Source organism: Diospyros lotus, chromosome 7 (genome assembly GCF_014633365.1).
Source record: "Diospyros lotus cultivar Yz01 chromosome 7, ASM1463336v1, whole genome shotgun sequence".
Classification (NCBI taxonomy): Eukaryota; Viridiplantae; Streptophyta; class Magnoliopsida; order Ericales; family Ebenaceae; genus Diospyros; species Diospyros lotus.
This window is the reverse complement of record NC_068344.1, coordinates 9,717,962-9,790,050: the sequence shown is the minus strand read 5'-3', so window position 1 is coordinate 9,790,050 and position 72,089 is coordinate 9,717,962. Positions and strand designations below refer to the sequence as shown.

Genomic DNA, 72,089 nt, shown 5'->3' with positions numbered 1-72,089 from the left:
ATAGGATCTTCCCTAGCTATTTGGCCAATCAAGTGTTAACTTCGATGATGGAATTTTGAGGTTTATAATATATGACAAATTTCAATAACAAAATTTTTGTGAGGGGAGAATGTAAAACCTCAAATTTTCTAAAAGGCTCAAGAGTAATTTTAATTTGGGTTATAGATTAAATTATCAAAGGATTAGGGTCTTAAGTATAATTTCTAGCAGTTATAAGTACCGAATTGACTGCAAGGAATGCCTCGAAGTGTAAATGTCCTTGAAAAATGACATGGTCTCGATGAGCATTCCGAGATAGAATTTATGGAATTAAAAGAAATCAGAATTGAGACGATTTTTGGTACATATAAATTGTAGCTATAATTTGGGCTGAAATATTAAATTATCATAGGGGACTTTTGGGAAGTCAACGGAACCCTGAGGAGCTCCTATTTTTTTGTAACGATCAACCCTGAGGTGATTTCAGGATGAATCAATAGCCAGTGAGGATATCGGGGCGAAATCGATTTTATCGAGTAATGGTCGATTATTAATTTTAGAGAAATCAAGATATCGAGTGGCTTGATGATAAATAAATTATGGCATTAAAGGGTTGAAATGCAATTAAAGAAAAACCCTAAGTGCAATTAAGGAGAATTGGTGGGGTTTTAAATGTGTAATATATATATATATATTATACATATATTTGTGCATGCGCGTAAGGAGTGAGGAGTAGGGAGGAGCCCTAGATTTTTGTCTGTACGCATGATGGAGGCAAGCTGTAGCACGATGGAATTAGGCTAAGAGTTTTGTAGAGAGATTGAGGGGAATGTCTGTTAGGGATACAGAGAGTATAGATGCGATATAGAAATAACTTACTTGATACAAGAATATATATCACTTCTAACCCGCTACAGTATAAGAAACGTAAACTACAGTACTTAACCACTATTATAACAATTGATATTAATAGCAGCAAAAGCTTATAACCAGCAACAACAAAGGAACAAATGTTACCAGACCAGAACAGCAAAGTGAAGAATACGATTGAACAGCAACGCTCGCAGCTAGAATGGTAAGAAATCAGAAACAAATTTCTAAAACGTGGAAGAGTTAGTAACAAAAGTAGGTTGAGTCGTGCTTTGCGTTGTCCTGAAGACAGTTAGCGCCCTGCACCGGCGGCAAGCAGACTACGGTGACTATCTCAGTAGGATGAAACAACCTCTCCGGTGAACGGCAACCACGAACAACTGGAGCTAGCAGAACTCAAGACAGGCTTACTCTCAGTGATGAAAAACTTGAGGAAAAACAAGCTCTTTCAAAGCTCAAAGAAGAAAACAAGTCTCAAAACTCAATGAAAATCAAGTCTCTTCTTCACAAACCTCAAAGAAGTTTAGGGAAATATATATAGGCTTGATGAACTTGGGAACCAAGAAAAGCTTGAACTTGGAGACTAAGTAAGACTAGAACTTGGAGACTAAGCAAAGAAGAACTTGCTAGGAAAGTCACCAAGCTTTTAGAGGAAGAAAAGCAAAACCTGGAAGGAAAGTCACCAAGCTTCTAGAGGAAGGAAAACAAAGCTTACAAGGAAAGCCCCCCCCCCCCCCCCCACACACACACACTCACTTCCAACAATCCCCCACATGAGTGTGTGTGCTCAAAAATTATACAAAACGACATAGAGTCACTGAGAGCAAATAGACAAGTTATGCATCAACAAGGTGTCTTTTGGACCTGAACCTTCCTTAGTGAATGTCTATCGAATTTATCGAAGAAATAGTAAGACTAGCTCTTGAACTATCCTTCTAAAGGTAAATCGAGATATTAGACATCACACACAACATGTCTTGGCCCATTTAGTTCTATACGATTGTGTCAATTTTGGTCCTAGACAGCATCCTGGGTTTCATGAGAGCTCTAGAGAACCCAAGCCATTGAATAGTTCTCATAGAAGCGACCCCACTTCTACTCTCATATAGGGAAGCATTGACTAAGAGTACCCTGTCACTACTCCTCTTATATCAAGATATCAACCTTCCCTTTAACGTCGACAGGACATACTCTTCAATTTCTGAGACATGGGGAGAAACTAAAAGTTTCATAGTGTGTCAACTATGACTTATTCCAGCCAGTTGGCCAATTTAGCCTAGATCTTGGGATGTCCAGTCAACTAGGTTTGGTTACCACTAAAAAAGTCATTTTAAAGGCTTTAACCCCATTCCCTTCGATGTAAATTTGACTTGCTCACGAGTCACTCCTTTCATTAAAGGATCAGCTAGATTTTCTTTCGACTTCACATAGTCAATGGAGATTATTCCATTTGTGAGCAACTCTCTGACAGTGTTATGCTTGCGCTTAATGTGTCTTGACTTTCCATTGTAGACATTATTCTTAGCCCTTATTGAGGCAGCTAAGTTGTCACAGTATATGCAAATGGCGTTAACAGGCTTTGGCCATAATGGAATGTCTTCGAGGAAATGGCGAAGCCACTCAGCTTCTTCACCTACTTTGTCTAGAGCTATAAACTCTGACTCCATGGTTGACCATGCTATACACGTCTGCTTTGAAGACTTCCACAACACAGCAGCACCACCTAGGGTGAACACATACCCACTGGTTGATTTAGTCTCTAAGCTATCGGCGATCCAATTAGCATCACTAAATCCTTCTAGTACATGTGGATATTTTATATAGTGTAATCCATAGTTCAGGGTGTACTTCAAGTACCTAAGTACCCTAACCAATGCACCCCAATGGTCATGCCCAGGATTGCTCGTGTATCTCGCTAGCCTGCCTACGGAGTAGGCGATATCAGGTCTAATACAATTCGTGATGTACATAAGACTCCCAATAACTCTGGCATATTCCAGAGAAGATACACCTTCATCATGATTTTTCTTCAACTTTGAATTTGGATCAAACAGAGTAACTGCTGGCTTACTCTCGAAGTGACCAAATCTTCTCAACACTTTCTCTATGTAATGCGACTGAGAAAGAGCATACCCTTCAGAATTCCTTATTATTCGAATTCCAAGAATGACATCAGCAAGACCGAGGTCTTTCATGTCAAAATGTGATTTCAAGATCTGCTTTGTGGATTGTATAACACTTCGATTCGTGCCTATTATCAGCATATCATCCACATACATGCATACAATGACACATTCTTGGTTTATGATTTTCACATAAACACATTTATCGCACTCATTTATCTTAAATCCATTCGATAGCATTGTGTGATAAAACTTCTTATGCCATTGTTTAGGCGCTTGTTTCAATCCATAAAGAGACTTTACTAGTTTACAAACCTTCTTTTCATGTCCCTTTATGACAAACCCTTCAGGTTGTTCCATGTAGACTTCTTATTCTAAATCTTCATTCAGGAATGCTGTTTTTACATCCATTTAATGTATCTCCAAATTGTATAACGCTGCAATAGCAATTATCATTCTGATAAACGTGATTCTTGTCACCGGAGAATATGTGTCAAAGAAGTCTTGTCCTTCTTTTTGACGATAGCCTTTAGCTACCAACCAAGCTTTGTACTTATCAATAGTACCATCGGTCTTTAATTTTTTTCTAAAAATTCATTTGCACCCAACTGGTTTACACCCAGGTGGAAAATTGACTAATACCCAGGTATTGTTTTGCAAGATGGAATCCATTTTATTATTAATAGCCTCTTTCCAATAAGGAGCATCAGGAGATGACATTGCATCACCATAGGTTTGCGGCTCATCTTCTAACACAAAGGTTAGAAAATCTGGGCCAAAGGAAGAGGCCTTCCTTGCCCTTTTGCTTCTTCGAGGCTCGATGTCAATTTCCTGCCCATCTTGGCCTTTTGAAGAAGTTGCTTCATGAGTTCTCTTGGAATCACTTGCACTAGGTTTATCTCCCTTAAAAGGGAAGATGTTCTCAAAGAACTCTACTTCTATAGATTCTAGAATCGTATTGACATTAATGTCAGGAATTTCTGACTTCGTTACCAGGAACCTATAGGCATCACTATGCGAGGCATAGCCTATAAAGACGCAATCAATAATTTTTGGACCAAGTTTAGTCCTTTTAGGTAAAGGAACCTGCACCTTGGCTAAACACCCCCACACTTTCAAGATTTTGTAAGATGGTTGTTTACTATTCCACACTTCATAAGGCGACTTGCCCGACTTCTTATGTAGAATTCTATTTAATATAAAATTTCAGTAAGCAATGTTTCCCCCCACAAATTATGGGGTAAACCCGAACTATTTAACATGCAATTTATCATATCCTTCAAAGTTCGGTTCTTCCTTTCAGCTACACCATTTTGTTGTGGTGTATAAGGTGTTGTCGTCTGATGGATTATACCATGAGATTCACAAAACTCAGACAGAGTTGATAATTCATACTCACCACCCCTATCTGATCTAAGCACTTTAATTTTCTTTCCCAGTTGATTTTCAACTTCTGCCTTAAATGTTTTAAAAACATCAAAGGTCTCATCTTTACTGCGTAGTAAATATACATAGCAATATTTACTACAGTCATCAATGAATGTGACAAAATAATTCTTTCCACCTCTAGTGGGAGTACTTTTCATGTCACAAACATCACTGTGAATTAGGTCGAGTAATTCACTATTCCTTTCCACAGATGAAAATGACTTTCTTGTAAACTTTGATTCAACACAATCTTCGCATTTGTGTCCCTTATCAATGTTAAAACTAGGTAATAACCCTAGATTAACCATTCTTTGGAGGGAACGATAATTGACATGTCCTAATCTTGAATGCCAAACATCACACGACTCAATAGTATAAATAGAAGAGTCATTCTTATTATTTTTCTTAGGCACTTGGGCATGTAAATTCAACTTGAACATGCCATAATCTAAATATCCCCAACCCACATACATTCCCCCCTTGGTAAGAGTAAACTTATTAGACTCAAAAATGAGTTTAAACCCATTTTTGTTCAGCAGGATTCCAGACACCAAATTCTTACGAATCTCAGGCACATGCCAAACATCTGTGAGGGTCAGGATCTTGCCAGATATCCACTTTAGCAGCACCTTGCCCTTGCCTTCCATAGTCGAGGCTGCGGCATTTTCCATGTATACCTTTTCGGTGCCATCCATCTTCTCATACATTGAGAACAAGCATCTATCCTTGCAAATGCGCCTTGAAGCACCCGTATCAATCCACCAGCCTTTGGCGTTATCAACCATGCAGACTTCAATGATGACTGCAACGAGCTCATCATCTTCCACCATATTGGCATAAGAAGGCTTAGACTTGCGCTAGTTGCTACCAGAGCTTTGACCCTTCTTGTGTTTGCAATCTATAGCCCTATGGCCTGTCTTACCGCATACCCAGCAGGTGCCTTGAATGCGTTTGTTGGCAGGGGTCTTCTTCGATTCCAGTGACCCGCTTACTCTCTTACCTTGCTGCTTCTTAGGCTGAGATTTGAGAGCCTCAGCTAAGTGAGCCTTAGCTTCATATCTATCCGAGACTTTATCTCCTTTGCGATTGTCTTCTTCAATTCGAAGACGAAGAGCCAGATCTTCCATAAAACAGCTCCTTGCGCTTGTACTTGAGATAATTTTTGAAATCCTTCCATGAAGGCGATAGCTTCTCAATCACAGCGGCAACTTGGAATGGCTCATTGATGACCAATCCCTCGCTATGCAAATCACTAACGATGATCTGCAGTTCCTCCATTTGGTTGACCACCAATTTGGTATCAACCATCTTGTAATCCAAGAACTTGCCCACTAGAAATTTCTTAGTGCCAGCATCCTCAAGCTTATATTTCTTTTCCAAGGCCTCCCACAATTGCTTGGAAGTAGCATACGCAGTGCAGTACACATTGTACAGCGGGTCGGCCAAGCCACTCAGAATATAATTTTTACAGAGGAAATCTGAGTGCATCCATGCCTCCCTTGCAGCCACAGTCTCTATGGTCATATTCTCTTCCGAGACAATAGGGTAATCCTCTTTGAGGATGTGGGCTAGATTCAGCGTGGTCAGATAGAATAACATCTTCTGTTGCCACCTTTTAAAATCTTCACCATTAAATAGTGGTGGCTTCTCCACATGTGGGGTTGGCTTGGCCACGGCTGAACCGAGCCCTTGCATAATAGCTATTGCAGAAATAGTGGCAGTTGGCGAGCAAAGACCCGAGACAGCAATAGGGGGCGGGTTTGAACCCGAGGCAACACCACCAGCAGCAACACTAGAAACATCAGCAGGAGTAAGGGCATCCATCTTTTCTAGTCTCTCTTGCTAACTGTCTTCAGATTGTTAGGGATACAGAGAGTATAGATGTGATGTTATACAAAAATAACTTGCTTGACATAAGAATATATATCAATTCTAACCCGCTACAGTATAAGAAACGTAAACTACAATACTTAACCACTATTATAACAATTGATATTAACAGCAGCAGAAGCTTATAACCAGCAACAACAAAGGAACAAATGTTACCAGACCAAAACAACAAAGCGAAGAAGACGGTTGAACAGCAACGCTTGCAGCTGGAATGGCAAGAAATCAGAAACAAATTTTTGAAACGTGGAAGAGTCAGGAACAAAAGTAGGTCGAGTCATGCTTTATGCTATCCTGAAGACAGTTAGCGCCCTGCACCGGCGGCAAGCAGACTATGGAAACTGTCTCAGCAGGATGAAACGACATCTCCGGTAAACGGTGGCCACGAACAACCGGAGCTAGAAGAACTCAAGACGGGCTTGCTCTCAGTGATGAAAAACTCGAGGAAAAACAAGCTCTTTCAAAGCTCAAAGAAGAAAACAAGTCTCAAAACTCAATGAAAATCAAGTCTCTTCTTCACAAACCTCAAAGAATTTTAGGGAAATATATATAGGCTTGATGAACTTGGGAACCAAGAAAAGCTTGAACTTGGAGACCAAGTAAGACTAGAACTTGGAGACCAAGAAAAGAAGAACTTGCTAGGAAAGTCACCAAGCTTTTAGAGGAAGAAAAGAAAAACTAGGAAGGAAAGTCACCAAGCTTCTAGAGGAAGGAAAACAAAGCTTGCAAAGAAAGCCCCCCCCCCCCCCCACACACACTCACTTCCAATAATGTCGTGTGTGCGTGGCTTGATGGAGTGATGGCCAAGGCTTTGGGTAGTGGTTTCTCTATAAATAGAGAAGAGAAATGAAGAAGAAATGTAGAAGGAAATGAGGCAAGCAAATAGAAGAGAGCTTGAAGAGATGAGGGAAAGCTAGGAGTTGTTGTTGGTGGCCGATAACAGAGAGTGGGAGAAGAGAGTAAATGTAAAGAGTAGCTGAGGGATTGGGAGAGATCGAATGAGAGAAAGAGAGAGAGCTCGTGAGAGCTTGGGTCGATTTCAGCCATGGCAGTGGCAGCAAGCAGCTTTAAGCTGCTGTGCAATGGCGGTCGTTTTCAGGGATGATGGCAGCAAGCAGCCGAGCAAAGCAGCAACAGCAGCGCGAGAGGCAACTCTCGGCGACGTTGTGCACCAAAAAGGAGTAGCTGAGGCTGAGGTAGTGGCCATGGCCGTGAACTCCAACAGTTGGATAAGCGAGGTAGGGGAGATTGCGGTCATGGCGGCTCGCGACAGCAGTCGTGGTGCGGTCGGCGACGGTGTGTGCATACGTAGTGGCGGCGTGCAGTGGCTAGGCATGGTGGATGAGCTTGTTGAAGCTCTATTCGTTGCAGGTAGCAGGAGCCGTGAAGAAGAAGATGAATAGGAGAAGGAACAAAAAAAGAAAAGAAAAGAGAAAAACAAAAATGGGAAAAATAGGAAAAATATGAAGAAAAATCCTAGAAAAATAGGAAATTGAGGTTTATTAATATTCCATAGATTTTGGCAAGAAAAATGGTTTTGGCACGAAAATCAAGGCTGGGCACGAGTATCGAGGTAATGCACAAAAATTGAGATAATGCATGAGAATCGAGGTGGTGAGCGAGAATCAAGAATTTGTGCGGCAATCGAGGTCGGTCATGCATTTTAAGGTCAGGGCACGCATACCGAGGAAGCCTAAGAATCTAATTTAAGGTAAGTAAAATTCCCTAGAAAATTAGGAAAGTTATTTTATGAATTGCTATAGAAAAATATTTGAAAAATATTTGAGAAATATTTAGAATGGATTTATTGAGGAAAAATATGAAGAAATATAGGGAAATTAGGAAAGAAATAGAATATTGATTTATTGAATAAATGCGATGGCCATGGTATGTTAAGGATTCAAATTGAGTATGTTAGAATCCTGGCACGAGAATCAAGATGTTATGAGATGCGAATGAGGTAAGTGGTACTTCCCAAATAGATTTAGTTTTATGGAAAATGCTTGGTTTGCAAGTGGTTCAACCCAAAACCCAATTTTATGTTAACAATTTTATCATATTGTTATGTCTTGATGTGAATATGTCATGTAGATTGTATTTAGATGTATTGATGATAAAATGTGCATACATTCACGATGATATTATTGATCATGCATCGCATAAGGGTTTGGGATTATGGATTGGCGCCACTGCTCTACCAAAGGGTGCACCCATACACCTCGGCCCGAAAATGGGGTTGTAAAAATGGGGAGCAGTAGTTGGGTGCGATCGACTCAAATCGAAAATGAATGAGGACATTTTGCATTCATGCATGAAAATGATTTTGTACCCTTACTTAGATGATTCATCATCTAACTTGGGTTTTGCTCTTGGAATATTCAAACGTTCCAAATAGAGATTGTAGCAGGAACGATGATGAATGAGGCATGAAATGGCACTTAGCAAAGTGTATGATGAATGAATGATGAGATGAATGTATGTAATGTAGTCCATGTGTTTAAGTTCTGCTACTTTGAAATCTGAACATTTTGAAAGTCCATGATGTAAGATATATATGATTTATGATTGACGTTTGAGGAATGATGATGTATAACCTTATGGTTGATGATGATGTCTAACTCTTGGTAGGATTAATGTTAGTCGAGGATGTATGTTATCTATTAATGTTAATGGAGAACTTATGTTATGTTTTAAGTCATGTTGAGGAACTTGTGTTCCATTGATGAATAGCCTTGGATTGGGATTAAGTTCGAGAAGCGGTGATGTAAGAATTGATTTATGATTAATGTTAAAATGTCAGGTTCGATTCTAGCTTCCGCAATAGATGTATATGATGATTCTCTTTAGAGATAAATGTATGGAAATTTTGGGATGGATACGAGGAATGATGTGGTTTAGTATTAGTTCGAAAGGAAAAAAATTTATTGTCCCAAAATTATCCCAAGTTATGACGCGCTTGAAAAGCGAGGCATTACACAAGATGTCTATAAATATGTGGATGTGGAGAATAAATCAAGATGTGTGAAAGTGAGAGTTGGGAGAAGTAAGCAGCAAGTGTGATTAAAGAACAAGTACGAGAAGGTTAAAATTTGATGGAAGTTAGTTTTAGTTTACCTATTTACATAATTCTTTTGACTTGCATATGATGACAGGGGAGTGTCTAGGCATGAAGCTATGGATTTTGGGGACCAAACAAAGCTCGTGTTAAGGTTCATGGGAAATCATATGGGGCCACTAAGAGTTCAGGATGGATGAGGTGGACAGGTCTATATGTATGATTCATTTCATGTTTTTATATGTTTGTTACGAACTGTGATTTGCTATGTTACATAATGCCTTTATTGAGTCTTAAGACTCTCCCCCCTATAGATAGCCAGAACATAGTAAGGAAAAGACAGTGGTGGTGGATACATCACCATTGGATGCTAATGAAGGGCCGAGATGTTATCTTGCTCCGAGCAACCTAGTTGCCAATGGTTGAAGTTCAGTATAATTGCTTATTCTATCATTTGGGACATGGGTTATATAGTTGTATTTTTTGTTTGTAATAAGTTTGTGAGAGGTGAACAAGTAAGAAGCAAAGGTTAAGATTTTTTACTATTTGTTGGAAAATAATGGGTTTTATGTAAGTTTGTTTCCATGACCTCAACATGCCTTTGTAATAGCTCTGAGATTCCAAGCGTGCAGCTCGATTGAGATTCGAGTGTCATTCTTTGCCTATTTTATTTTAGGGCTCGAGTTATCGACTAGCGAAGGCGGTGAAACCTGGATCTCACCTAAGGTACCCTAACCATTTGGGGCATAACCATCCTTCAAATTCAGGTAGTGGTCGTGGTTGTAATCGTGGGTTACTGTGGCAGCTCAGAGGTTGGATCGGAGGCGCCACACGCAAAACCTCCCCCATCACTCAACCCTCAACTTTGAGCAATTAAAAACTTGTTTCCCAGTCCACTTTGCACCTTTAAAGCATTATTGCAACTCCTCGATGGCCTTAGTTAAAATTAAGTAGAATTAAGTGGAGTCATTGAAGGAATTTTTCACTCAGTTCAGTAAAGAAGTCATGAGCATTGAAGATGTTGCTCAGAAGATTACTATAGTGGCATTCTAAAATGGGTTGAGACTTGAGAGCAGGTCTTTTTATGTAGTCCTTAGTGAAGGCACGCTAAAGACTTTTCGCTAAGATCCTTAGTCGAGCGCACAAATACATCAATGTTGAGAAGGTGATTTGAAGGCAAAGAGGGTTGAGCAACCTCATATGAAAGAAAAAAATCCCAAGCAACCTTTAGATCAAACGAAAAATGATCTAAGGTAATAGCTCAAGATCAATTAGGTATGGAAAAAGTCAAAAAATGTTTAATTCCTTTTACTCTACTAAAGAATGATTGAATGGATATATTGATAGCCATAAAAGATAAGGACTATGTCCGAAGGGCTTATCCATTGAGAACACCTACCCACAAGAGAAATTGGAATAAGTATTGTTGCTTCCAATAAGACCATAAGCACAACACGGAGGATTGTCAACAACTTAGAAAAGAGATTCAATAGTTGATTAACTAAGGTTTCCTTAGCAATTTTGTGGGCAAGGGAGAAGATTGCCCCAGAAAGACAAAAAGAAAGAGAATGAGCCCTTCTAAGATTCAAGATCATTCCTAAAGAATGATCCAATCACTACTCCACCAAGGTGAGAATGGAAGAAATTGTTGGAGCTACAATAGCTACTAATCTTCCATTTCTGGGTTACTTAATCTATGCCTAAAAGGAGCATTGGGTTGAGCTTCAACCTCTATTGCACACCTTGACTAAGCTCTAAGAGGCCCCATCAAGGTGAAATGATCTCTTTTAGGGGTAAATATTGGTCCCTTAGGGTATGGCCACTCAAGAGGGGGGTAAATTAAGTGATTAAAATTTTTAGTAATTTTAAAGAGGATTCTTGATTAATGATTTATTAGAAAATATATTTAACAAATATATATGAATAGTATTCGTGATTGATAGTTTATGCAAGCCACAAGATATAACAATAGTAAATAAAATGAGGCAAAAGACAATTTATAGTGGTTTAGTGTTTCTAGACACACCTACTCCACTCTTCCAATGTCTAACCACCCTTGAGGCTTCACTAACCAATCTCACCAAGATTTTCTCCCTAATTCACATTAGAAACTAGATACACTCCTAGATTCATAGGGTTCTAGGAAACCACAACACCAAGGTTTTCTCCCTATATTCATGGGCAATGATATGTAAATAATCTAGCTTGTACGTTTGTGTGGGACCCCCCACATATGAAAAATTTACACCTTTTAGCCCAAAAAGATTATTTTAGACTTCCAGGCTTTTTTGTCTTTTAATGGGCTTTTACCCATGACACAACACATCCCAACTACAACACTGCCCTAATCATCTCTATCATGTTTGGAAAGTAGGAACTAAGAAGACTTTACCACTCCTCTGAAATCTTGTACAAGAGACTTTTCCTTGACATAACTATAAAAGTAACTCAAGCTGAGTTGAGTGTTATTAATCGGGCTCGATAGAGAAGTGTGGTTCATGTTGAAAGGCTTATCCAATTACCCTTAACAATAGAAATAACTCCCAAAAGGTATATGTGGTACTTAACTTCTTGGTGGCTGACCTCCTCTCAACATACAACATGATATTAAGGGCGGTCTAATCTATATGCATTCCCATGCCAAGCACTTATCATATGGTGATGAAGTTTCCCATACCAAATGAAATTAGATAAGTAAGAGGGATCAATAGGCAACTTGGGAATGTTATTTGGCTTCTCTCATTGCCATCCCTAGGCTCAAGAATAGGTTTCAACCCAAGTTAGAAGGGAAACCAATGGAAAACAGAGAGCCTAGGTGGGGGTTGAACCCCAAGTTAGGGGAAACAGTGGAAACATGCCAACAGCATGAAGTAGCCACAAGCTTTATCTTAGAGGGACTAGAAGAACATAAGGGATTGAAACCAATTGATAAGTTGGTAAAGGCATTATTACGAGAGGGACAACTTGACCAGGTAGTAATTTCTCATTGCATATGTTTATTTCATGCATTTCAAACTAATTTCTATCTTTCCAAAAATGTCTCTTATGTTATTTCTTAAATGTATACATCGTTATATTAATATTTTCATATATAAACTTATCAAATGCATAAAATTTTCTCAAATCATTTTTTAAAGATCTTGTTTGTTGTATGTATAATCATTCATGCATGTTCCATCCCCTGCTGCATCTATTTGTAGTTTAAAAAAGTTATTTTTTTTAAATAACTTTATTATATCATTTATTTCTCAAGATATTTTAATAATCACAAAAATATTCAAAACATCAAATTCACCCATCTTCAGTAGTCTTTCACACACAAAAAGTGTAACATCCCGCTCGAGCGATAGGAAAAATCGGAACAACTTACCCTGATGGGCCTACACGAACTTCCCAGGGGGGTCACCCATCCCTGGATTACCCCAAGTTAAGCACACTTAACTTGGGAGTTCTTTGCCAACATTCAGCCCAAAAGGTATCCAACTGGTGTTGTTTCCTTTCTTACACTATCCTCGATATATTCTAACTTCTCTGGGCTCTCAGGGTATTACATTCTCCCCCCCTTAAGCACATGACGTCCTCGTCATGCGACCTTACAACTGGTCCCAGATCTCCCCCCGTGCATGGCCGATGTGGGATTCGCCTAAGGTGCCTACACGCACCCCCCATAGGAGCCTCACACCCCCCTCGGGACTCAGCCTCCTCGCTGAGGTTTGCCCCACCACCGCGCTCAGAGGCTCGGGGGTCGGCTCTGATACCATTTGTAACATCCCGCTCGAGCGATAGGAAGAACCGAAACAACTTACCCTGATGGACCCTACACGAACTTCCCAGGGGGGTCACCCATCCCTGGATTACCCCAGGTTAAGCACGCTTAACTTGGGAGTTCTTTGCCAACATTCAGCCCAAAAGATATCTAGCTGATGTTGTTTCCTTTCTTACATTATCCTCGATATATTCTAACTTCTCTGGGCTCTCGGGGTATTACAAAAAGTAAAGAAAGGCATATGTCTTGAAGGTTGACGAATAACAGATCTAGGCTTGGAGGTTGACGAATTCAATTTCGTAACAATTGATTAATTTTAACTATTTGATGTATCAAGAAAATTGATCAACTAATAATCCTAATTTATACTTACAACCCAAGCACTACAAGGTATATGTCTGATCTAATAAATAAACAATGGCATGGTCAAAGTGATGTTGGTGATAACAGTTATGGTGACAAAAATGCTTTAATAAGCAATCAAGTTGAGATGAATAGTGGGTAATCCTTGGACATAGAGCTATCGTCGAGAAAACCACCATGCATGCCATAGAATGTCATTGATATAACTGTTCTTCATCCATAAATTTCCTAATTAGTTATATTTAATCATTCAAGACATAGAATCTAATAAGAATATAATTTCTTGTAGATTGATTCATGGGGTCATCATGACTTTTGGTGGATTATTAATATTTTTAGAAGGTCTCTAGGAGTCATCAGTTATACACTTAGGCTAATTTTGTTACAAAACAGTTAAATATGTGTCTTTCATTGTATTAAATGATTGAACAAGTGGATTATGGATGTTGCAAGGATGTTAAATGCCATTTGGTTCATGCAATTTTTTTAGCACTCGTGTTTAGATTATTGTAACTACTTGAGGACAAATTTAATTATACTAAATTGCGTGAATAAATGATGAGTGGTTGATCAATATCACACTTCATTTATAGTCTTAAAATTACATGATTAACAGGGATTTGAACCTTACTTTAAATTGGAGCATAAGTGTAACACCCCACTCTCTCGACCATGTTATAACATAAAAAAATTTGAATATATTTTTTTTTCTTAAAACAATCTTAACATCATATTAATTTTCAAAATTTCTCATTTACCTACCTAGCATGAGAACCATCATATATCATAAATGCTAGGCTAGTATTGATGTTTTACACTTGATATAATTTTGATGATGAAAAACAATTGTATTTTGATGATGAAATAAAGTTATGAGATTTCAATGTTAAAGAATTTTATGATTCAAAATATTCTTTTTCATGTTATCATTTATCGTTTCAGTTTTTATAAAAAGGATAGTCGACTATGTGTTTCATTCTGTTGACTATGCCTGAGAATAGTCGACTATGCTGTTAAGGATAGTCGACTATATTTAAGGATAGTCGACTATGCTGTTTTCATCTGTCGACTATTTTTCAGTCTGTCGACTATCATGTAAGGATAGTCGACTATGGCTTTTCATCTGTCGACTATTTTTGTTCTTAGAATTCAAAAATTTCTTCACATTTTTACAATAGTCGACTATGTAAAAGGATCTGTCGACTATGGGATTTTTGTGTTATAAGATAGTCGACTATGCGTTTTTGTCTGTCGACTATGTTCTGTTTTATTTGTAAAAATAGTCAACTATGCATTTTCTTCTGTCGACTATATCTTTTACAGAAAGCTTCCAACGGCTAGTTTTTCAACTCCAACGGTCACAAACGGCTACATTTCTCTTCAATCTTTTGGGAAGCCTATAAATACAAGTCATGGATGATCAAGAGAAGGCTAATGGATGGAAAGAAAATTATTTGAGCTTACATCATATACACATTTGTATTTATATTTACTGTGCTTTAATTTTCTCTCTTCAAGGCTTTGATCTTCACTTGTAATTATTCATTTCAAGCCTTGTATCATTTTTGAGAGACATTGTAACTAAGAGATTCATCTCTTAGATTCTCTCCAATTGTATACTTCTTGTTTTTCCTAGCTTGTGTAGCTAGAGGGCCTACTTGGTTTAAGTAGGAGGTTGTATTTCCTAGCTTGTGTAGCTAGAGGGCCTACTTGTGTAAGTAGGAGGTTTTAGTGAATTGTTTTAAAATCCTTAGTGAGAGCTAAGGTAGTGGATTAGGCTTGGTTTAAGCCGAACCACTATAAATCATTTGTCTCATTTATTCTTCTTGCTTTACATTTGTCATTTTATATGTTCTATGTTTTAAATCACTAAAACCTCAATTAAGTCAAAAAGTTTTCAATTTCTATCAAGATTTTTAAAATATCCAATTCACCCCCCCTCTTGGTGTGTGCCATAACACCTACTGTTCTAACAGTATTCACCAATAGTGGAAGCATGAATCAAACCTAAGCATACATCAAGCCATATTAATAATGCATGATCATTTTGGACATATCCCATGATACAAGACTTTTCATCAACAAAACATAGGTTATACATCGAATCTATATGACTTGAAACATAATATAACCAAATCTTCATGAATAAGCAGAACATCGAATCTACACGTAGAATCCATCGACCACGTCATCACGTGCCTCGAACCCTAACTTTATCATTAACCATAAATAAGGTTATACATCATCATTTCTCAAAACGTTCAGAATTTGATATAGAAAAACTTAAACACATGAGCTACATAACACTTAATCATTACATTTTGCACTTTGCTAAGTGCCATATCATGCCTCATTCATCCTCGTTTTTGTTACAATCTCCATCTGGAATGTTTGAATATTCTAGGGGCAAAGTCCAAGTTAGATGATGTATCATCTAAGTAAGGATACATCATTCATATCTCATGCATGTATGTAATGCAACATAACATCATTTCTTTCGTTTGAATCAACCGCGCCTAACTGTTACTTTCCATTTTAACAGTCTCATTATTAGGTCGAGGTGTATGGATGCACCCTTAGAAGAGTAGCGACGCCAGTCTCTAATCCTAAATCCTTATGCGTTGAATGATTAATAATATCATTGTGAACATATGCATAATTCATTATCAATACATGTAAATGCACTCTACATGATGCATAACATAACATAGCATGTCAATATGATAGAATCATATGCATAAAACTGGTTTTGGGGTTGAACCACTTACCTTTTGCACGAAGTTTAGAGCACCTCAAAAAATGTGCATCGCCTCGATTTGCGTGCTCGACCTCAATTTTTGTGCCGAACTTAAAAATCACTTAACCTCGAGCCACAATATCCCTAAACACCATATTTATTTCAAAGGAACATAAATATCTATTTTTCATAATTTTTCCATGATTTCTTCTATTTTTCTCCCATTTTCTTCTCTTAATATTCCAAATAAATACATTCTTAAGCATTTTCTCCAATCTTTTTCCACAACAATTCATAATATTCTAAAAACTTTAAAAGAAAATTCTAGAACTTACCTCGATGCTTCATTTGCACACATAACAAGGCTAATCGTTGCTGATACCAAGAAACTAGAAAGGCAAATACCAAATTTTTTTGCACAGCCCTCTAGATCTCCGTTTTTTAAGAATTTTAAGATTTTTTCCCAATTTTTCTGGCCACTCACATGCCTTCACGCGTCACCACAATGCTACCCACGCGCCCCCTTTTGTGACTGTTGGATGGCGCGTGTATCACACGTGCCAGTCATCTTTAACATCTAGCTTCGCCAACAGCTACATCCAACCTGGTTTTTCAATGATTTCTCCCTCGTTCAAGCTCCGTTTTGCCTTCCGTTTGAACTTATGCCTTCTTCTCTTCATTCTCTATAGGATTATAGCTTCAAATTCCTTGATCAAAGCTATTTTCTGAATGCTCAAATCAGTTTTTCGGCGAAACTCGATTTTCCATCGAAGCTTCATATCTCCCTCATCTCTCAACGAAAATTGCTCAAATTTTTCAAAAATGCTCCTTTGAACATGGGGACCAAAAGCCCCTTATCCCTTTCCCTCAATTTCTTCTCAAACTCTCGGATCTAAGAGTCTAATTTTTCAAAGCATTCGGCCTTCTCTATTTATAGGCCCCGAGCTTCCAAATGTTCTAGGCTACTCAAACCGATTCCTCTAAGGATTCTACCTCTCCTAGATCGACCCAATCGTGTCTGAAACCGACCACAAAACAAGATTGCATTGCTTTCAAAATTCGACCAAAAGTTTGGTCGAATATCTTCAAAATCCCACCACACGGTCAATGTTGGCCCAAGCCTAGCCTAGACACATCCCCGACCATCTCTCTTGGATTCCCCATGGCCAAAATCGACAATCGGCGACCAGCAAGGTTGCTGGTCGGCCATGGCAGTCATCTCATTGTTCAAGTTGCAAAAATTACACTTTAACCCCTCTACAAATTTTCATTTCCACTTTGGTCATTTCCTTGAAGCCCTTGATCTTCCTAATAGTTCCATTACGACCCTCAAGATCTATACCTTTCATTTCATCCCCGAAGATTTGGGAATAATGTCTTTTCGACCTTCCTCGAGCAAAATTAAGAAATTACACTTAAGCCTGAATCTATATTTTGACCGTAAACCTTTTCGTGTCAACCTAAAACCACTGAAGGGTTATTCTACATACTAAATATGAACTTCCTTGGGGTTCTGTTGATTTCCTAGAAGTCTCCTACAACAATTCAATTTTTAGCCCAAATCATAGTTGTACTGAAAATTGTCTCTGACCCAATTTCTTTCGATACTATAAATCATGACTTGATATGCTCGTCATTACCATATCATTTTTCTTAGACATATTGGCTCTAGGGTACTCCCTACAGTCATTCAATTGCTCATAACTGTACTAAAATTACTTTATAACCTTAATTTACTTGAAAATTGCATTTTTACCCTAAGATAAGTTACTCTTGAGCCCTTTGAAAATTCTTAGGTATTACAATAAGAGGTATGTTGGAACTTCAATCTTCTTATTCGACAATAATCAAGAAGAAGATTATTATCGAAAATGGAACTCTTAGAGAAATGAAGGTAAATATGAAGAGGTGAGAAGAGATCCAAAATGGAACTCAAAGAGGTAAAGGTACTTATCACTTGTAACTTTTCTACCTTTGCTCTCTAACTTTTGAGTGGTATAGGTTTCACTTAACCATTAGGGGCATTTGGTATGAAAGAAATTTTAAAATTCATGGGATTTATAATTTTTGAGAATGCTCTTAGAAATCTTTGACTCGTAGGATTTATGCAATTCTATATTTGGTTAGGTTTAAATATTCTCAAAAATGTTGAGTATTCTTTTCTAAAAATTTTACATTCTTATGTTTGGTTTAAATACAACATTCTTGAAAAATTATGTTCTTTTTCCCAAATTACCCTTATTGATTTTTTTGTTTAAAAAAGATAAATTCCTTCTACTATATAAAATATTAGGACCCACAACATCATTAGAGAATCAAAAAAATGTCATTTTTTTATACATTATGTATGTATATATATACGTGTGTGTATATATAATATATATACATAATATATATATATATATGTTTGTATGAATATATACTTTAATATATATAATATTTTATAATAAATAACATAAATATATTACATATATATAATATGTTTGCATAGGATTATAAAAAGATAAGGGGTGTTTTAGTTTTTTTTTTTTTTGTTAAAAACATTCTTTAGTCCATGAGAAACTTAAATTCTCAACCCCCATAAAAATCTTTTTATGGAAAAATTGCTTAAAAATCATTCCCAAGAATCCTATTTTCTAGAATTCTTTTTATAAAAAAATTATACCAAACATAGGAGTATAGATTCTCAATCTAACATTTTCAAAAATCTTAAAATTTCTTCGGTACCAAATGCCTCCTTAATATATTGATTTTTCTTTTGCATGTATGTGTCTAGTAGCACAAGATTGAAACTAAAACATATGAAGAAATGTCAAGCTAAACCGAAAGGTTATTGGCCGAATTTTTTTTAAATTTTTTCAATAGTTTTTCATGCTTGTTTAGTTTGAATCTAACCCCTTGTGACTAGATATTATATTGCATGTTGTTTGGAAGGGTTCGATATTGCACGACTAAGGTAAGTGATCTTTTGTGTTTAATTTGCAAGCAACTTACAATAAGAAGTTGTTGCATTTTGCTTTGAACTAACTTAAAGTAACCTTAATGTTCTTCTGGATGTAAAGAATTCATGTAAATCAAGCCACCAATCAAGACTAATAAGATAGACATCTTTAGCTAAATTTGGGTTATCTATATTATGCTGGTATGTACCCCTTGAATGACGAAAAAGTCAACACTCACCCTGAATGGTGAGTGATCATCTGTTTTCTAATTTTATGCTTAATATTCATATATATATATATATATTTTGAGAGTGATGAAATCTCAATCACTCCCTGAGTGATCATTCGCTTCTTATTTTTAGGCTTAGTATACATATACAAATCCTGTGAGTAAAGGAATCTTAATCATAACTCATTTTTTAGTTTTATGCTCTAAACTTAAATGGATATGAGTAGGAATAACAATTGCACCGAAATTGTTGGAATCGAACTAAAATCGAATCGGTCAACACGGTTAAAAATCGTTTGACTGAATAATGGTTTGGTTTAGAGAAAAATCGAATATTGTTTCAATGGATATGGTTTGGTTATAGTTTTCACTAAATCCAAACTAAAATTCGAATCGAAACCGAACCAAATGTGTGAGTAACCGAACCAAACTAAACCGAACTGAATATATATTTATATAATAGATATTTATTTATTTAATATATTATATTTACACATAATATATATATTGAGTAATGCATTTTTTTACAAGTATTTTAACTAATGCATTACAAATATATAAAATATTTAACATTTATAAAGTAATTAACAAATAAAAATAAAACATAATCTTAAATTATTTTATTTTTATCAATCAAATAATTATATCCAAAAAGTTTGAAGTTAATTTATAACTTTATGCAAGAAGAAGATAACTTTATTAGAGCAACTCCAACGTTAAACACTAAATCCAGCGCTAATTTGGTATTCAACAGTATTTTACACCAAAATTTTTAACACCAAATTGGTGTTCTCTAATGTATAACAACAAATTGGTGTAAAAGAGAATCATTAAAGAATATTCTATAAATAAATATTATTTAACTTAGCATAATATAAGAGTAGAAAGCATTTTATTAGCATTTTATTTTTAAGCCATGTTGTTGTTGTTTTTATTTTAAACTTTTTTTTCTATTTTCATCATGTATGTTTAATTTAAGTTAACCGAAATGTTATTACTTTTTATTATATTATTGAGTTTTTGCATTAAGAATATTTTCTTTCTATTAAGTAATTATTAAAATAAAAAACTTTCATATACATAAACAAAAATAGTTTATTTAATATTAATATGGTATTTATAAAATATATTCAATATTATACTCATTTTATAGATCTTAATAAAATATTTCTTATCGGTATATATTTTCTATAACAATTTAATTTATATTTCTAATTATTAATCAAAATATACAAATATAATAAAAGTGATAAATGATATAAAGGGAATAAGTTGTTTTGAAGTTATACAAAGAATAGTAAAATTGAAAATAAAATAAAAAATAAAATTTGGTGTTGATGAATAGTATAACACCAAATTTGGTGTTATACTATTCACTAACACCAAATTTGGTGATTGAAAGTTAAGCCCAACACCAAAATTGTGTTTTCGTTGGAGAGCTCTTCAGCGCCAAATTGAAGTTGCTCTTAGAGTTGTGGAGTTATCAAAAAATTTTATGAATGTTATTTGCAAGAGTTTATTTTTAAGGACGAATTCATAATTAATATAAATGAATATAACAAATTTGTTTTTAGTCACTTCACAGAAAAAAAAACGTTTCTGGACTCTTAAACAAACTAATTGCACTATCTAGCCACTTTTATGTACAATACCTAAAATACCCTTAATGAGATTTTAAAATGGAAAGGCCACATTACCCTTAGCCTCATTTACCAAAATACCCTTGTCTCTTTCACTTACCTTTCTCCTCTCTTCCAATATTCACGCTCCTACATTCTTCTTTTCATTTTGTCGACTTTCTTCTCCATTGGCGAAACCATCAAACTTAACCATTCTTCCTACATTCAATCTTTTGCTTGTTGGGTCATTTAACTTCTTCATCAATCATCGTAGAGACCTCATTGAAGCCACATTCACGAGAAGTTTTCCTCTCCAAGAAGCATTCAAGGTATTGATTTTGATTTATATTTGTTTTGTTTTTCAAAAGTACTTTTTGTGTTGATATTGCTTATTTAAGTTGTGTAGAATAGTTGTAGTTGTGAATAAAATATTTTTGGTAGATATTCATTCCAGATCTATGTGAAAAAAAAGAATTTCAGAAAAGGCACACAGCCATCGAAATTTTCAAAAATGAGACACAGTCATCGGGCTTAGTTGGGGCACAAAGCCCAATGAGATCCCTATCGGGCTTCGTATTCATCGGGCTTTGACCCAAAGCCCGATTACCATCAGGCTTCATCGTCGACGAAGCCTGATGGGACAAGTCCCATCGGGCTTCCGTAGAGTGATGAAGCCCGATAGTCCGTATATCCCATCGGGCTTCATAGCATACAAAGCCCGATGGGACCCCATCGGGCTTTGTCAGGAGATGAAGCCCGATAGGACCAACTAAGCCCGATAGGCTTCCCATTGGCCTCTGCCCCACGAGACTTGATGGGTTGGCAATAAAGCCCGACAGGACTTTTTATCAGGCTTAATTGGCCAATGAAACCTGATAAGAAGCCCTCAGACAGAACTCTCATGTGTGCAAAAATGTGATAAAATAATTTTTTAAAAATTATGTTAAAATCCTCCAATATTTTTATAAATTTTTTTAAAAATTTTCATAATCTTTATTTTAGTTATAATTAGAGAAGATTATAGTAATAATAAAATTGTTATTTTGTAAGTAAAAAAAATCATGTATTTATGTTGTATAAATTCTCTTTATGAATTCGTCCCATTAAATAGTCTAACTTCTTACTTTGAATCTTGTAGCAATGGATAAAGTGCCGTTGGTAATTATGTGGAACGGGGAATGGAACGATGATAAGTACACTGGGGGTAATAAAACGTGTATGATGGCCAATAAGAATGCGACTTTTACTCAATTAACTGATATTGTTTACACAGTAACGGGAATTGATAAAACAAGGTAAGACATCAACATTCATTTTTTAATGGAACCATCATGCAGTCTTCCAGCCACTAAGCTCCCTATCAAGGACGATTATGGTGTTGAGTTTGTTATGTACGAAGGAAGTAAATATAAGGTGATCTATGTTGATATGATTCATAGAGGTGCTGGAGTTTGTAACATACATAGTGAGCCGCAATACCAATTTCCTTCAAATAGTGGTGGTAATCAGGATTCAGGTGTTGACGTTCCACTTACATCAGCACGTAGTCCACTGCGGAATGATGATTTTGGTATATATGGTACGGCTGGTTTGTCAGATGATGCTTCACACACAGATGATGATGGTGATAATGAAACAGATGATAATGGTGATGATAACAGTGGTGATGACAATGGAGGTGGTGGTGAAGGAGGAGCCAGTCCGGATTATCCAGAAGTAAGATTTTCAGGTTCTCAATTTGAGGACAACCCTTTACATGGAAATTGGGTTGTTCCTGGTGTAGAAAATTATGCAATTGAGGCAACGCGACCCGAAGTGTTGATTCCTTACCAGGGTGATATTTTTTATCAAGGCGCACTATTTAAAAGTAAACAAGAATTGATTTTGGCGTTTGGAAAATATTGTGTTGATGTGAAAATAGACTATCGAATCAGACGTTCATGCACGGTTCGATTTGAGGTTGGTTGCAAAGATGTGAATTGCAAGTTTTTGCTTCGTGAAAGATGCAGACCTGGTTGTACGTTTTGACTTGTGGTGAAGTTTATGCCGGGTCACACATGAGTCCGGACATCTACGATTCACATTTTCAGAGTATGAAGGCTATTGTCATCGGGAGTTTGTTCTCACAACGAGTGGCAATTAGTGAATATACACCTGGAATGCTAATGGGAGAGCTGCTTGAGCAGCATGGTGTATAGATCATGTACACTAAATCTTGGAGGTCTTTACAACATGCAAAGAGACTTGCTTATGGCAATGCAGATGAGTGATTTCAGCAGCTACCCTTATATTTTCACATGTTGAAAGAAACAAATCCCGGCACTATCACGGCAATAGAGACAGATGAAAATAATCGTTTCTTGTATTCATTTTTTGCTCTTGGAGCTTTACTTCAAGGTTTTCGATCTTACATAAGACCGGTTGTTGCTGTTGATGCCACCCATTTGAAAGGTAAATATAAAGGCATGATTTTTGTTGCCACTTGCAAAGATGGAGAGGAGATGATTTATCCCATCGTTTTTGGATTTGGGGATGGTGAGTCTGACAGATCATGGATTTGGTTTTTAAGAAAATTGAGAGAAGCTGTTAGCATGTCGGAGGATTTGGTAATTGTATCCGATCGACACCAAAGCATTGCGAACGCGATGAGCCTTGTTTTCCCTCATGTCCCACATGTATTTTGTTTCTTCCACCTTAAGCAAAACCTAAAGAAACAATGTAGATAACGAAAGGATGTGATGGAGACATTCTACTGTGCAGCATACAGCTACACCTAAGTAGAGTGTGATACACACTTGGCAGAAATTCAATTGATGCATCCTCAAGCGCATCTAACATTAGTGGAAGCAGGAATGGAAAGGTGGTCGCGTGCATATTGTTCGAGAAGAAGATATTCCATGATGACCACCAATATTGCCGAGTCTCTCAATAAATGCATGATGAAAGCACGTCGGTTGCCTATAATGAGTGCACATGAATTTTTGAGACATATGCTTCAAAAATGGTTTAGCGACAGATGTGCTACTGCTGATAGGATTGTAACTGAGTTTACCTCCGCTGCATTGGCACATGTCAACTTTGCCCATAGCAAAACATTAGACCGAGGATGTAGTGTAGTTCCTATAATACACGGAAACAAGTTCCTCATGAAACATGCAAAGGAAGGCGATGGGATCGTTAACATTGATGCAAAAACATGCAGTTATCGTAAATGGGATCTTGATCAATTACCGTATCTTCATGCAGTTGCTACTGGCAGGTATCATGGTTTGACTTTATTGTTCTTATTACATTCATTGTTTAATGTGATATATTAACACTCTATCTTGCTTTGTTTATCGTACGTGACAGTTTCATGCAGGTGCACTATAATTCGTTTTATCATCCATATTACACTGCAAGCTGGGTCAAAAAAGCATATGAACTTCCCATCAATCCGGTCCCTAACAAGTCCGCTTGGGTTATTGTTGCACATGTTAGAAGGGTGGTTGTACACCCACCCGTACAAAGAAGACAACCGGGTAGACCAAGAGAGGGTCGGATTCCTTCTAGTGGGGAAGCTCGTCGAAGGAAAAAATGTGGAAAATGCAGTGCACAAGGGCACAACCATCTATCTTGCCCTAATGAATGGTCTTCTTCCATTGGAGAGTCGAGCACAGCCGCTACTACTATAGAATCAAGAGATGCTGCCGTGGCCACTACAAGAGCAAGTCGAAAATGCAGCATTTGCAAAGAGGCTGGACACACTCGTCGTCGGTGCCCTATACAGTTGAGCAATCAAGGTGATGATAATTTTGGCAATGATCTAAACAATCAATAGAGATGAACTCATTCAGGAATGATAATGTCGTCACTTATGTTAATTGTTAGATTGTTTGAAGAATAATGTGATTCCTTACTTGCATTTACAGTGTGAATGGATTTATTACTGACCATATCCTTCATGTATCAGCAATGCTCAAAAATCACTTCCACAAGAGAAAAAGGATCACCAAAAGGCTTCTTCTAAGATATCATCAATCAAAACTAGTTTTTGTCATTCTCCACCAGAAATGAATGTTGTGTTTTACATTATTATTTGAATTCAAAATATTTTAGCAATTGTAATCTTTCGGTTTCCTTAATTTAAACTTGTAATTGATTATTGAAATGTGGTTGTTTGTTGATGGAGAGAGAGAGACTGAGTCTCTAATGTAGGTTGAATGGCCTGAAAACAAAGGAGATTCTGCCAAAATTTTCTAAAATTCAGTGATTTACTTGTTTTCAAACTATTGGGAAACTAGGAAAAAACACCAATACAAAAAAAAGAAAAAAAAAAAAAGCTTATCGGGCTTCGTGTGCCTACAAAGCCCGATAGGGCATCATCAAAGCCCGATAGGCTATTTCTTCCTCTCTCTTTTTTTAATTTTTCAATTATTTTTTAGGTTCAATTACCACTAAAATGAGCTCTTCTAAGGTTTTTCGTGTTAATTAAACACAAAATGCACATCAAACAACTCTATACATCACATTAGAACTAAGGTGGAATGGATGGATGATTAAGTGTTCCTCCTTCTATCTATCAAGTGTTGTTTAAATTGGACCAAAGAGATCTTAGCATATTCTATAAATTAAAATTTGGAATAATGAGTAAGTGATTTACTTGTTTTCAAACTATTCTAGAAAAAAACACCACTACAAAAAAAAGAAAAAAAAAAGAAATAGCCTATCGAGCTTCGTGCGCCTACAAAGCTCGATAAGGCATCATCAAAGCCCGATATGCTATTTCTTCCCTTTTTTTTAATTTTTCAATTATTTTTTAGGTTCAATTACCACTAAAATGAGCTCTTCTAAGGTTTTTCGTGTTAATTAAACACAAAATGCACATCAAACAACTCTATACATCACATTGGAACTAAGGTGGAATGGAAGGATGATTAAATGTTCCTCCTTCTATCTATCAAGTGTTATTTAAATTGGACCAAATAGAACTTAGCATATTCTATAAATTAAAATTTGGAATAATGAGTAAGTGATTTACTTGTTTTCAAACTATTCTAGAAAAAAACACCACTACAAAAAAAAAAGAAAAAGAAATAGCCTATCGGGCTTCATGCGCCTACAAAGCCCGATAGGGCATCATCAAAGCCCGATAGACTATTTCTTCCCATTTTTTTAATTTTTTAATTATTTTTTAGGTTCAATTACCACTAAAATGAGCTCTTCTAAGGTTTTTCGTGTTAATTAAACACAAAATGCACATCAAACAACTCTATACATCACATTGGAACTAAGGTGGAATGGATGGATGATTAAATGTTCCTCCTTAATCTATTAAGTGTTGTTTAAATTGGACCAAATAGATCTTAGCATATTCTATAAATAAAAATTTGGAATAATGAATAAGTGATTTACTTGTTTTCAAACTATTCTAGAAAAAAACACCACTACAAAAAAAAAAAAAAAAGAAATAGCCTATCGGGCTTCGTGCGCCTACAAAGCCCGATAGGGCATTTTCAAAGCCCGATAGGGCATCATCAAAGCCCGATAGGCTATTTCTTTCCCTTTTTTTAAAAATTTTTAAATTATTTTTTAGGTTCAATTACCACTAAAATGAGCTCTTCTAAGGTTTTTCGTGTTAATTAAACACAAAATGCACATCAAACAACTCTATACATCACATTGGAACTAAGGTGGAATGGATGGATGATTAAGTGTTCCTCCTTCTATCTATCAAGTGTTGTTTAAATTGGACCAAAGAGATCTTAGCATATTCTATAAATTAAAATTTGGAATAATGAGTAAGTGATTTACTTGTTTTCAAACTATTCTAGAAAAAAACACCACTACAAAAAAAAAGAAAAAAAGAAATAGCCTATCGGGCTTTGTACGCCTACAAAGCCCGATAGGGCATTTTCAAAGCCCGATAGGGCATCATCAAAGCCCGATAGGCTATTTCTTCCCACTTTTTTTTTTTAATTTTTCAATTATTTTTTAGGTTCAATTACCACTAAAATGAGCTCTTCTAAGGTTTTTCGTGTTAATTAAATAAATTAGCCTATCGGGTTTCGTGGCCCTACATTTTATCGTTCTTTACATTTAGTTAATCAATTTTTTAAAAAATTTAGGCAGAAGCTCCCCTGTTTTTTGACAATAAACCTGCATTAGAGAAGTCTCCCTGTCCAACAACAAACTACCTCCACAACCACTTATCTCACCAACAACACAAAAACACATATCATCAAGAAAAATAGCCACATCCTAGGTATACACTAACTACTTCTATCTAGTTCAAATCACACCACTTTACAAAAGAATACATTGATATATCTATACAACAGTGCTATGTCTATATAAAAAAATTCCTATCTGCCTACGAAGGGTACGAATATCCGGAGTTGGTTGCATCTGCCACTGATCCTCATTATGCGTCAAGATGTCATGGGCGTATTTTAAAATAAGGCACCCACAACTATCCTTGTATTAGATATAATAATCAATTGAAAAATAATCATATTGAAAAATTCAATTGACTCTATAATAAGATTTTAATTAATTAATTTACTCGTCCTGTTGTTGAGGCACCTTCTGAGGATGAATACTCTCCACCTCCCATTCACTATCTGAAGTGGCAGTTTCGATTGCTTGGGAGTAATATGCACTGCTCTTCAGCATAATAGGTAGGAGGCTTGCCAATGGTTGTACAGATTCTACTCGGATCGTCCGGCTGTCTTTGTTAGTGGCGTTGGAGTCATATATCACAACTTTTCTATCCTTCAAACAAATCTTGACCAGAAACCAATGATAATTCATGTAATTACACGGGACCAAAACTTGCATTTTTAAAGATGTGTTAGTCATACGGAAATAAATACATCAATGATAACATTATTAACACGTACGTAGTCGACCGTCCACCAAGGAAGGTTTCCGTCAATGCTCCCATCAACGAAACGTGCCCACTCTTTCGGGACAATCCCCGTAGAAGGCACAAAAACTGTCCTAGTGTCCCCGTATGTTTTTTTCCAAAAATCTGCTATAGACACCTGCAACCAAACAAAAAGAAAATAGAACAATAACCCGGTCGACACACTAAATTGAAATGCAACAAAACAAAAAATACAAGAGTAATTTAATATGCTTGGAGAGCTCACAAATAGCCCGGTCGACATGATAGCATAATTCTTATCGTATTGTGGATGAGATTGTGCACGTCTTAAGCAACACATGTAACTATCAATGTGTTCCTCCCCTAACCATTCGGTTTCCTTCTCTATGCGCTAGAAGTCGACCGGGGATAGATTGAGCACGTAACCAGTGTCATGACTACAATAACCAAGAATTAGAATTTCTAAAGTTAATAACGTATTGTTGTTGTAAATAGAAAAATAATACAAGTTACTTACCAAATATCTTCTTTAGAGGTTATGAACTCAATATAGCCCTTAGGGGGGTTAAGACCATCATCCCCCACTTGGTCAGGAACTGATGACACTGCCTCCAGGTCTGCCTCATTCGCTAGGACATCTTTCTTTCTCTTCTTCGGTCGGATCGGATCAGTGTAAGAAGATTTTAAAAACTGCGATGGTTGTTTCTCTCGCATAGTACGTTTGCTGACTCGAACCGTTTCATCTTTTAACTGTACGATATGTGATTCCATATAAATAACTAGTTATTACAACATGCATTTTTAGAATGATATGTAAAACGTATAAATAAAAGTGAATTAAGAACTTACCACAGATGTAGATGTCTGGCCCTGGAAATCGTGATGATCAAGATCTATCTGATGAGCACCCAAGTGCTGCTCATCGCCATCATCATTGTGAGATGGGGAATCCTTAATAGACGGGACACGTAAATGAGTGGATAGTGTTGTAATCTGTTCTCTCATTTGACCCATTTCCTTATCAAATTGTGTCCTCACCTGACTGATTTCTTGTTGCATCCATGTCCTCAACTGATAGATTTCATGTTGCATCCATGGCCTCAACTGGCAGATTTCCCCATCTATCCTCCGCAGCGTTTCCAACGTTAGATCAAGCCTCTCGGTTAACTACAAAAGGCAAAAAAAATAAATAAAAAATAAAAAACTTACTACAAACAATTACAAAAAAAAAAAAACATTATTATAATAAATATACCCCATCCTCATACTGTGCGTGATGCGGACCGTGCTGCCCAAATCTTGGCCTCCTCTCTTCATGTACAACCTCTTCCTCTCTCTCATCATCTCTATGTATCCTACCCCCCTCCTCCTCATGCTCGCCCTCCCTACCTCTACCCTCCTCCTCCTCATGCCCACCCTATCTACCTCCACCCTCCTCCTTCTCATGCCCTCCCTTCCTACCTCTACCCTCCTCCTCCTCATCCCTGCCCTGCCTACTTCCACCCTCCTCCTCCTCCTCATGCCCACCTTCCCTATCTCCACCCTCCCTACCTCTACCCTCCTCATCTTCCTCATCCCCGCCCTGCCTACTTCCACCCCCCCTCTTCCTCCTCCTCCCCACTCCCTATTTTGTAGACATCGACTCCAACTGAGTGTCGAGGGTTATATGACCTCTAAAAATCAATCTCTCACTCAGCATCGATGGGATCTAATGTCGTAAACGATCCTCGTGCCTACAAAATTGTATTTTTTAGATAGATATTACATAAATAAAAAGAAATGACACATTCTAGGTCACATTTACACTTACATTCATCAAACATTCCTCGTAATTTTTTATTTTTGGCCTTTTATTGCACAACCATTTCCTGCACCTAGGAATGGTGACTGATTCGGGTAATCTGACGGCCCATTTATTTTCAATATATGGGAATGTCTCGATCAACCACCACTGTAAAAAGAGCAAAAAAAATTATAATAAAAAAATATAAAATAAAATAAATTAAACAAACGTTAGTAAATTCAAATTATATACAATGTATAATGTAATGTAATACAATACAAAGAGACCTATTAGTGATTGTACCTGAAATGCCCACACAAAACCATAAATGTTGATTTTCTTCCCAACCTCACTAGTCAGCTTCTCCTTCTTTGTGGCCAAACGAATGTAATGTAGACTTTGACTATAGATGTACGTCCCCCAAGGGAACGCCTCAAATGCAGGTAAATCCTCGATCAGAGTCCACATGAAATCCTCAACATATGCGCGCTCATCATGGCCCAACAATAGTATATTGATCATAACGATGTAAGTTAGTTTCAGGACATCCTCTGTTCCCAAGTCATTTCTTGTAAGTTGTAGTTTTATGTTGTGCCCAGACACAAATCGCTCTCGTGGAAATAGGCGTGCCTGTAAACTATTTGCCTCACACAGTCCTGCTTTAATGCTTTCTTTATCAATGCGGCCAAACCGAAGTCCACTAATAAGGATGAACTCCTGTCTCCCATACCTATATGGTGCGCCGCCAATCTCAAACCACATTTCATCGTGGCGGGCACCAACAAGTGTTACCTCCCTAACCAGAACTTGAAGTAGCAGTTGTGGTGCAGTCATCATTTGTGATAGAGGCATCTGCAAGAAGTGACCTAATGGGCCCTGCACGAATCTATCCAACAATGCATATTGGTTGAGAGCCTCACAAACTGCCACGAGATGCTTGATCCCACAATGAGTAGTGAGTCGCGTTCCCTGTGGTATTACTCGGTGAGTGTGAACATAAGTAAATTCTCTAGTCTGTTGATAAACCATCTGTAGGAAAAAAAAAACATAAAAAATTAAAATAAATTAACAAAGAATCAAATAAAGAATTTGAAAAAAGCTAAAACTAATATAAGAAAAAAAAATAATAAACTAAAACATACGTAAACCAATCATTGATGCCGTTAGTTTTATTAATTATTTGTGGAGATCCTTTTTTGGAATTAGCAAAATAAATTCAAATATTTGTATGACAAGACAAAGAAATTAAAACTTGGAATTAGATTTTTTTTCCGGTTATTTTCCTATATTTGTATGACACTTTTTCTTTTGTATTCAAACTTGTATTTGTATTTATTTATTTTTGTATTCTAACATGTATTTTAATTTTTTTCTATTTTTCTTCTGTATTTGTATAATTCTTACAAGTTATTTGTACTTGTATGAATTATAAGTTAGCTGTATTTTATCCAATTAATAATTTTTTTTTAATTTTCTTCTGAATATTAAATTTTTGACATATATGGCCCTATCGGGCCATATCCGAGCCTTATCGGGCCATATTCGACCCTATCGGGCGGCTCGGATATGGCCCAATCGGGCCATATCAGAGCCCTATCGGGCCATATTCGGCCCTATCGGGCGGCTCGGCTCGGATATGGCCCGATCGGGCCATATCTCCGAGCCTTATCGAGCCATTTTGCCCGATTAGGCCCGATAGGGCTCGAAGAGATCCCTATCGGGACATATCTCCAAGCCCTATCGGGCTCTGCTCGACGATATGGCCTGATAGGGATCGGCCTATCGGGCACTATATGGCCCGATATAGGGCTCGACCGAGCCCTATCGGGCTTATAATTGAAAATGGCCCGATAGGGCTTAGGGCGGAAGCCACCGTCTTCCTCGTAGAAGACGGTGGCGGCGCCCAATGTCGGCCGTGTTACCCGACGTCGGGAGTGACGCCCCGACGAAGCCCGACGGTGGGCTTCGTCGCAGACAACCAAGCCCGATGTCGGGCTTCGTCGCCCTTGTCCGGCGAGATTCCCCAACAAAGCCCGACAGTGGGGCTTGGTTGTTTGCGACGAAGCCCACCGTCGGGCTTCGTCGCAAACGAAGCCTACTGTCGGGCTTTGTTCGAGACGAAGCCCGATGACCAGTCTTCGTTGCTGGCAACACAGGCGAACCGACGACCATGTCCACCAGCCCCAGCGTCAACAAATCTTCACCAAAATCACACAAAAAAGCATACCTTGTTTAGCGATGATGAGATCGACGTCGTTGGTAACGATGGCGGTCGGTCATGGCGGCGGTAACGGCAGTTGTCAGGCGGCGGTCAGGCAGTTGTAGTGAGAGAGAGGTCAACTGGTTGTAGTTGTGAGGGTTGGGTACGGTAAGGGTATTCTAGTATATTCCGAGTTTTGTGGGTTTAAAATTGTGAGGATATTTTGGTATTTAACTTTTTTTAATTTTTTTTTATTTTTTAAAGAGAATTATGGTCAAATCTGGTCAAGTGGCTATATGATACTATTAGTTTGTTTAAAATGTTAAAAAGGTTTTTTTTCAGAAATGTGACTAAAAAGGAACTTTGTATTTGAGGGGTTGTTATTTTTTGCAATTTCCACTTATTTTTATTTGTTGATATGAATCAAATTAAAAAAATCATGGTTAAAATCGAAACTGAACCGAAATCAAATAATTTGATTGTGGTTCTTAATTTTTAAAACCAATGGATAATGGTTTGATTTTGTTTTTAGTAATTTAAATTTGATTTGATTATGATTTTGACAAAAATTAAAATGAAATTCAACCATTGCCAACCCTAGATATGAGTGATTGTAAACTGATGAATCTACTAACCCTGGTGCTTATTTTTTCATATGTATGTTAGTGCTAGATGATTGAACTTTTATTGTGAAAATCATTGTTGTGAAAATATGTAGTCTATAAAAATGGTTGAACTCATACTATTAGCTACCAAAAAATATCAAAAACTTTAAGCTCAAAGGGTAACACAGTTTTGTTCACAGAATAGTTTTAGGGTTTATTCAATCGATTTGAAGTATCTTTCGCAAAATAAGTTCACACGACAAGTTCTTGCATGTTGAATCATCTTTCGTGAAATTAGTGTAAACTTACATCTAAATTAACAATTTTTTAAGAGGTTATTTTTTTAATTTATATATCAATAAATTGTACATCAGATGAATATAAATAAATAAATATACATTAGAAAGAACTTTGAGTAATCAAATTTACTTGTCTTGCATATTTTCTCAATGTATGGGTGATAATTGTGCAAGATCCTACAATGTAATATTTCTTTCATTCGCTTTTGCTTTCTTACTCTAGTCTAAATATGGAGTTCTAACCAAATAACTTCAGGTGCAATAAAAAAAGAAATATTTAAACTTCGAACTTAGTTAATCTAAATCAGTTAAACCTATGTTTGATTAAATAAGTTTGAGTAAAGTAGTATTTTATAAATCATGGGCTTGATAAAATTAACACTTGTCGATCTCTGTAGAAACTCAAATAAAATAAACTAATTAATTTCAGACTTGCCCTCCAAATCTTTCTTCCATAAGGTTAATAACCTAATTTATTCTCAACTTTGAATTATTTTTTAATTTTATCTAATTTTAAAAATTATTTCAATTTAATCCTAATACTTTAAGATTAATATCAATTTTATCATCGATTAATCTAGCGTATGGCTCAACTGAGATGACATGCTGATTTATCTAATAATTAACACATCAACAAAATGACGTCATTTTGCCTTACTTTTACTGTAAATCATAAAGTAAAACGAGATCCAAATTAAAATAATTTTTAAAATGAAATAAAATTAAAAAATAACTCTTAAGTTTAAAATAAATCAAGTTATTACCCCCTTAATTTAATTGCTAGCGTGTTAGTTATTGGATAAATTAATACAGCACCTCCACCGTCACGTTAGATGAACCACACATCAAGTTAATTTATAATAAAATTAATATCAATCTTAAAGTATAAAAATTAAATTAAAATAATTCTTAAAATAAAATAAAATTAAAAAATTATCAAAAATTAAAAAAAAAAAATCAAGCTATTACCCGTCTCCCATGTTACAAGTTATAACTCAAAATCAACTTTTATAAATGCGTACATTACCCACCTAAAACACCTTTGCAATTTAACAAAATGACATAAACCTCCTCCATATAATAAAAATAATTAAAAAACACAAACTAACAATTGTCAACCATTGCTAGGAACCCAAACAAAATTAAATTTATCTCTTTATGATGAATCTAAATCCATTCTTCAACTTAAGACAGTTAAATTCATTCAATATGAACTCATATGACATTTATTTATACATATATATATATATAGCATGAAAACGATTGTTTCTATGTTAGTCCATATATATCAACAATTTTAAATATTATATTTGTAAATTTGTTCCTGAAAATTTTTGAATGCTATGCTTTCATGTTGAAAAGTAGAAGTTTATGATATAATTACAATCGTAGAGCTATATTTCATATTTTTATAGTCCCATTTCTTTCAACAATTTATCACATAATTTTATATAATAACTTACCACATAGGCTTTCCCATACTTATAATCACATCAACATATTAAATTGCACCCAGCAATATATATGTATATATATACATATATCATATGCATGTGACGGTTTGAGGCTCAGATCTGGACCGATCACAGTAGCAGACCGAGGAGAGGGGTGACCCCACCATGGCTGCAGACTCCGGTTGCATGGCAGTTTCTTTCTCTCTCTCTCCCTCTAACCCGAATAATTTATCGGGCCGCTGGCCATCCGGGTCGCCCCGCCAAGAAAGGGGTCGCATCTACCAAACCAACACCGATCTGGACCTAGAAAACTTATCATCTCAGCCCCTCCTAATGATGGTGTTTGTTTGTTAGCCAAGAAGTAGCATTTGTTATTTAAGATAAAAATTGAAAAATAAAATATAAAAAATATTTTTTATTATATTTTTTAAATTTACCGATAAAAATAAAATAAATTTTTATTTAAATTTTTCAAATAAATTTATCTATAAATTTATTTTAATCTTTATAAATAAAAATAATAATGCATGTATTTCTAATACATTTAAAAAAAAATTAACAAACACTTTAATAAAAAATTTTAAATACTTCTCAACTTTATTATAACTATTCTACATTTTTATTTATGATTTCAACCCTAGAGCAACTCTAAAGGGAGTTATCATTTTGGGATACTAAATCACTCATTTGCAATTTTGAACACTATTATGACATCCTTGAATTATAAATCTATTCCCACGACAGATGCCAAAATAGGAGTGTTATTTTAATATTTTTGATTAAAAAATATAACTAAACTTAATGGTTATATTTTAACAAATATAATTTTCATAACAGTCGTAATTTATTAGATATATTTTTATAGTTAAAATTTTAAATCTTAAATTTTGTTCGCTGAAATTCAAATTTCAAAATTTAGCCATCAAAATTGAAATTTCAAAATTTAACTACCAAAATAAAAATTAAAAAAAGTAAAATTCTTCTAAAAATATGATAATTTTTTTTCATGTTTTCATCCATCTATATTATATTCTCTCTATAAATTCAATATCCCATTTCTCTTTGACTATTTATTGTCTCATATTTTCATTCATCTATATGAATCGTTATCCTAATATTTTAGGAGGGATCCTCAATATTGAGGAAGAAAATGATGATGAATTGGATATGTTGTATGTTATAATCAGAAGGTCAGAAAGGTTTAATCATGGATAGATAAGAAGGCATCGCGGTTCCGTTCCAGGCCACATAACAATTAGTCGTGGTAGAGTTGAAGGCCACGAAAGACTACCACAACTATTTTGCTACACCTTGTGTATATGAATGTTTTTTTCAAAGGAGTTCCGAATGAGTTGTCATCTTTTTCTCCAAATTATAAATGAGGTTGAACAATATAATCTATACTTCATCCAAATAACAGATGTCGTTGGAGTTCTTAGTTTGTCATCCCTTCAAAAGATAACAACTGCTTATAGAATTCTTGCTTACGAAATACCGACAAATTCTGTGGATGAATACATCAGAATTGGAGAAAACACTACCATACAAAGTTTGAGAAGATTTGTGAAAGTTGTTATTGTAGTGTTTGGCGACCATTACTTGAGGCCACCAAACAATACCGATATTACTCAATCGCTATAGACGGGGGAACAACATGACTTTCCCAGCATATTAGGGAGTATTGATTGCACGCATTGTAATTTTTCCCAGTATACATACCTTGTAGTATACATACATTGCCATGCAGTTAGACAATTTTTCCACTTCCAATGCATACAATCAATACTCCTTGACATGCTGAGAAAGCCAAGTTGTTCCCCGTCTGTAGCAATCGAGCAATATCTCTATTGTTTGGTGGCCTCAGGTAATGGTCGCCAAACACTTGAATAACAACTTTCACAAATATTCTCAGACTCTATATGACAATGCTTTCTCCAATTCTTATGTATTCATTCACAGAATATGTTGGTGTTCTGTAAGCAAGAATTTTATAAACAACTGTTATTTTCTGAAGGGATGACAAACCGTGAACTCCAACGACATTTGTTATTTGGATAAAGTATGGATCGTATTATTCAACCTTATTTGCAATTCGAAGAAAAAAATGACGACTCATTTGTAAGCTTCTTCAGAAAAAAAAAAACATTCATATACACAAGGAGTAGCAAAATAGTCGTGGTAAAGTATTTCTTGGCCTTCAACTCTACCACGATTAACTATTCTGTGGCCTAAAACGGAACCATGATACCTTCTTCTCTATCCATGACTAGACGTTTCTGACCTTCTAGTTATAGTATATAACATATCCAATTCATCATCATTTTCTTCCTCAATATTAAGGATCACTCCTAAAATATTAGAATAACGATTCATATAGATGGATGAATGAAAATATGAGGAAATAAATAGTCAAAAAGAAAGGGAATATTGAATTTATGGAGAGAATGTAATATAAATGGATGAAAACATGAGGAAAATGATAATATTTATAGATGAATTTTACTTTTTACATTTTTTATTTGGTGATTAAATTTTAAAATTTTAATTTCGATGGTTGAATTTGAAATTTGAATTTCGACAAACCAAATTTGAAATTTTGACTATAAAAATATATCCGTTAAATTATGACCATTATAAAAATTATATATGTTAAAATATAACCGTTAGGTTTAATTATATTTTTAATAAAAAATGTTAAAATAACACCTTTATTTTGACACCTGTCATTAGAGCAAATTTATAATTCATGAATGCCATAACACTATTCAAAGTTGCAAATGAGTAATTTAACACCCCAAAATGGTAACTTCCTTTGGAGTTGATCTTACCATGATATATTCCTCATTTTAACAAACACTATCACAAATAAAAAAAGATAAGACAACATGTCTCTAGGACACAAGTCAAGTGGTTGGGTCACGATAAGCTAAAATTCACACCAGTAAGTCGTGGGTTCAATTCATTGCCCTGCATAGTAAGGTAAAATCTTCACTTAACAAATTATCTCATCTGTCGAAATTAAAGAAGACATGAGTGGCAGAGGACCACCCAAGCACAGTAATCCCAAAAGACAAGGCAACGTGCACAAACACACACACACAAAGGACGGTTCATTTTGGTGATGGATCTGAAATCATCGGCATCGATTTCGGTACAAAAAGGGGCAACCACCCTTAGAACACCCCGCCTCTCTGCATGAACAACGAAGCCTTAATCTATTCATTTTCTGGGACTCAACATTTACAGAGTGTACGGGAGTGGGAGATGGAATTGAGATTACCTTCCATAACACTCTTTCATGTTCCTTTCCATTGCTAAATATCTCCCAAACAAAGCCTTATTGCCATTCAGGACTAGGATTCATGGCATGAAATGGAATGGTAAGCAACGACTGATCTATCTATTTTTTGATTTAGAAACCAGATATTAACAACAAAAGTAGCAATCAAATGATACAGTTCGTGAGATTCTTACCGAGTGGGGCTGTTGAGTTCAAGATATGAATCATCGACTCTCAGGCAATCGATCAATCTGCGAAGGTAGAGATCAGCATCTATGGAGAGGGGCAACAACCTCCACAAATTCTCAGCTCCCCCACGAGCCTCATCCCCAATGTGGTTGCCATTTTGGAAACCTAGCTTGGATCGGATATTTAGAAAAATAGGACCTTCAGTACTAAACTTTGGAAAAATAGGACACTTAGAAAATCTTTCCCATTTTGGAACCCTAGCGTGATCGGATATTTTGGTTCTATATTGGTCCAGTTGCTTGTTATACCTCTTGTAGTAGGGTTGGATACTTGGTTATGGAAAAGGGTATTCCAGTCATTGCAGCACTCAATCAAAGCCCAATTATTAGGGATAGAATTTCCCCTTCCTTGAGGGAAATTCTATTTGCAACCATACTTTTTGTTCTTCGCAACCACTATAACTAAAATATTAGATTTTACTATTTGCAACCACATTTATTACTTTGTGCAACCATTTATATTCTAAACATACCCTCCAAACATTCATCCCTAAAAAAAGACACCCTATGTGCATCAAACCATCTTCTTCTTCTTCTTCTTCTTATTCTTCTTCTTCTTCTTCTTCTTCTTCTTCTTCTTCTTCTGACCACTCGTCACAGACCACCGACCTCTCGTCATCGCCCTCTTCGCCAAAGTCACTTGCCTCGCCCACCCTCTTCGTTTGAGTCCCTCGAAATTGCAGAACCAGGTAAGTAATTTCATTTATGTTTAAATTATTATTGAATATAGTTTATTTAAATTGAGAAAAAATTAATATAATTATTTTTTTCAACGTAATCGACTCACATTATATTCTCTCGGTCGTACCATGTCAAGTGCAGAGCCCGTATCTCTCGATACATGGAAAGCGACGTGTATCGCCATATATGCTATTCTATCTTCTCTTACGGGCTTCAATCCATCCCCACCGTATGATACTGTCAGAGCCTCCATATCTAGTACATCTCAACCCCTGAATCAAGTTCAAGATGAGCAAGACTAATTCAACCACAAGGAGCATGGAGCATCGAATGATTTACTTATTCTTATTAGTAGGTTTTATTTGTTGTATTTCCAAGGTGGATTAAGTTATTTAAGTTATTTGTAATAATATATTATTGTTAGTTTTAATTTAATTTATGTACAATTTACATTTAACTAAAAAAATAAAAATTAAAGCAATTGAAGAAAAATTAAAACAAAAGAAATATAAATTTTGATGTAATTTAAAAAAAAAACTAAAATTAAAGCAACTGAAAAAAAATAAAACTAAGGAAAAATAAATTTTGATGTAACTTTAAACAATACTAAAATTAAAGCAACTGAAAAAAAAATTAAAACTAAATAAATATAAATTTTAATGTAACTTAATAAAAAACCTCACGTTACATTATTATTTTAAAAAAATAAAAAGATATTGGGCGCTTACCCCCGAACCTCAGAGTTCGGGATTCCCTCAAATCCTCGAATCTCTGGGTTCAGGAGTTGGGATGCCTCGAACCCCAGGATTTGGGGCATCTCCCAAGCCCTAAACTACAGGGTTCGGGGGTCCCTGAATCTCAAGATTCGGGGATTTGGAGAAGCCCAAACTCCAGGGTTTGAGGTATCCCCAATCCCTTGAATCCCGGGGTTTGGGGATTTGGGGAAGTCCCGAACCCCAACATTCGAGGATTTGGGAAGTCCCAAACTCTGAGGTTCGAGGGCATCCCAAGCCTGAATACTTCTATACAAAACATCACATATTCTATACACAATAACAACTATAACTAATACAACTATAATTTTATAAAAAACTTGATAAAAAAATAAAAATATTTAAATCAATAACATTTCCACACATTTTTGTCATCCTTCACTTAAATCAATAACATCACATTCACATTTTTGTCATTCTAATGAATATGGGACTAATTGATCACCAAACTAAATAATCATTTATTTCAAAGTTGAATTCTTATTCTCATAATGCCAACAATGGGCAAAGCAATCTACACAATTCATATCAAGTTCTTCGACTTGTACTGATTCCTAGATGAAGGCCAACCCAGTCACAATTGATGCTAATAGTGCCAGCAAGCTGCTAGTCAATACAAACTCAAGAACAAGAACACACAAGCAAGAGAAAATGAAACTATCTCAAATGTTGCCATCCTACAAAGAGCCTGCCTTGATAACTGTGGGTAAACCTCCATGCCTGGCATGTGGCAATAAACTGTTACATCAATGTAACAAGTCTGACTTGACTTATTAAGGCTCCCCCTTCTCAGATTCATCCAGGGTTGGCTCAATCATTGCCTGGCTCAAGTGGAGGGCTCCACTAGAGAGAACCTCCATTGGAGACAACACTCATATTGTAATACCCAAAACTTATGGGGGTATTTTTAAAATAAGAACAAGGAAGGAAACACGAAGCTTTAAAGAAATCAGTATCAAAATAGCCCAAGAAAATGATCGAACCAGCCAGAGGGAATACCCGAGAGCTTAGATACCTAAGGAAATAGGTATATCCCTTAGGAACGCCTCGAGATATGATTTGTGACACTAAAAAAAATTGGATCAGAAATAATTTTTGGTATAGCTTAGGATCAAGCTGAAAAATTAAATTGGCGTATGGGGCTTTCGAAAAGACAACGAAACCTTCAAAAAAGTCAAGTAGTACATAAGAAACAACCCTTTAATGGCCTCAGGGTGAAACAATAAGGTTTCGCAGGCAGAGCATAGGTCTAGGCCAAAGTGTAATTTTTAAAAATTCCTGAGGGAAGTCGAAATGACATTGTTTCTTAAACTTCGGGGGTGAAATGAGAAGTTTAGAATGTGAAGGCCTTAACAAAAGTTTTGGAAAACCCAAGGGCCTTGTGAAAAGGACCAAAATGTATTTTAAAAGTTGAGAGGGATGAAAGTGTAATTTCAAGAAAAAACCTCCATGGCCGACCAACCCATCCCATCCATGGGAGACCCGAAGAAGTGGCTGAGGGGCCTTAGAGTAAGGCCAAGACAAGCTTCTTGGCCGACAAATGGCCAAATCATCATTGAAATTGGCCAAAAGTGGCCGAAAGTTTGGCCACTTTAATTGAGCTTTTGAGAACATTTTCGGTTGTTTTGGACTGACCTATGGCATGGGAAGATGCTAGTGATCTTGGATGAAGCGAGATTGGTTATTTTGTGGGTCGAATTCGAGTATAAATAGAGGATGAAGAAGCCAAGGGTTTTAAAAATTTCAAGCTCAAAATCAAGCATATTAAAGGGAAAATCGAGCAACAAGGATAAGGGGCGTTGGTTCTTGTGTTGGTGAGGATCAATTTTGGAAAATTTGGAGGGTTTTCGAGTGCATTTGATCAGGTTTTGAAGGGTCACCGAAGTTTGAGACTAGAGGTTTTAGATGAGGCTGTAACCCCCGATTGGTAAGGGTGTTCAAAAAAATCGGCTAACCACGAAAACCAGTTGAACCATGCCACACCGCACCGAACCGCGCAGTGTTTTTGGATGAGCGATTCGGTGCGGTTGAAAAAAAATTGCAAATCACAGTTTGAGATTTAAAAATTGGTGGTTCGATTTTAAACCGAACCGCCCGAGTAATATTTTAATAATAAAATAAATAAAATAAAATATAAAATATAAAAGGGCACATAACCTTAATCACGTCAAATTTCAAGCCTTTTGTTTCTTCTCTCTACCCACTGCCCAACGCCGCATGCCTCCAACCCACCAAGGACTCAAATGGGATCTGATCTGCCAATCTCATTAGCAGCAGCTGCCTCGTATTACTAGGATAATAATTCCCTATTGATGGAGTTACCCAATTTGGAGTAGTAATAGATGATGCTTGCAACTGTTCCTCTATGTGTGGGGTTTCAGATTCTTCTGCAATTGATAGCTGGGAAAATTCTTCTTGAAGAGCATGTGCAATGATCTCATCATTCTCTATACTACACTCTGTACTGTAATTATTTTCTTGAATGTACTGTTCACGGGAGATGTTCATGCTATGATGGCTCCAAGAGAGATCCGGAAGTACCAGAAGAGTACGAAGTTGTTGATCTATAAGCTTTCATTCTAGAAGCTTGTGAGGGAGAACATGCAAGACTTCAAGGCGGATCTTAGGTTTCAAAGCAACGGTGTGTCGGCCCTCCAGGAGGATCCAAGGCGAGAGAGCTTGATTCAGGTACAATTATTCGATGATTTTATTGTTCTGATATTCGCTTTGATTGGAAAAAAAAAATCTTAGAAATTCTCGTAGTAAATTCCAGATCTGTTCTTCTATTTTCTTGGACTTTCTAGTTGAAAGATTAATGCAAGATCAGTGTAGTGTGTTTGTTATTTGCTTTTTTTGTAAACATATGGATTTGGAATTGATGTTTTAGCTTATTGGTTACTTGCTTTGTTTGTGATGCAGAGTAGCCGATATGTCTTAGTTTTAGATATGTGTTTGTTTCTCTGCCAATATTACATCAAACCGCGGAAATTGCACTGCAAATTGCGATGCGGTCTAGTGCGGTTTGGTTTAATGGTAAACCGCACATGCAGTTTAGCGTGTTAAAAATAGTCTAAACCGCCCAAACCGCACAGTGAACACCCCTACCGATTGGGGTATCTCCGAGCATCCTTTCAAACAACCAAGCCAACCATCATGATCAACTAAGGAAGAAGATCAAGCCTGAAGAAAAAAACCAAGCTTTCCGATGTTCCGGCGCAGGAGAAGACAACCGACGCATGAAACTTACGTGCCAATCAACACGCGTAGCCACTCACCCTAGTGTGTGTCGGCGCATGGCCAATCAGGTAATTTCGATTTTTTTTTTTATAATTTTTCCAATTTTATTTTAGGAATTATTGTAAAAAAACATTTGAAGAAATATTTACGTAGGTATTTATTTTGGAATATTAGTGAAGAAAAATAGAGAAAAATAGAAATAAATTGAGAAAAATAGGGTTTAATATTTATTTGAATAAATATGGTGAATAGGATGCTTTGTGGCTCAAATTAAGCGATTGTGCGACTTTTGAGACTTAGCACACAAATCGAGATAGTCCATGCTTTTCGAGGTGACTTAAACCTTAAGTTAAAGTGAGTGGTTTTCCTCAAAAGCTTGTATATGATAAGATTGCTTATATTATGTATGATACTCATGAAAGTTATTATCATTTTGTCATACTTGCTCATATACTATTGCATGAAAACTCGTGATTTTTACGTGGCACGATATTATTAGCATATTGATACTCGTGCATGGGATTGGGATGTCATCCTAATAGTATGGCCATAATTCTCTGAGGGCAATGATGGAACAACGTTAGGATTATCCTGAAAGCAAGTCGGGATTCTGCCAAGGATTTCGTGCAGGACTACTAGGCCAGGGAAGTTACACTAGGGCATATGTTCATTCACGTTATTACATCATGCATTCATGTAACTTTTATTTTTACCCTCACTTAGAATATTTATCTTCTAATGTTGGACATATGTCCCTGGAATATTCCACATTCCAGGCGAGTCGAGCAACTGGAAGGGCAAGGGTGTGGTTGAACTGTTTAAGCATAATTGTGATAGAGGTTATTGTAGGCCTTGTGTAGGGCTAATTTCCAATCATTTTCGTTTATTTATGTTATGTGGTTTTTAATGGTTATTGTAATGACATGACGGGGCAAACCATATGTATGGACTCGTGTATGTTATGATCTTTAAGGTTCCGTTTCTCGTTTCTGCTAATGATTATGTATTTCATTTCCTTAGTCTCATTTTGGGAATGTTATTTCTATATGAATGTGTTGAGGATTTTAGCTTGATTCATGTATATATATATATATATATAAAAAAAAAACCTAGCATATAATACAACGCCCTGAAGAGGCTAGGGCAGTACACCTACCTTAGGACAAGCAGCTTGAGCATTGCACAATTTGAAGTTGCCCTGAATCTTTTGATTCAGGGACTACTTGAGTCCCCCAAATCGAAGGATTCAGGAGATCCTCAAGTTCTCGAATCTTTTGGTTCGAAGACTCAAAGAGTTCCCGAATCGTTGGATTCGGGACATATCGACTCCCTCGAATAAGATTCGGGAGATCCTTGAGCTCTCGAATCCTTTGGTTTAGGGCCCATCAACTCCCCTGAATTTTCGGTTAAGGGACTCAAAAGTACCCCGACACTCAACCTACCTCACCTATTGATTCAGTGTGATTAGATAAAAAAAAAAAATTCAAAGATACAAAAAATTTTCAAATACCTCAGAGACTTCATCTTCAATTGATTTATGTCGTTTCTTGCCGGAACATGAATATTTGTTATCTTCTTCATCAAACTCTGACATAAATATTTACGTATAATAATCTTCCATGCCTGACAGTACTGGTAATTGGCTATGGCGAGGAGAATTGGGATGAGCAATGTTCGGTGTTAAATAATAGTGGCTGTGCAATGCTCGATGTTGAATAATAGTGGTTGCGTTATGTTCAGTTGTGGGTGAGTAAAGTGGCTCTGGCAATGGTGGGTGAGAAAGTGGGTGCACGCGCTTGAGGAGTGATGGTAGTGGTTGAGCGTCAAAGATTTAAATGAAAGGCAAATATGAGTTTCATCTTAGAGTATTTTAGGATTATTAAAAGTGGGTTACAGAAAGCAAAAAGTGTGGTTGCAAATAGAATATGGGAAATTTTATTCGCAACCACGATTTTAGCTCTACAGACACTTTCCAATATACCTAAAATGGCCTCAAGTAAAAATTTAATTTTACCCTTCATCTTCAATGCTCAACCACCCACATTACGCAACCACCTGACATTGTGCTTTCTTCCACCGGCTAAACTCTGTAATTTCTTCTCACCCACCGTCGCAATACTTATTAGCAATTACTTATTATTTTATACCTACCATCGAAAAGCTATTTTCTCCTAAGGTCTCTCATTCCTCTTATTTCATACCCACACCCATACTCAGCCATTTTCTCTCAGAATATCAGCGAGTCGGCCATTTTCTCAACGAGTCGAAGTTACCCATGGATTTCTACACTCAAATGTTGACGACGAACTAGGAAGAGTTTGACGAAGAAGAGAACAACTACTCAGAAAAACAACATCACCCACAAGTAAGTAAATTTGTATGTATTATTAGTGTGTATTTGTAAGAGTGTTGGGGGATTCCGAATACTAGGGTTCGAGAATCTCTAGGTTTCCCAAATCTCATGGTTCGGGAAATCAATGTATTCCCAAATCATAGGATTCGGGAAGATGGTTCTTCCCGAATCCTGGGATTCGGGAAGCACCTTAGGATTCGAGAAAGGCCATGCTTCCCAAATCCTGTGATTCGGGAAGGGATTTGGGAAAGCTTCTCAAAACCTGGGATTCGAGAATACCATTATTCCCGAATCCTAGGGTTTGGGAAGCATGGTGTGTCCCGAATCTTAGCGTTAGGGAAATCCTTAAATTTTAATTGGTGTTTTATTTTATTCATTTTTTCTTATAGCAAGAAACCAATTTTGTAATTCACCAATCATTTAATGTTATTCAATAGTTTACTACTAATCAGGTATGATAGATTTTTAATAAATTTTTTAAAATTATTATTTTAATTAGAGAACAAATATATCTAAATTTTTTCTTCTATTAACTCTTTGATACTAGAGAAGCACTGATTAGATGGGCTAAGAAAATGGAATTGTGATTGTGATAAAGAGTTTAGAATCTGGGGTCCCTGGAAAAAAAATTAGAATTCGTCTTGCTTGTGAACACAGTGGGAAGTATAGATCATGTGAATTACACAATCATGCACCATCAACTCAATTGGAGGGTCATTCATATGCAAAGAGGCTTAAAGAAAAAAAGAAAGTAATTTTGAAAAAATGTCTGAGAATCTGGTGAAACTTAGAAATATTTTGATGACGCTAAAGGCAAAGAATAAGGATAATGTCACTACTATCAAAACTATATATAATCCGCATCAAAGATACAAACTTATAAAGAAATGTGGTAGATTACAAATGTAACAGTTGATGAAGAAATTAAGAGAATGTAATTATGTGGAGTGGCATAGAAGCGATGGATCAATAGATTGCATTACAGACTTGTTTTGGGCTCATCCGATGTCTATAATTTATTAAAAGTCTTTCCACATGTGTTAATAATAGACTGTATATACAAAACTAACAGGTATAGGTATCCACTCCTTGAGATTGTTGGTGTGACATCGACTGAGTTAACTTTTCCTATTGCATTTGCATTTATGAATCATGAATACGAGGATAACTACACATGGACTATGGAGAGATTAAAGAATTTGATGGGACCTAATACATTTCCAAGAGTGGTTGTCACTGACAGAGAATTAGCATTAATGAATGCAATACATAAAGTATTTTCAACTACGACCACCTTATTATGTAGGTGGCATATATCAAAAAATGTGCTTGCTAAGTGTAATAAATTTTTTGATAGAAAGGAGACATGGGAGAAGTTTATGTTAGGTTGGAATCTTCTTGTTTTTGCCTCCACTAAGATTGAGTATGAACGTCGACTTTATGACTTAATGGTTGAGTACCATGCATATGATGACACACTTGATTATGTGACATGGTTGAATGTTTATAAAGAAAAATTTATTGTAGCGTGGACAAATAAAGTATTACATTTTGGCAGTGTTACTACTAACAGGTATTCTTTAGTAAAGTCAAATGTTATCCTTACTTGTTTTTATTGTCATATCTCTAATTAATCTAATACATCAATATGCTTTTGTTCAAGGGTTGAGAGTGCACATGCAAAGCTGAAGAGATATCTTGGATCATCTCAATGTGACTTTGAGTCATCATGGACAATTATCAACTCTCTTATTGAGTTGCAACATGTAACACCCAGTAATCCTAGTGTTATGAGAATGAGAAAGGAAGTAAGAAAACTTTCAAAAATACCCTTGAGGAGGTGATGGATTCTTGAGATTGAGGGTGCCCTATGAGAGGGGTATTTTGGTAATTTGGATAGTAAAGTCCAATAAAGGGTATTTTGATAAATTAAAAATAATTCCTATGTGGAATTAGGTGAATAAGTGAATTAAATCTCAATTTGGTAATTATGTGGAGATATATGGGGTTAATAATTCACAAAGGGTATTTTGGAATTAATTCTATAGAGGAATTTAATTATGGAAAATAGGGAAAATGAAGAATATGCAATTATTTGAGAAAATAATTAATTTTTCTTAAAATGGTGAATTAATGTGGTAATGCCACATGGAGGGATGATATTAGAACTTGGGAGCCAAGGTGGTGTCTTGTAGTGACACATGGCTTAATGTAGTCCAAGTTAAATGAGAGAATTAAATAAATGCAAAAAAAAATGATTTTAGTCTTTCAAGCATTTAATGAGAAGCATAATGGTGTTAGATTAAAAGAAAAATCTAAAAGAAATGAAAATGGTCAAGCATTAATGTTTGAAAAATATGGAGATTTTATTAAATGAGAAAGAAAGCATTTATGTCTTTCAAAGTGGTCTCTCATGTGATGGTTGGAAAATAGTCAAAATAAATTAATTGGAAATAAAAAAAAATTCAAGTGATCCAATGGTTGTGCTTAAGTCTTGAAAGGGCAAAATAATTCAATGGATGAGATTAAGCAAGATAAAGGGCACATATATTGTGCTTCTTGTGTTTTCTCCAAGAGAAAAGACTTGTTTATTGAAATGGATGGTTGAAATTTAGTTTTCCCTTAAGCACATGGATTGTGCCTTTAGCGAATGGCTTAGATTCATTCTTGAAATATGGAAAACTAGTATATAATGGCAAGTGAGGAAGTCTTGTCTTCCTTTGGCCATTTGGAGAAAGAAATTGAGAAGGGAGGAAATAATGAAGAAGAAAGAAAGAAAGAAAGAAATAAGATGATAGAGGAATCAAGGTAAGTTATACTTTATTCTCTTTATTTTTGGTATGCTTGTATGCAAAAATTAAGTGGCTTGTAGGAATGACATTTTAGATGGGAGAAAATGATGATGGAAGCTCTCTTGAGAAGAGGATTTCAAGCTTCAAAGAGAAGAAAAGAGGTAAGGGATGGCCCCATGGGAGGTTGGCCTTGCAATGGGTTGTAAGTATGTTTCATAAATGTATATATTGCATTTGACATGTTCTTTTATGTTCATGAGACTTATAGCCATAGGTTAGTTTGGGAACATGGTTAAAATGGTGGGTTGATGCCTCTAATCTTGGAGGGTTGTGAGGGCAAAGAAATCTAGCCACACTTGCATGCATTTGACATCATATAATCTTGTTATATTCATATTTATTTTGTATTGCACCCTTATTGAGTTTAAGGTTTTTACCCTCACATGTAGGTTGTGAAAGCATAGTAAAGTAAAGGCAATGGTGGAATGGCATGTGGAAGCATGGAAAGAAGATCCAAGTGTATATTATGGCTTTTGGAAGCTTATGTGTTTGGTTTATGTAATGTAATTTGTTTGTTAATTGAAGTGTATGTTGTATTTAGACAATGAGATATTAGCTTATGGTATGATGAAACCTAGGTTGGGTGAAAGTCTCATTTTGGTGTGTGTGTTCTGGGAAGTACTAAGAAGTTAAATCATATGATTTTTTGTTGGAAAAATAGTGGGTGTTTGATGTATGTTGTGGAAGTATCAAGAGTATTCTTTAAGCCTTAATTATGGAGAAATAGAGGCAGGAATTGAATGAATATGAAGTATATTTATTTAAGTTAATTTTTGGAAAATTTGGGTTAGGAAGCCAAAATAAAAGAAAAAAAAAAGAGAAGAGAAGAGAAAATAAGTGAAGAGGGAAGCAAGCAACAGCGACAGCAGGCCCTGGGGGCATGCTGGGCTACGCGGGCGATGGCGACAGCGGGCGCACGGGCACGCAGCCGCACGCGGCGCTCGGCCAGCCCACGTAGCCAGCGCCCAGCGAGGCCCCGAGCGCTCCAACAGGCCCTGCCGGCCTTTTTTTTTTCAAAAAATTGGAATATTTGGCAATATTTGGGGCAATTCTTAATTGATTTTGGGCCCCAGAGTAATTTTCAAAATATCAGGATTTTTCGGGTATTTTGGAGAATAATGCCGAAATTTTGGAAAATTGAAAATTTGAGTTTTTCCTCCAAAATTGGTAATCAATCAATGAATTGATTTTAATGGTGATTTATGGAGCCCGATAAAATTCTTGGATGTAAAAGAATTAAATATAAATAAGAAAATGACGATTGGGCGTCTTCATGAGGTTTCTTTTTAACCGAATGCGGTGTGGTTGAAGCCCAATTCTGCTAGTGAATCCTAGGGTTGAGGGAAGAAAAGGATGAGCCTAGTTCCCACCTAGGGCGTTTCGTCTTGAAACATGGTCCACCCTTCACCAAAGGCCGGGCAAGTGGACAATTCGGGTAATTGTTTATGAATAATACCCATAAGTGGGAGCGGGGCGTTACACAACATATCGATATCAAGGGGTCTTTTGAGGTACAACATAATTTCAAGCCACAAAGTTTTAGAGAATTGAGAGGTATTATATCAAGAAATGTAATGAATATGGTGTTAAAGCAAACATAGATAGATCAGAAAATTGGGGTGGATAAGGTTGCATGTGGATGTATGATCAAAAGCACACATGGTTAATCTTGTGCACGTGAAATTGTAGAATTGATGATGTAGGGATGACCAATTCCTTTATCATTTGTGCACCCTCATTGGACAAAATTAAACTTGGTGCAGACTGCTGATGATTTGTCATCCCCGCTCACTATTGATCCAAAGATAGAAAGTATATATAACATATTCCAGTCAGAACCAGTAGCAGGTAAAATCGTATTGAAATAGAAGTTGAGAGAATTAATAGATCCAACTACGACTTCATTGATGCCACCAAGCGTGAAAGTTCAGACAAAAGGTAAGTCATCATCAAAGAATAAAATTTAGGTTGATACATCCACTCGACATGATCCATCATACTTTAAAATAATATAGTCTGGTCATGACAGTACATCTCCAACAACACAGAGCTCAATTAAGACACTGAATGAAGGTAAACTTTTATTTTATCATACCAATGTCAAACACAAATTGCTAGGCTATGATGCTTCATTCCCATCAAATATACAATATTTTATACACAATGTTGTTAATGTGGAGTCGGATGGATATTGCGAGTTCCGTGCTATTGTTACGTTACTTGGAATGAGCGAGGACAACTAAGGGGATATTCATATGAATCTGATTGAAAAGTTGCATACTTTTCGTGATGAGTATATAGAGTTACACAGATCTGTTATGCATATAGATGAGTTAATGCACACACTTTCTTGATTTGAGTGCATTGCACCTCGCCAACATTGGATGATTTTACCTGACATGGGCCATTTGATTACTTTAAAATATAATGTTCTCTTGATTCATTTGTCTCGGATGCAGTGTCTTACGTACCTTCCATTGAGATTAGCCCCCCCTTCAGTGATACAACATAGGATTATTACTATTGGTTTTGTGGATAATTGTCATTTTGTGCAAGTATTATTATTTAATAATTTATTTGTGTATTTATATAATTATGTTATTATAAGTTTGCTATTAACAATTTTGTGTTATTATTTTGTCAGGTGTTTCTTAAATCAGGCTCACCAATTCTTCCCGTTGAACGCAACTAGCATAGATATCGATATAATATTGCACCTGAATGAAAAACACCATATATAACTCGAATTCAAGCTTTTTTGTCTCCTATTGACAAAAATGTTATTACACAAAATGTTTTTGATTTAACTGATGAATGATCAAAATTTATAAATGTGTATGTTTTACATTATTTGTTCATAGTATTTCTTTGTTAGAACTCGGGACATTCCCCGAACCCTAGTGTTAGGGGGCATTCGGCTTTCCCAAACCCAAAATTTGGAGATATTTTATTTTTTATTTTTTAATTAATAATAATGTGTTGAATTTCTTTTTTAAAGTTTCATTAATTTATTTCTTTAGTTTTAGTGTAAATCATAATAAAATTATATAAATCACAATAAAATCTAACAATAAATATTAAAATTAAATATTATTATAAGTTATAATCCACAATCCAAAGTTATAATTTGCTAATACAGCGAATAACATCTATAAGCAATTCTCGATACTCGGTGGTAGAACTAGTCTTGATGGTCGAAATGAACTTGAACTTGATTATCTTGGAGGTTGAGATATACAAGATGTTAATGCTCCAACATTATTAAATGGATTGAAGCCACCAAGACATGATAGAATAGTATTTACTACAAGACATGTCTCTCTCCATGCATCAACAAATACATGCTCTACACTTGATATGGTCTGGTCGAGAGTATATAATACTAGTCGATTATGCTGAAAAAAATAATTATATCAATTTTTTTTCAATTTAAATAAACTAAATTCAATAATAACTTAAATATAACTTACAAATTTACTGCTTCAGCAAGACTGACTATATCTTCTCCATCTTTATCAAATCTTGATCGACGTATAGGATTTTGTATAAATGCATGCATAATACGTCCATACCACGTTAAATAATCATGTGTAAATTACCAAGGAAATGCAAAAAGTCTATCATATCGATATCCTGACAATAAATGAATATCCCACCGATTCTAAGTATCATTAATAAATGTATAAATTACTTGATATGATCTCGCACCCGCACCCCGTCTAGCTTCAACAGGAGATAATGGGGGTGGATGAATAGTCTGCACATACCCAAACTACCGTAAAACCCTCTCAGGATGATATGGTTCTATAACACTTCCACATTTTAGATAACCTGAGAAAAATGTAATATTTGGTAATAGGTGATGTGCATGAGCCCTCCAATACGGTATCCAAATGACCTGCAAATATTATTTATTTTAAAATTTAATTTTAGAATATATTAATTAACTTCACAAATCATAATATATAGAATAAATACCTCATCTAGTGATAAAGTATCAATTTGCTCCCTAACAGATTGTAAAATATCAGTATCATGAACAGACATCTAACGGAGAGCCCGTGGCTGCTCGTCACTGTATAACAAGTTGTATCTATTTCTAATAAATGGAAAATATTCGTATACCCATGTTTGTATATTTGATATAAACAATTATTAATATGTGTTAAATATATGATATAAAATTATGAAATTGAAATAATTACCTCAAGTAATGTAAAATATCCAGCAATGCCCTTCACCTTTCGTCTAATCACAATGTCAAGCTGTCTATACAAATATGCTAAGTAAGCAGCTCCCCATGCATAATTATCGATCATACTTAAATCATCCAATAATGTCAAATACGCGACTTGAACTAATGTACCACTCTTATCTACAAATAAGATATAACCTAATAAAAATAGCAGATACACTCTACTAATATGTTGAATCTCTTCATTTGAAATTGAATTTGATAGATGTATAAATGTTCTTTTCAATCAATCTAACTTCACAAATAGTTCTCGATTTTCTCTAATATGTTGTGTTGCTGAATCTATTGAAATCCCAAGTAACCTACATAATAAATCACTAGCTTTACTACCTGTCAAATGATGAGGGACAGATATAGGCATTCCAGTTATTGAGATTTTCAAAATAGCAGCCATATCATATAATTTTATACTCATCTCTCCAAATGATAAATGAAATGTATTCATCTCTCTGTAAATGCTAAGACGATAGTATGATTTGTATATCGATAAGTACACTCTATCAAAGGTGACAAACTAGATCCTGTAACTATATCACGAACATGTAATTGATTATCTAATGGCCATTCAGGAATTTTAATATACCTCTTTCCTGTTAAAAAATTAAAAAAACGTAAATATTTAAATTATAAAAATAAATTTACAAAAAGAAAGTTTAATATAACTTACCTCTCCGACCCATATTGCAAATGCAACATGATTTTTAAAACTTTTTAGAATGGATGGATCCTGAGGGACCCCAGGTAATGGTTTAGAAATATCATCATACTCAGAAGGAGATGGTTGATCTTGATCACTGTCCCGATGCTCGAGAACAACACTAAATGGTGAGGCATAATTTGCCTCTACTGCCTCTGAAATGGATGGCTGACTAGCACCATCAAGTCTTCTCCTTCTCATGGATCCAGTAGGACGCTACCGAAATGAAGAAGAAACAGCTCGCTCTATTTCACCTCTTCTATCATGTACCATAGCTATAAAATAACAGAAAAATACTACAAATATAATTAAAGAAAATTATTAACACTAAAATTACACTTAAAGAAAATTATTAACAAGCAGCCTCCGCCACCGAATTGTGACCCACAACTTCTGCCACGACCACCAAACTGGGGTTCAGACCCATCGCCTCGAAAGGGCACTGAACCGGGGTTCGAACCCATCTCCTCGAACCCAGGGTTTGCGGCCTGGGCCATCTCTTCCAAACCCCAGGGTTCAAAGGCATTGGCTATCTTCGAACTCCAGGAGATGGCTAGTGCCAACGAACCCTAGGGTTCAGAGACCATGCTGCCTCCAAAATCCTTAGGTTCAATGGCAATGACCGATTCAAACCCCAGGGTTCAAAGGTCGCCATCGCCTTCGCCCTTTGAACCCCCTAGCTCAAAGGTGGACTCTCCGTTTCCAGTCGCTATGTTGAAACCTTCGAAGCAAAACAGAATTCAAAAATTACCTGTAAACTTAGTATAAACTTGGTGAGATGAGGTAACTCCGGTAACAAACAAAAGCGAACTGGGCGTAGAACAAAGAAGACGACACCAATAGAGAAGGGGACGGTGAGTATGTATGGGTTATGGATGTACGCGATGTATGAGATATATGTGGGAGAGGGTAATTTTGGAATATAAGTGGTTGTAGAAGAATAATAAAAGTGATTGTGAAGAATAATTATTAAAATTATTTTAATTATAATTGCGAAGAGTTAAAAAGTGGTTGTAAATAAAATTTCTTATAGAATTTTTCCTTCCTTTAATCCTTTACTATTATAGGAAGGGAAATTATATTCACAGTCACGTTTTTGCTCTTCGCAACCATAATTAAAATGAATTTAATAAATACTCATCACAACCACTTTTATTACTCTTCTGTAGCCACTTATATTCCAAAATTATCTCTCTCACATATCTCATACATTGCGGTGGCAATGGCTGCTGGGTTCAGAGGAGGTGGCGGCCTTCGAACACTGGAGTTCGGATCGGCTACCACCACCCTTAGCACCTCCGATTGGGTTTGGAGGAGGTGGCAGCCTCTGAACACTGGATTTGGATCAAGCACTGCCACCCTTAGCGCCTCTAAATCGTGGAGTTCGAAGGCATTGGCAACCTCTGAACCGTGGAGTTCGGAAGTGGTCTGCACTTCCAAACTCCAAGGTTCGAAACCACTGGTTGCCTCCGAACCCTGAAGTTTGGAGGCACTGAGAGCCTCCGAACTGTGGAGTTTGGAGGCAGCCTACGCTTCCGAACTCTAGTGTTCGGAGGCATTGGCTACCTCCGAACTCTAGAGTTCGGAGATGCTGGGAGCCTCTGAAGTTTGGAGTTCGAAGGCTCTCAATTTATATTTTATATATTATATAATATAATATATTACACATTTCAATTTGCAAGGACCCTCCACTATTTTAATTTGTAGTTAAGTTAATATAATGCTACAATATGTATATAATATATATATTATGATAATAATAATAATTATTATTATTATTAAGATTGCTACCTCCGAACTCTGAACTCTGAACTCTGGAGTTCGGAGGCTCTTAATTTTCGTTTTATATATTATATAATATAATATATTTTATATTTTTATTTTTATTTTATATATTATATAATATAATATATTACAAGCACGAACCCTCCACTATTTTAATTTGCAGTTAAGTTAATGTAATGCTACAATATGTATATAATATATATATTATGATAATAATATTATTATTATTATTAAGATTAAAAGTAATTGAGAGTCTAATATTTATTTAATAAGTTATTCTCAAACTTTTAATTAGATATGTTGGTGAGATCTTATTGAGTTAAGATGCAAGTGCATATAATTTATAAGTAATTGATAATTTTATAGTTAATATTTATATTTATTGATAAAAATTTATTAAATCTATATTGCATGTCATGCTTATAATTGTTAGATGGACAAATTTATCACTTTGTAGTGGAAGTAATTCAAATGGATAATGACATTTTTTTGAATCAGTGTATTTGCATTTTATTTTTCTTATTTGTTTTTTCTTTTTTTGATGGTTTATACTTCCCATTGCGTTCACAAGTAAGACAAATTATAGGTTTTTTTCTAATACTCGTAGATTCTAAACTCTTTATTACAATAACAATTCCATTTTCTTTTTTAACTTTCTTAGTCCATCCAATCAGTGTTTCTCGAGTATCAAAAAGCTAATAGAAGAAAACATTTAGATATATTTTTTCTCTAACTATAATAATAATTTAAAAAAACTTTATTAAAAATCTATCATACCTCATTAGTAGTGAATTGTTAAATAATATCAAATGATTGGTGAATTACAAAATCAATTTTGCTGAGATATAAGAAAAAATGAATAAAATAAAATACCAATTAAAAATTCGAAAACCCAACTTCCCGAACCATGGGATTCGGAAATACAAGCGTTTCCCGAATTCTGGAATTCGAAAAATCCACTAATACATATAATATTTACTTACACACTAATTCTGAAAATCAAGAATTCTTTGGAGTTTCCAACTTCCCAAACCCTAGAAACACACACTAATACATACAAGATTTAGATTTACTTGTGTGTGATGTTATTTTTTTGAGTAGTTGTTATCTTCTTCGTCAAACTCTCCCCAATTCGTTGTAAACATTTGAGTGTAATAATCTATGTCTAACTTCGACTCGTTGATATTATGAGAGAAAATGGTTGAGCAATGATGGGTGTGAAACAAGAGAAATGAGTGACCTTGAGGAGAAAATAGATTTTCAATTTTCGATTGTGGGTATGAAATAATAAGTTATTACGACGGACGACGGGTGAGAGGAAATTACAGAGTTTGTCGGTGGAAGAAAGTACAATATCAAGTGGTTGTTTAATGTAGGTGGTTGACCATTGAAGATGAAAGGTAAAATTGAATTTTTTTCTTGAGACTATTTTAGGTGTATTAAAAAGTGGTTGCAGAGAGTAAAATCGTGGTTACGAATAGAATTTTGCTTACTGGAATACCCTTTCAGTACAATGACTGGAATACCCTTTCTCCCCGCGAATATCCCAACCCTACCTCCAGGGATAAAACAGGCAACTAGACCACTATAAAATCCAAAATATCCAAAGCGGGCTAGGGTTCCAAAATGGCGATCAGATTCAGGATGAGGCTCGATCGGAGAGCTGGGGATTTGCGGAGGCTGTTTCCCCTCTTCGTAGATGCCGATCTCTGTCTTCTCAGATCGATCGGCTTCATCTGAGAGTCGATGATTCAGTTCTCAAACTCAACAGCCCCTTTCGGTAAGATATCTTATAAGCGGTCAAACCGCTAAGCCAAACACAATAATAATAATAATAATAATAATAATAATAATAATAAAGAACATCACGATCTGTTTTGTTTGATTGCGGTTTCTGTTCGTAAGAACTGGTTTCCGAATCAGAAAATAGATCGGCCGTTGCTTTCCGTTCTTTTTCTTTTCTTTCCATGAATCCATTCTATTTCTTAGTAATGGAAAAGGACGGAAAAGGGTAGAATGGAAGTATTGCCATTCCATGCTTTCTTCCAAACGTACTGTAAATACGGTGGCCCGGAAAATGAACCCGATTGAGGCTTCGCTGTTTCACAGAGAGATGGGATGTTTCTTGGGGGTGGTTGCCCCTCTCTGTGCTGGTATTCGAAGCCGATGATTTCAGATCCATCTCCAAAATCAACAGCCCTTTGGGTGTGTGTGTTGGCGCACGTTACTCTGTGTTCGTGCATGTACATATACATACATACATTCATAAATATATCAGCATCTGCTTTTTCTTCTTGTTCTGTCCTTCAATTCCAAGTTCTTAAAGGGGCTATGATGATGAGCTTCCTGGGTCCAGATCAGTGTTGGCTTGGTGGGATCCGACCCTTTTCTTGGCGGGGCAACCCGGATGGCCAGTGTTCCAAGAAATTACTCGGGTAATATGGATGGAGATGAATAGCATGTTTTGCTTACCCTTGTGCGGACTCGCTGTATTGTGGAGGATAAAAATCGAACTTACAACCATCGGTGTGAATCTGACATATCGTTTATCTTACCGTTGGACTATATGCTTTGGGGCTGTTTACTGTTTTTTAAAATGGCTTTCAGGGGGTGTTTGGCTTAGTGTTTTGAATACTTATAAGGTATTGGTAAAATTTAAATATTGAATAATTTTTTAAGTTATATATTTTTAAAAATTAAATAATTTAAATACTATCGAGTTTAAATATTATTTTTGATAATTATAACACTACAAGAAAAAGGGGTATTGGCGGCGAAGTTTTCCCGACGATTTTAATAATCGTCGGAAAAACACCACAATTATCGGTGATTTGTAGAACCGCCGGTGATGAGTCAAAAGACCGACGATTTTAAAATCGCCAGTAATGGGATACACATCTCCGGCGGTTTTAAAAAATCGTCGGTGATTTTTGAAGCATAACCAGCGGTTTAATAAAATCGCCGGTTGTGTTTACCCATCCTCGGCGGTTTTAAAACCGCCGGGGATAGGATTATATAAGGCCCTGCGCGCACCCAGCCCAATTCTCTCCTGCGTGCACCCGGCCCAATTCTTCCCTTCACCCCATTCGATCTCTTCCAAAATCCCCCCTGCAAACCCTAACATTATCTAGCTCGCGCCTCGCTGCCTCCCTCGATCGCCTTCGCTGCCTCCCTCGATCACCCTCGCTCGCCTCGCCTCGCCCTCCCTTGCTCACTCTCAGTCGCTCTCGCCCTCCCTCGCTCACTCTCAGTCGCCCTCGCCCTCCCTCCCTCGCTCTCTCTCAGTCGCTGTCGCTCTCGCCCTCCCTCGCTCACTCTCAGTCGCTCTCGCCATCGGCCTCGCCCTCGCCCTCCTTCGCTCACTGATCAGTCGCACATGCAACCAGAGAAGTGTTGATTGGAATTGGGGTAAATTACAGTTTGATTGCTCTGCGGTAGTTGTTCTTCCTTGATCAGGTTTGTCTCCAGCTTGTGTATAATGTATCTCTATCGTTTATTTATCTGTCTATACGTATGAATCTTGCGTGTTATCCCAGATCCTCTGTTTATCGGTTGAGATTTAGATGATAATTCATTCTATTAGATCATAATTATTGATCAACATTGTTGTTTTTAGAGTTAGTATTGATTGGAGTAAAATTGATTTAATCATTTCAATGATTTTTAATTTTTGTTCTTATGTTCTAACGTTGAGTTTCTTATAAAATTTCCTCCACTGATTCTTCAGCATTACATATAGTTCAAAATATTGGAAAAAAAAAATCATGGATATTGATTATTGAGAAACTAGAACTGTGATGCTTAGAATCACTTCCACCAGAAAACTTATGAAAAATGTTACACAGTATTGACTGGAAATTCTTCTTACCAATGGGTAGACCAAATTAAAAGGATTGTATAAGGATATGGTGTGAGAGTGAATCTTTAGAGTTTGTTTGGTGAAAACTTGAGAGCACGAGATGACGTGTTTGATTAACTAATTATAGTAGATGTTTCTAGGGAGTGTCTCAGAACTCACCAGAAAGTTGTTTTTGTTAGATTCAAAGTTGTAGTTGTATGAAGTGAAAATTATATGAAAAAATCAGAACCTAGCTTACTTCTTTGATTCCAAAAATAACCAAAACCAGAACAACAAAATCCGTGCACAGAAAAGTCCCAGGTTTCAGGAGGTGGCATAAGGGTTCCTAATCATTGTTATTGGATTACTTAACATGGTAAAAAATAGTTTATAGATACAGGTAAATGATATATTGATTTTCATGCTGTACTGCAGGTTGGGAGTGGTGGGATTATTGGTGTATGAGAAAATTTGGGCTTTAGTATGCCTCTTGGCACTCTGATCTATTATGTTTTTGACTTTCTTCTTCGCCATAGGGGCCTTCTTAATCGGGTCCTGAAAAATCGAAATGTCTGTTGCAGATTTGCAAGGATAGTTAAAAAACATGACAACTGCATGAAAAACTATGTTGTAATAGAATTACATAATATGTTGTGATAGAATTAAGTTAAGGATGAAATAAGATTAGTAACTTAATTAAATTAATAATATTATATGATATTTGATTTACCCGAGGTCATACTTTGTCTTGTTTAATTTAAAAAATATATATAAATGTGATATTAATTTGTATTGATTAATTAAAAGAAAACCCAAAATAGCACTCAATAAAAGTGATTAATTTGTGGACCTGCCAATGCGTGGGAAGAACTTTCATGATTGCATACTTTGTTTGATTGGCGAGACGACGCTAGAGGGAGTATATGGGTGGGTTTTGGGGGCATTTTCCGGGGGAAATTGTTTTGAACAAATTTCTAGCCATTTTTCCTCAAATTCTTTGAAATGCTCTTTTGGAGTCCCACCTTTTGATGTCTCTTTCTTTTGCAGCTTCTCCCTCAAAAAACATGCTCTTTATTATTGGACCAGGCATGAGCCTCTCCCTCCCTCCCTTCAGTCAATCCCTTTGAATTATGCCGCTTCATTATGTTTGAACACTCTTTTAGTTTTCTGCATTTTATCTCAAAACACTTATTAGTTTTAGACTTATTTTAGAGAAGCAAAATTAATTGTTTTTACTGGTTGGTTTTAAGAATAACTAATAGCTGTTATCTGGCAATAAAAATTATTCTGTAGGATCAACAGTGATCTCCAACTGTTCATTCTTTGATGTTTGTGGTTCTAAAAACAAACAAACAAACAAACGTAACAAAACAAAACAAAAACGAAAAGGGAAAGCACCGCAACAAACCAAGTTCAAAATATTCATTTATTTTGATGTTTATAAACAAGAAAGAAAAAACAGGTAGAAAATATAATCAAATGGGTCAAAGAATCCGCAGAAGAATAACCATCTCCTACTTTATTGAAGTCCAGTCTAAACTCTGGGGGGGACAAAAAAAAAGTCTTATTTCTACTGTTTCATAGAGAGAGAGTGAGATGCAATCTAGCTACTTTTTCTCGATATGGGTAATTGGGTCTTCGACCAAGTTGCTTTGACATTGCTCCTTCACTATGCGAATCAATTTGTGTTATTTCTTTCTTTATTCTGAAGAATTGTTCATTTTGAATAGGGGAGCCTTAATTCACATCAGATGGCTTTGCTATGTTATCTTGAGAGCCTTAATATTTATCAAATTACCATTGCTGAACAAGCAAAATTATACGACAGGAGTTGCCCTAAACATTTTCTTTGTTTTGAAGATGTGGTGTTGCATTTCTTAGTGTTTATGTTTATAACCAACATTTGAGTGTAGGTTGTAGGGAATGCGTGTGCTGAAGGAGCTTGTTTTAATGCATTCCCAAGACATGAGTTCTGTAGCTTCACAAACACGGTTGAGTTTTTTGTTTTTTGGGTTTTCCAGTTTGGTCAATGATTTTGTTTGATTAGCAAATCCATGTTGCATACATCCAAATACTCTCTTTGGTAGCACAATTAATGATTAATGGTTTAATTAACCATTCTGTTTAGTGCCTCATCGTGTTACTAATTATGGATTATGTTCAAAATATTATGAAGGTCCTCGCTGGTTTTGAATCAGTCTCAAAAGTTTTTCGCTCTTGGCTTGCTTACAGTTACGGCTTACTTGGCCTTTTGGCTCTCCTTCCCTGATCTCCTATTTGATGGCTGGTTCGTGTTATGGTATTTAGGTTGGCTTTTCTTGTTTCCTTGACTGCGGCCCATCCAGGTCATTTTTCTACCATCCATTTGTAGCTTAAAAGCTAATTTCATTTACCTAATTAGCTTCTTTGCTATGAGCATGGATCTTGCTTCTTTTTGCCTGCCTAGATCCATCTAATTCTTGGAGATTGGCATTTGGTCTTTTGATTGGCTGGAAGCTTGGCAATGTCGCTTTAATTCTGTTTTGGGACATTTGCCCCATGTTTGTGTTCTGTTTTGGGGCTGGTCTTTTCTTGTTGGCTCCAAAATTGCTCCATCTCTCTCGGAACTGGTGTCTCTCATGCTAATATTGTAATTGTTTGAATATTATTAAAGCCATTACTGGTTGTTTTAAACTGCCGGTAATAATATCATTACTGGCGGTTTTTAACCGCCGGTAATATTTTCTGACGGAGGTATTTCCGACAAATAAAATTACCGTTGGTAAAAATTTTATTAGCAGTTTTTTTACTTTTTTTCCAATTAACGTTTAATCATGATAATGTTTAATTTTTAATAAATATATAAGTAAATAAATTATACAAAATTTAAATTTTAGTAATGTTGTAAGTGATCAAACAGGTAAGCAAACAGCCCCTAGGAAGGTAACCCCCTTAGTTTTCTTTGTCACTCGGCAACCGATGGCTGCAGCCATGGCGGGTCAACTCCCCCCTCAGCCCACTGATCAGTTCGTATCTGAGCCTCAAATGAGTCCTTCATAACAGCATCTGTTTATAAGTTATGGATGGTTTTTGCAAAGATGCGCGAGCTGGACTAAGTTTTTGTATATGGACAAAAGCCGAAAGCAAATCTGGAAATTTTCTATGCTTGTAGTCAGCATTTAACTATCAAAATCAGCCTCATATTGGACCAAACTATCATGAGCCAAAAAGCATTTGGGCCCTCTGTTTCTAATTGTTTCTGAATTTTTGTATTCGTTGTTTAGAATTTGTTTGATTTAATTGTTCTTCTAATTGTTTAAAATTGATTTCTATAAGGAAAAAAAAAATCTGAATTTGCTTTTTTCTTTTTTTTCAAGAAGTTGGAGTTTCTTTTAGCTGATAGAGACGGCTTTCAATAAATTAAATCTTTAGACTTAATTGGATGGTCAAACTTAAATATGATGGATTTTCGTGAGTATGTTGTTTTGATACATTCTTTGCAACTTTCACAGGATATAGTAGTTGAAAAAAAAGGAATTTATGATTGATGTCATAAGCAAAAATTTAAAGAAGCACACAAACAACACCAACAAATGGGTTGTATTGGACGAGATATTAGGAACACTAATTGAGCATTTTATATTTGGGAGGGATAAAAGTTTGAACTTTCATAGGTCATGTCGAAACACTATTGAGCATTTTACCTTTGAGAAAGAGAAAAGTTTAAACTTTTTTTTTTTTTTATGATAAGGATTTAGACAATAAGATGTTTTGTTTTTGGCAATGTCGTAGTGTTCGATACAACTTATAATACCAAGTCCTTTATGATTTTTGTTCCATTTATTAGTGTAAACCATCATGGTCAGACCATTATATTTGAGTGTAGAATGTTAGTGATGAGATGATCGAATCATTTGTTTGGTTGTTCTTGAAGTTTTTAGAAATCATGCCAAACCAAGTGGCCCCAGTTGTTATAATTACTGATCAAAATGTTGCAATTTTGTACCGAAGTTTCGATGGTGGTGTTGTTTATTCTGTACCGATTTTGCCTGACATATTTTGAATAAGTTTTTTAAAAAATCAACGCAATGATGTATAAAGAGTAGTATCACATGTTAGTGAATATCATTAAATAGTTTAAATCGTTCGAGGATTTTGAACAGTGATGGATTGAGATAATGCAGATCAATAACTTGGGTTGCAATGAATGATTGATCAAAATGTATGAAATACACAGTTAATAGGTACCAGCGTATGCCAAACATGTATTTTGTGTAGGAATATCTAGCAACTAAAGGATTGAGAGTATTCATTCATTTTTGAAGAAATATGTTACCAGAAATAACTCGTTCATGGATTCCATCACACATTTCAATAGGGCGTTAGCTCATCAACGCCATGAAGAATTAGTTGCCAATTATATTGATCTTAGTGAACAACTAAGGTTGAGTTCAGTTGTTATGTTGGAGTAACAAATGATACAGATATATATAAAGTATATATTTGTGTTGTTTCGAAATGAAGTTGAGCAAAACAACTTCTACATATGTTTAAAGAGATCAAGCTACGTAGATGTTAAGGTGTACATCGTGGAGTGTTTCTAGCAAGGGAAAAATTTTGATAGGCATCGAGAGTTGACTTATTACCAAGAGTATGATTTCATATCGTGCAGTTATCGAATGTTCGGGTTTGACGGTCATCCATGCTGACACATGTTATTTGCAGAAAAAACAAGTGTTGTTATTGGAGAAATATATTTTAAGATGGTGGACAAATAATGCAAATGTTGAATTCATACACGAACTTTTGGCTGGTTTATCAGTCGAAGATGGTTCTAGTCAGTCATTAATGACAAGGCATTTGTTACTATTACACAAGATTTCGTTGTTAGTCGATCACGCATCTTTAATAGATGCTTACAACACTTTTCTATTAGATGAATTCGAAAGTTTGCATATTAGGCTTAAAGATATTGACAACAACAAAAATATTGGGATGAGCAAGAATATGAGCAAAATCCACAAGGAGATCTAAGTGGTATGTGATCCAAATGTTGTTAGAGCGAAAGGGTGCAGGAAGCGATTAAAGTCATTGAAAGAGAAGGCAATGTCCCAATCTAACATCAGGCAAGTCTTCTTGTGCATGTTCTGCTAGATTTGGACATTGCCTTCTTTTTTGATGACTTTAATCGCTTTCCACGCTCTAACAGAATTCGGATCACATACCACTTGGGTCTCATCGCGACTTTTGCTCCTATTCCTATTCATTTTGATATTTTCGTAGTTGTCAATATCTTTAAGCCTAATGTGCAAACTTTATAAGTCATCCAATAGAAAAGTGATGCGAGCATATGTTAAAAACACATCATCGACCAACAACAAAGCTTTGTGTGATAGTAACACATGCCTTGCCATTAATGACCGACTAGAATCATCATCAATTGATAAACTAGCCAAAGGTTCATGTACAAATCCAACCTTTGCATTCTTTGTCCACATTTTTAAAATATATTTTTTCGATAACGACACTTATTTTTTCTTCAAATGGAACAACATGTGTCACCATGGATAGTTGTCAAATTAAAAACATTTGACAACTACATAATATGAAATCATACTCTGGGTAATAAGTTAGGTCTTAGTGCCTATCAATTTTTTTCCTTTGCTCAAAACGTTCCACATTGTACACATTAACATTTACGGAGCTAGATCTCTTTGAACAAATATAGAAATTGATTTGCTCAACTTCTTTATGGAACAATACAAATATATGTTTCGTGTATATATGTACTATCTATTGCTCCATTATAACAATTGAGGTTAGCATTGGTTGTTTATTGAAATCAATATGGTTGATAACTAGTTTCTCATGGCATTGATGAGCTAATGTCTTATTGAAACGTGTGATGAAGTCCATCAATGAACTATTTCTGTTGATATATTTATTTAAAAATGAGTGATTGCTCTCAACCCTTTGAGTGCTAGACATTCCTGCACTGAATACATGTTTGACATGAGCTAGTACCCATTGACCGTGTATTTTGTACATGTTGATCAACCATTCATTGCTGCCCAAATTAGTGGTCTCCATTATCTCAGTTCATCATTATTCGAACTCCTCGGGCGATTCAAACTGTTTAATGATATTCACTAGTCTATGATATTTTGTTTCTTATACAATATGTCATTGATTTTTTTAGAAAATTTGTTCAAAATATGTCACTGGCAAAATCAGTATCAGTGCAAACTGAATGGAAACACCATTGAGATAGCTTTTGAAATTACAGCGTCTTGATCAATGATTATAACAATAGGGGCTGTTTGGTTTGGCATGACTTCTAGGAACTTTGAGAATAGCTAAACATGATTTGATTGTCTCAATAATCTGCAACCAAGGATAATCATTTGGTCATGGTGGTTTACACTAATAAATGATGCAAAAATCATTGAGTACTTTTTGGTGTTGTATGAAACACTACGACATCCCTTAAGAAGACATGAGCCTTTTTACTCAGAATCAGTTCAAAAACAACGAAACATCTTATTTTTTGAGTTCGTATTGTAATTAAAGAAAAAGTTTAGACTTTTCTTTCTCTTAGATGTGAAATGCTCGATTAGTTCAGTGTCATGACCCATTTGTTCCTAATGTAAATCGTTTTCATGGTTCCTGATATTTATCTCAATATAATCTATTGATAATGGACTGCTCGACTCTATCTTCATGAGTCGCAATTGTTGACATGTTGATAGATTGGCTTTCAAAAATTATTGTGCAAGTGTTTTCTTTATGGTCGAGACATTTCAGTGTAATCTTAACAAATGTGTGAGTAGTCAAACCATGGTTATGTTTCTCCAAAAATTATCTAACCACTGAATTATTGCCAGCTTGTTATTTCACCATCGACAATCTAGCATTGTACCTAAACTCGTGTATGTCTATGGTTTCTTTTGCTAACTTGTGGCACATTTTTACGGCACATTTGATTGGTCTCGTTTGTTTTTCTTTCTTTAGAGCAAATAAATAACTTATATATGATATATGATTGTACTTGTTTTCTTATTCTTTTTGTTGTTCGTTATTCGAGCACTAAAACTCGGTTCTCGTGCATGCATTGTAAAAAGTGTACGCCATTTTGTGATTCAAATTCCTAACCAATATTCGAAATTCGACTAATGAAAACTTGAGTAAGATATACATTATGAGAACTTTGTGATTTCATCTCTACAAAAAAAAGTTTTTCGGTTAGGAGTAAAGTAACATATTATGACAACGCAACATATATGAATAAATTAATTACAAAGTAATGTTTCAATATTAATAGTAAATGATAGGGTTTTAATATTATTAGTAAATAACAATGTTCATTCGGCAAAATGAGGGAGGTAAAATTTAAATAAATTTTTTTTATGTGTTAGTTAATTAATAATTTTTCTAAGTCAGTGAAAATTAATGCTCTAAAATTGGTAAAAATTAAATGTAAATAAGTGTTATTTAAGTGAAATGAAAAATAAAAAAAGATATAGATAACATATTGAAGGTGGTGGCAGACTTAATAAGAAGAGATGAAAAATAAAGTTACAGAATGAAGGAAAGTGAAATCTTACGGGTTGGGATCTAATTTGGGTGGGGGGGTTGTTACGTCAGCATCAGCAGGCAATAGCTAGTAGGGGTCGTTATATAGAGTTCGATGGGTTTACTAAGCCATTTACAAAAAGGGGGTAAGAAGACAATTTTGCTCCCGCCCATTGTTGTTCTCTTCTTGTTTGTTCGTCTCTCTTCCATGATTGCTGTCTTGTCGCGCTTTGTCGCTCTGAGCCCATAGTCTCGCTGTCCTTGTGTCGTCTCCGTCGCCTTGCCTCGCCATTGTTGTCGTTTTGTCTCGTCGATCGTCGTTACATCTTCAAGATGCAGCAATTGTCAGCGCAGCGAGGTGAGGTGACGGAGGCGACGCGAGGGTAGCGAGACGGCGGCCATGGAAGGGTGACGAGCAAGCAAGGAGAGAGCAATAGCGGCCCAATTTGCAAAGTGGGCGGAGTAAAATCGTCATTTTATCCCTTTTCAATAGGGCAGTTGGTGAGTCAGTCAAACTCTCTAGACTTTTCCTAGCTAATAGACAGAAGTCTTTTGTGTTGGTATTAAATGAGGGAGTGGAGCATTAATTGAGTGAGTAGATGCATTAAAAGTCTTTCACCTCAATTGAATTATATTATATATATTTATAAGCTTAAACGGTTGAATGTATCCATCCTCCTCGGCATTGCATATATTTATATATCAAGGTAGAAGTTTTTGGAGAAAAAGCAGAGAACTCTGTGGAACTAGCAGCCTTTTTCTTTGGCGAAGCAGTTCGCAGTGACTAGCGGGCAAGGTGTTGCAGCGACAGTCACCGACGAGCAGCAAGTGGGCAATCGAAGTTGTAGGCAACTGGTGAATAGCGAGCAATCGGCTTAGTGAAGGAGTTGCGGATGGCCAACAGGCAGTTGCAGCGGCGAGCAATTCGATGAAATTTTAAAAAAACACACATCTCATAAAATTGTGTATTTTTTTTTTTTTAAATTTCGTCTCATGAAAAATACAAGTTTGAGAAACTCACATGGATGTGTGTATTTTTTTTTTTTAAAAAAATCATCTCCTTAAAAAAATGGTGGAATTCAATACAAATCATATATATATGATACTTGAATGCTTAAGCAATACATTATCACATCACATGCAATAAACTGATCTTTGTAATGAGAGAAATGGAGTTTTAAACTCTTATTAATTCAATCCATCATTATTAGGACATTTATCAGTAAAACTTTTTAAGGCAAAACTTTTGGATAGAAATATCACTTCAAAACTTGAGTTTTTTTAAAAAAATTCCTCGCGCTTTTCCCCAAAAGCCACTTTGCCACTAACCATCCTCTAGGCAACCTTAACAACTATTGTTGTTGCTGGAAGCCATTATTAGCCATTCTTAGGCCATCAACGACCGTTGTTGCTACTTCTCACGGTTCGAAAAAGGCTAAAAAATATTAAAACCACCTCACCTCTTCATCTTTTTTAGTGACCAAAAATCTTCGTTTTCTCTTATTTTTTCCTTTCTCTTTGTCACTATTTCTCGTTATGCTTAAAGAACAGAGACAACCATTAGTATTTATAGATGATGGTCCCTTGTTTCATCCTATCAAAATATTGTTTCCACAGCTATTGCCCATAGCTTGACGACTTAGTTGTCTTCTTCAATCATCTCTATCAGCCTTTATATTGTCGCATCGTTTACCTCCATCAACAATCCGACTCCAAGCTTCATCGTCCTTTTGTTGTAGCAAGTATTCCATATTTGCATATACGTGCATACATCAGCAATATTTCATTAATTCTTGGTCTTATTTCTTTAGGTTTCACAAGATTTCTTCATCATTCTACATTTCCAATCAGTTGCAATCGAATCCAAGCAAAATTTCGAATCAAATTTGGTTGATCCTTGAATTTGCCTAATAGGCTAGTTGGTGCTTCCCTTTGGCTTTCTTTAGTTCTGTTAACTTTTGGCTTCAATATCTTGCTTTTTTTGTGTTCTAAAATTGGTGTAAAAAATATCATGTTTTTTTCCATGCCTCCTCTTAGTATCATAAAATAGTTTAATCCGATTCGTAATCATTTTCTTGGAATTTTGACTCAAAATAGCTCGACCAAATTGCTCATCTTGTCTTAGACAATTTTTTTTCAAAATCTTTTATTCTCGATTATTTTCAATTCAAGGGTCAATTGTGAAATTCGAATGTACCATCGTGTTCTCAGTTATGCTTACTTTGACACCAATTTTTTGCTTCGTTTCAGTTTGAACCCATTGAATTTTAGTCGAGTTCAAAGTAAAATATTTCACCAACCTTTTGTGGATTTCAACAACTCCTTAAATTAGCAATGACCTACCTTACTTAATTTAAAACAAATTATAATAAGGACATTACTTTGTGAATTCATGTTTTGGCTTTCATTGATTTCTCTTAAGGCTAGATAATTCGCCAAATTATAACTAAATCCTTTCCGGGTCTAATTTTAATTAATTTAAAATTTATTTTTAGAATATCCATTTTTTAAAAAAAAATCGAGTATTATATCAACACCCCATAAAATATTTTGTACTCTTAATTTCCTTAACTCTTTGCAATTTCTTTTAAAAATTTAGGCTGTTACATTCAATTCCTCTTAAAGAAAATTCATCCTCAAAATTTTATTGGTCTTATAACCAAAATCTTGAGATTAACCATTATGAGTCCTCAACTCATATCTTGAATCTTTATCTCATCACGTTACTCAATTTGATTGCCTTTGACTACTGTCACAGTCGGCCCACCAGAGTACCCAATAGCATAGGCAATTCGTGAGAAGGTCGCTAAGAAATGGAAACAAATAATCCCAACAGTACTTTCTGATGTTTTACACTTGTAATTAGTTTTAATGATGAAAAATATTATTTGGTTTTGATCCCTAAGTCATGAATCAAGTTTATGGTTTTTAACAAAAATCACAAGTTTATGGTTTTTAACAATAATCCCAACAGTACTTTCTGATGTTTTACACTTGTGATTAGTTTTAATGATGAAAAACATCATTTGGTTTTGATCCCTAAGTCATGAATCAAGTTTATGATTTTTAACAAAAATCACAAGTTTATGGTTTTTAACAATAATCCCAACAGTACTTTCTGATGTTTTACACTTGTGATTAGTTTTAATGATGAAAAACATCATTTGGTTTTGATCCCTAAGTCATGAATCAAGTTTATAATTTTTAACAAAAATCAATTTCAAGTATCTAAACCGAATAATCTATAATTTTTTTTCTAAGTCTGGAAGATTAGTACATTATAAGGAGACATATGAAAATGTTTTCATTTTGAAAAATTATTTTTCGATATTTCAATAGCTAACATTCATTGGTGTTAAAATGATTTTTAACGAATTTTTCAAGAAATAGAAAGTGTATATCTTGGAGGTGGTAAAATCGCAAAATCTTAAGTTTGTACTAAAACCCAAATTCTACTTTCTTATTGTTATGGATTTTGATTTTCTAGATCTTTTTATTGAATCCAAATTAGGGGTACTTTCTTATTTACATTTCTTATTTCTAGATATTTTTATTGAATCCAAAACCTAGAGAAGATGGTGAAAATGATGTAACTCAAAATTTTGAAAGGATTTCAATAAGACAAAATGAATCTAATTCTCAAGAAAATGATCCATTTGAAGAAGAACAAGAGCAGCAAGTAGAAAAAGAACCAACATTTCCAAGAGAAAGGAAATATGTCAAAAGGAATGAAATCATAGGAGATCCATCCAAAGGCATTAGAACTAGATCTTCCATTAGAAATGAATGTCAATTTGCTGCCTTCCTATCTCAAGTTGAACCCAAAAATATTAAAGAAGCTCTTGAAGATGAAAATTGGATTATAGCCATGCAAGAAGAATTAAATCAATTTGAAAGAAATGGAGTTTGGAAATTAGTGCCAAGACCAAAAGATTATCCTATTATAGGCACAAAATGGGTATTTAGAAATAAGATGGATGAAAATGGAGTTGTAACAAGAAACAAAGCAAGGCTAGTGGCTCAAGGTTATAGCCAAGAAGAAGGTATTGACTTTGATGAAACCTATGTCCATGTTGCTAGATTAGAAGCCATAAGAATGTTGTTAGCATTTGCTTGTTACAAAAATTTCAAGCTATATCAAATGGATGTTAAGAGTGCTTTCTTAAATGGATATATTAATGAAAAAGTCTATGTAGAACAACCCCCTGGTTTTGAAAATCACAAGTATGAAGATCATGTGTTTAAATTGTCTAAAGCTTTATATGGTCTAAAATAAGCCCCTAGAGCATGGTATGAGAGACTTAGTAAGTTTCTCTTAGAAAAAGGATTTAAAAGAGGCCAAATAGATACAACCTTATTTATAAGAAGTCATGATAAGGACATCTTATTAGTTCAAATATATGTAGATGACATCATCTTTGGATCTACAAATAAATCTCTATGTGATCAATTTGCAAATCTTATGCAAGGAGAATTTGAGATGAGTATGATGGGTGAACTTAAGTACTTTCTAGGATTACAAATAAAATAAGAAGAAGAAGGTATATATATTTCTCAACAAAAGTACATAAGAGATCTTCTCAAGAGGTTTGATGTTCAAGATTGTAAACCTATGGCTACACCTATGAGTAGTTCTCAAAGCCTAGACAAAGATGAGTTAGGCAAGGCTGTGGACAACAAGCTTTATAGAAGCATGATTGGCTCTTTGTTATATCTAACAGTCAGTAGACCTGATATTATGTTTAGTGTGTGCTTATGTGCTAGGTTCCAATCCAATCCCAAAGAATCTCATTTAAAAGCAGTTAAAAGAATCTTGAGATACCTAAAAGGAACTGCAAATCTAGAACTATTTTATGCAAAATCAAATATTTTTGATCTAATAGCATACACTGATGCAGATTATGATGGATGTAAAATAGATAGAAAAAGTACAAGTGGCTCATGTCAATTCTTAGGAAATTGTTTAGTATCTTGGTCAAGTAGAAAGCAAAATACAGTGGCTCTATCATCTACTGAAGCTGAGTATGTAGCAGTTGAAAATTGTTGTGCTCAAATATTGTGGATGAAATACCAAGTAGAAGACTATGGCATAAGACTTCATAACATCCCAATAAAATGTGATAATACTAGTGCTATAGCTTTAACAAAAAATCCAGTGTTTCATGCAAGAACTAAACATATAGAAGTAAAACATCACTTCATTAGAGACCATGTTCAAAAAGGAGACATAAGTCTTGAATTCATAAATACAAATCATCAAGTAGCAGACATCTTTACAAAACCTCTTGATAGAGAAAAGTTTGAATATTTTAGGAGTGATCTAGGACTAATTATAACATGAGTAAGTGTGTGGTAATTGATTTCTTTTCTTATTCCTGTTTATATATATATTTGATACGGCCAAGATTCAAATCTGTCAAATCAATATAAAATCTATTGACAGAATGCTTTCGGGCCAAAATTTATATGTGATGTTTGGGGCACATCTCTGTAAATTAATCTGTTTAAATCTTAAATATAGTCGACAGCATTTGTGCTGTTGTCGACTAAGATGTTGTGAGATTGCTAAGATAGTCGACAGAAGGCTCAGCCTAGTCGACTATGCGCTAAGTATAAAGCAAAATCAGTCGACAGCTTCATTGTATCTGTCGACTATTCCTTCAGTTCTTTTAATAATAATAGACTATACCTCTCTCATCTGTCGACTATACCCTAGAAATTTAACACAATAGTCGACAAAACTATATCATTTGTCGACTATCATATCCCGCCTATTTAAAGAATAGGCGACTATTGGCTTTCTTAAAACCCTAACTTCTCCCTTGTGGCCGATTTGCTCTCTCCTTCTCACTTTGAAAGTGTCGATTTCCATCTCTTCTTGGCATTACCGATCGCCCATCTCTTTCTCTAAAGTGCCAAAGCTCTAAAAATCACCCGCTTCTACTAGACTATATTCAAAAATCGTTTTCTCGGTCATATTCCGAGATCTCTCTTGCTCTCTCTATCTCAAGTTTTTTTTAATGGCGCGTACCAAGAACTCGGATAAGGGAAAAGGAAAAGGGAAAGGAAAAGAGAAGGTATCGGGTTCTTCAAGCCGTCCTCCATCTCAACCGAGGCCTCAACTTCAGCTTTTCATTTCTGAGGGACAACAAGAAAGGTATTCCATTCATTTTGAGTCCCGTGAAGTCCTTGTCGGTCAATATTTGGATTTATCATTTCTAGACACCATTGGTTTTCCATACATTCAAACGTTTAAGGACGTTGGTTGGTGGGATTTTCTAACAATTCATAGATGCATATATGAAGATGCGGTTAGGGCTTTTTATTCCAAT

At 35.6% G+C, this 72,089-nt stretch overlaps 1 protein-coding gene and 1 long non-coding RNA gene across 4 annotated transcripts; both read left to right on the top strand.

Annotated features, from left to right (window-relative positions):
- The first annotated feature begins 23,895 nt into the window (after positions 1-23,895).
- On the top strand, positions 23,896-24,818 carry LOC127805545 (uncharacterized). The gene is made up of 2 exons (XM_052342300.1): positions 23,896-24,257; positions 24,350-24,818. Exons 1-2 carry the CDS (start codon positions 23,896-23,898, stop codon positions 24,816-24,818), a joined length of 831 nt encoding a protein of 276 aa, XP_052198260.1.
- A 31,152-nt stretch (positions 24,819-55,970) lies between these two features.
- Positions 55,971-65,161, top strand: LOC127806157 (uncharacterized). Of its 3 annotated transcripts, XR_008024357.1 has the most exons (3): positions 55,971-57,824; positions 60,383-60,551; positions 61,106-65,161. It is a non-coding gene; the product is annotated as an uncharacterized LOC127806157 (long non-coding RNA). The 3 variants fall into 3 exon arrangements; XR_008024359.1 differs by lacking the exon at positions 60,383-60,551; XR_008024358.1 differs by lacking the exons at positions 60,383-60,551; positions 61,106-65,161 and adding an exon at positions 59,937-60,324.
- Positions 65,162-72,089: the final 6,928 nt, after the last annotated feature.

Excerpts from the sequence above, each read along its gene's own strand:
- LOC127805545 (XM_052342300.1), top strand. The coding sequence starts at position 23,896 with ATGATGACCACCAATATTGCCGAGTCTCTCAATAAATGCATGATGAAA. Across the intron at positions 24,258-24,349 it reads CATGCAGTTGCTACTGGCAG|TTTCATGCAGGTGCACTATA; the intron begins GTATCATGGTTT and ends CGTACGTGACAG.